General features: G+C 36.5%; 3 protein-coding genes across 5 annotated transcripts in view; 2 read left to right on the plus strand and 1 right to left on the minus strand.

The window, feature by feature from the left end:
• The first annotated feature begins 5033 nt into the window (after positions 1-5033).
• ncalda (neurocalcin delta a) lies at positions 5034-44483 on the plus strand. 3 transcript variants are annotated; one of them, XM_053494598.1, is made up of 5 exons: positions 5034-5171; positions 15756-15823; positions 37956-38353; positions 40073-40178; positions 41767-44483. In XM_053494598.1, exons 3-5 carry the CDS (start codon positions 37976-37978, stop codon positions 41862-41864), a joined length of 582 nt encoding a protein of 193 aa, XP_053350573.1. In that variant the 5' UTR covers positions 5034-5171; positions 15756-15823; positions 37956-37975; the 3' UTR covers positions 41865-44483. The 3 variants fall into 3 exon arrangements, with proteins under 3 accessions (XP_053350573.1, XP_053350575.1, XP_053350576.1); XM_053494600.1 differs by lacking the exons at positions 5034-5171; positions 15756-15823 and adding an exon at positions 23391-23547; XM_053494601.1 differs by lacking the exons at positions 5034-5171; positions 15756-15823 and adding an exon at positions 23391-23515.
• A 5520-nt stretch (positions 44484-50003) lies between these two features.
• Positions 50004-59017, plus strand: grhl2a (grainyhead-like transcription factor 2a). The gene is made up of 16 exons (XM_053493701.1): positions 50004-50096; positions 50710-50896; positions 51146-51201; positions 51349-51664; positions 51824-51882; positions 52010-52166; positions 52360-52471; positions 53045-53139; positions 54479-54637; positions 54793-54880; positions 55563-55705; positions 55818-55855; positions 56163-56251; positions 56965-57050; positions 57141-57205; positions 58384-59017. Exons 1-16 carry the CDS (start codon positions 50080-50082, stop codon positions 58496-58498), a joined length of 1782 nt encoding a protein of 593 aa, XP_053349676.1. The 5' UTR covers positions 50004-50079; the 3' UTR covers positions 58499-59017.
• Positions 59018-66423: 7406 nt separating this feature from the next.
• The window catches only part of tlcd4a (TLC domain containing 4a), a 16894-nt gene continuing 11228 nt past the window's right edge, over positions 66424-72089 (minus strand). Inside the window, exons 6-7 of the mRNA XM_053494522.1 lie at positions 68408-68481; positions 66424-68240 (exon numbers count right to left, since the gene is read on the minus strand). Coding sequence (XP_053350497.1) covers positions 67925-68240; positions 68408-68481 — 390 coding nt within the window. The 3' untranslated portion in view covers positions 66424-67924. The remainder of the gene's footprint in view (positions 68241-68407; positions 68482-72089) is intronic.

Below are 72089 nucleotides of genomic sequence, written 5' to 3' on the forward strand. Positions count from 1 at the left end.
TAAGTTTAAATATCAGATTTTACAACTGTAAATTGGTCTTTGAATAAAGAAAATTTTATTTAATTATTTAAAAAAAATTGTCACAGCATAAGCATTTTATTTATTTATGTATTTATTATTATTATTATTATTATTATTATTATTATTATTTTACTAAATATGACATACGAGAGTAAGGGCACCATCTGCTGGTCAGAAAATCCATCTGCATTGATAAAATTTGCTTAAAGTTTTTTTTTTTTTTTAAATAGATATAATCAAATAAATAAATCACACATGCCGATTTAAAACGAGTAATACAGAAAAGTAGGAATTTTCATTGCAATAAAAATTTTTTTTAATTAAAAACTATTTTCAAACATTGTATCAATTGATTTTTCACAGCCACTCGTGAGATAAATTAAACAGCAACATTACTTTAAATACCTTTTTAACATCTATTTCATCACATCATCTTTACAACATCTATTTTTTCTTTTTTGCCCAAGCCATCTGTTCATTTGCAATCTTCTATATTTCTTGTATTAGTTTTTTAAATAGGCTTGAAAGGTATTCCCATTTTGTTGTGCTTTTTTGGGGTATACAGTTAATTTCCATTAGCTTTTACTGTGTTAAAATATATGCAACATAATAATCTATGATGACAAAGCAAGACATGTTTTAGACCTTTTATTGAATTTATTAAAAACCAGGGGCTAAAATATCTCATTTTAAATAATTGGTTCAAACTTTGAATAGGGCATTTTTAATTTAGCTTAAAGGGAATCCTAAATTTAAATTCCATGAGTACCCATGCCTGATGATGGCAATTCACAACTGGTCTCCTTCAACTTGATTAAGATTTTGCTTTTTGGTATACATTGGTATAACTATATTACAATATCTATGCTATTTTTTTTTTGTTTGTGCTCCACACTGAAGCCATTTTGTTTTAAAGGTCCCAGGTCTCAGTCTGTTAAATTTCCAGCTGATTTACCTCTCAGATAATAAATCTTTCCACACTTCAGACTGGCTTGATTTCAATCTCTGAACACAGTTTCACTGTTCATGGGAATGAGTCATGGATGAGCCACACCCAGCAGAGATCAGCAGACCTTAAAAAGCTGAGTAACAAGCTGGGAGGTACGGGTATTTTCTTATATGAGGTCACATTAGGAGAAAAAAAATCGAACTGGCTTGTTTAAAGCTCACCAATTTGGCAACTTAAACAAGTTAATATACTGTAAGTCTTAGAGGTCTCAAATGTATATGTAACTTTTCAGTCTAAAATAAAGCTCCTGTCATGAATTCTGGCATGCTTAAGTTCTTTTGTTTACTCCTTTTTTTAAAAACATACAATTTCAGATCCATCCTAAAACTGACATTTCTTTTTTGAGCCAATCAGAACACAGAACCCAAAAATGGATTTAAAAAAATAACACCCTTAAAACATACTCATTTTGAGGATATTGCAAGGCATTTCCCACTTGTTTTGGGTGTTTTTTTCTGATTAAATTAGTTTTTAGTAGAAACCTATTTATAACAGTCTTTCAAGCCAAACAGCTACTTTTGCTTATGCAGATTAAGTTATGATAGTAGAAACTTATTTTATTTCTCTATATAATCCCCTGATAATGCACTTATCCCAGAGATTTACTAGTGCTTGTATACTATTAAGGTAGAACATTTTTTTTTTTGTATAACGTCACGTCTGAAATGCTGCCCTTCCAGGAACTCCTTTATTGTCCCAAACATGTGGAAATGGCTTGGAGCAAGGTCAGGACCTACAGGGATGTATTAATAACTCCAAGCCAAGTTTGTGTAAAGTGCAGTTGATGTTGCTGGATGATTGTGTGTATAGTTTCCACAAACAGATGTCTTTCCTACAAGTTATCTGTCGATTTTCAAGAATCAGGAGTTCCACTTGTTAAATGTTCACGTGAAAAACTGCAGTAAGATCTGAGCCATCTAAGCTAGGATCATCATAAGATAAGAGAAAAATAATAATAAAATAAGATATACCTTTATTCATCCCACAGTGGGGAAATTTCTTTGTTACAGCAGCAAAAGAAATGTGCAAATATAAAGAAGGCACAAAACTGTGTATAAACACAAAAGAAAAAGAAAAAGAAAAACAATGCAATAGGTACACTTTCAAACAATTTGCACCAGTTAATAATATCGCACAGTTTAAAATGGTATTATTGCACAGTTAATATTGCATATTTATTTCAACATTTATGCAATTCATTCAAAGTCATTCATTCTTTAAAACATTGCATCATTCAAATGTTTTATTGCGACTAAGATTCTCATCACTATACTTTGCTTTAAACCAGGAACATTAAAATCACTTATATTTTGGGTTCCCCTTGCACCACTGGGGCAGCCCTGGCCCTGTAAGGCGTGGCTCTGCAGAGCCTCTGGGCGCGTGCTGATTCATCTGGAGCCAGGACGTTGGCAGTAGATTATTTTGCTCATGGGGTTGTACGTCCGTGGATTGGACTTATTTGTCAAGGGCATGGGTGCTTGATCAGATTGGGACTTGGTGGTCTCTTGTGCTTTTTTATAAACCCCTACAGTAGCATTTTAAGGCAAGGCAAGTTTATTTGTACAGCAAATGTCATACACAATGGTTATTTAAAGTGCTTTACATAAAAGAAAAGAAAATAATCATAAAATGAAATAAAGGATAATAGCAATAAAACTTATTAATGAAAACCTTTAAACTTTTTTACACACACATGCACTGTTATATTGAGCTATCCTATCTGTATTACCTGAAATCTCTTGAGATCACATGTGCCATACTGAAGAATGAAACCAAAGACCTGTCTTTGTCCCTTTCGTGGCTCTACAACCCTGAGATTATAGGAATAAAACATCTGTGAAGGACGATTCCTGACTGCAACCCTGCAGTCGACACAAAGGCAACAGCAGAGGTGTGTCTGGCAGCAGTTTCTAGCAGATGAGCTAACTTGTTGAACTATTTATCGTCTACCCATCCATCATAATTAGACTGTACAGTATATCCCGTTTTCATTTCTGGTGATTATCACATGCATATATATAATCCACCAGTAGATGGCAGCAAGATCATTGGTTTATTTTAACATTGTGACATTTGATAACAGTAACGGCCTACCTGACCTGGTCAGGTTACTGAAGAATGAATGAATGAATGAATGAATGAATATAACACTACTGTATATAGGCTGATTGAATGTAGCAAAAAGATGAAAAGGAAATTCAGAACGCACACTGTGACCCTACACAAAATAAGCAACATTGGAAATGGTTGTATGGATTAGTATAAATGTTGTCTATTTCTCTAATGTAAAGCAATAAAAATAGACGATTGTTAGCTTAAAAACAAGAGAAAACTAAAATTTTATTATTTACACTATCCTTATCTACAGTTCATTAAAATACTGTGCATTTACATACAGGTGTCTTCACCTGAAATATACAATAAACTGCTGTTATGTTTTACAAACTCAATACATACCCTGACTTATAATCGTCCTATAATAGGATTATAATAATCCTGTCTTGTTTATGTAGTGATTGAAGTGTTTTGTTGTTGTTTGTGTATAATTTCAAAATAAATACAGTACTCCAGTTACTAACAAAATAAATTTTAGATATGATTCACTTGGATTTTTGTAGATGGAAAGACAATAAATAGGCATCAACTGTACAAGGTTATTGTAACTGAAAATAAAAAGTATTGTTTAACGTTGTAGCTCTCGCAACACCAATACAGACATTACTGTTTTCAGACATCTATGTAAGCTGGTTGTGTGAAGGATATAAAATTATAAACCTTTACTAGCTTTATTTCTAACGGAAATACAATTTAGAACACTGCCCTGGTGTAAACATTAGCTAAATCAGATCATTTTGAGTTACAATATGTGCAAAGTCACAGCCTTTTTCAATCACTTGGATAAGACACACATCTATCTTCCTCGTTGTATTTCTGTTGGACATATCCTGGTGCCCCGCTTCTCGTTGAAGATCTCTTTGCATGGAGGCCCATGTGGTCTTCTTGGGATGCATGTGGTGACTGGAGATGGTTCCACTTTGCTATTAAGATGGTCTTGGACTCAGCTAATACAGACAGATTTTCTTTGATGGCTTGTGACTGCAGTTGCTCATTAGCTAGGACTGAAATTACCACAAACAGTTTTGTACCTGTAATGAAAGTGGACTCCATACTAACTTAAACAACTCCTTTTATGCTAAACTTTTGGTTGTACTTATCTGACAACTTCTCTGCTATCCATTATCACTAAAATGAGAATGAGCCCTTTTTGAGTCTGGCTCTTTAAAACATTTCTTCCTATTTTCATCTCTGGGAGTTTTTCCCTTGGCACCGTTCCCCTTAGCTTGCTTATTAGGACCAATCTGTTTATTTTGATTTATACATATTATCTCACACATTTTATACTCATACTTATACTTGTCTATACAGCTTTATTCTGTATACAGGGTCGCGGTGGCTCTGGAGTCCAGAGGTGGCTCCCAGGAGACTTAGGGCAAGAGGCGGGTACACCACAGATGGGGTGGCAATCCATAACAGCGCACACACATACACACATTATGGGCAATTTGGGAATACCTGGAGAAAACCCACCAAGCACAGGGAGAACATGCACACAGACCTAAGGTGGGATCCGAGGTAGGAACATGCAAACTCCATACACACAGACTCGAGGCAAGAATCGAACGGACCCTGGAGGTGCACCATACCATCCACATTGCATATTCATTTGACAATGACAATGACCATTTGTTAAATAAACAATATAAATAAAACAGAATTTAATTTAATTGAATTGTAGAGAAACTTTGCTTTATCAGAAATTTTACATGTAGTTAAACATTTTCTTTTTGCATTATAAAGCACAACTCAAACAACTCATTCTTTCTGCATTCTAATGCACATATAAGGGCATTTAAAGGTGAGGAGAAAAACACCCCAGTCTGGCTGCAGGAGGCGTACATGGCGCGCGCGGTGACGTCACGAGCCTTTCCTAGCACCGTTCGGCAGCGCCGCGTACAGGAACTGCAGTTTTCCTGCTAATTTCGTCTTACTTTTTCTTTTTTTTCACACGTTGCTATTTTTCTCGGTTATAACACCTACAAGCGTACAGGGTGTCCTATCCATCTGAGAAGGTTTCTACCAGGTGAGTTCGCTTTCTCTGAGCTTCGTCACAAACGACACAAACTTTGTTGTTCCGCTGTTTGGCTAAGTTATGTGCTAACTGCAAACAGGAGATGTTTGGTGCAACATGTTGCTTGTGCACGGTGCGGTTAGCTCGCTGGCTATCAAAGTGTCCTGGGAGTCTGTTACAGAGAGACCGCTGTGGTTGGGTTTAACATTGTATTTTATGTTGGAGCAGTGTAGGCGTTTTTTAAGTATATTGATTATGTACATGTAGTAGTTAGTTAGCTTGCTGGCTAATCATTAATGGGAAGTTCAGTCGAGGTAACAAATTAGCGATAATTAACTCACACCGAGCTTTAGTGAGCAGTTTTGATTCAGACAGCTCGATGTGTTTATCACTCTCATCGAGTTCGTGTTGGTTTAAACCACAGACGGCAGCTAACGGTGTTTAACCGAAACCGCTTCACACTGAAGTTAGCTTTAAATAATTCATGAAGTGCCCAAGCTGTTTAACTTACTAACTCGGTCTTCTGCTCAGCATTTTAATAACGCAAGCACTTTCATAAGATGGTTGAAAGATCTGTGTTCATGTTGTGCATCAGTGATCTTGCATCTGATTCTTCTTCAGATCAGCTCAGGTGTTGTGCCTGTTTTTATAGCACCATGTAGAGCTGTGCTTTAACTTCATCTTGCTTTACCAGTCTCTTATTGATGCACTGCCTGGCCACACACACACACACACACACACACACACACACTATGATTTCACTTGGTAGCTTTGATTACAGCACACAGTGTGGTCGTCAGTTTATTCATGATAATGATTTCCTCATGCTTCCACTTTTTTTTAGTTTAAGTCCTGGAATATACTGTCTGGTGCCCTCAGAGAAGAAAACTCAATTGAAGTGATAACCTGGTCATTCACTACATTCAGGTCTTCAGCTGACTTCCTTTTATTGCCACATAAAATTCCTGATTTTAGATCTGACAAGCTGAAGCAACCCCACATCATAACACTGCCTCCAGAGGTGTGTACAGTGGGCACTATGCATGATGGGTGCATGATGGCTACTCTGGTGTAGATGGTCATCGCACCACATGACCTTACATGCCTCCGAATTCCAATCTTTATGCTCTCTAGCAATATCAGTCATTCAGATTAGTCTCACTAGCAAGTGATTTTTATTTATTTATTTATTTATTTATTTATTTATTTTACGATCACCACAGCTTTTAGTCCAAATCTTGTGTTCTTATCACCTTGTGTGGATGTGGAAATAATTTTACTTTCACAATTGAACATAGCTATGGTTTCAAGTTTTAAAAAAAGAAAAAAATATATTTTACCTCGCAACTTTACAGTGTTCTCCATTCACATTTTTTTTCTTCCTGATCACATTTTGTCCACAAAGTTGGCGGTTTTAATACAAAAGTAAAAATAAAACAAATTAACCTCGGCAGACAAAGCATACTGTATACGTACTACAGAACCCGTATTTCAAGATCTTGCTCGTTTATCGTGTTCATTTAAAAACTTTTTACAAATTTATTTAAAAATTTTGCTCGTCTTGCAGAACACTCGCAGACCAAGTTAGTCACAATCCAAGGCTTCACTTTATTGATAATGTGCTGAAGGATTATTAAACCTAGTACTAGTAATTAAAAGTCTAATTAATTGTTTTCTTTGCTTGATACAGCCCAGTAATTACAACCTTCTGAAATGGTCACCTTTTTTGGGCAGGCAGTGTATATAACCCTAGTAGTCACTTTGATCCTTTTTTAAAAAAAGATATTGTGTACATTTTATGCATTTGAAAGAAGTAGAATAGTACCAAAGTATCAAGTTCTTTGTGTTGTACAAAGTACCACATAGTATTAGAATAAAAGTAAAGATAAGTTTTTGATAAATGACTCAAGTAACTCATAAAGAAATGACTTTTAAAAGGACGTTTTATCATATCTACAGCTGTGTTATTGGACAATTCCATGCAAAGATCAACCTTAGAATGGAAAACGGAAGGAGGCATAATCCATAGTTTTCTTACAAAACCATTTTAACTACTGCTTTTGTTTACAAGAGACTAAATTTTAACTTTCAATTAAACAGAAAAGTTTGAGTGTCAAAAAACACAAAACAGCATGAAAATGAGGAAAACTACAAAGAAAAAAAGGACAAGGAAAAAATGGCGCCAATATTTACAAATTATTGTAGATTGCTAGAAGACTGATTTTATTGCTGATTGAGCATTATTTTAAATGTTTTGTGCTGGTTTACTGTTCAAGAGTATTCTTTAGATAGTTAGTAGATAATGCCAGTTTATCTGAAAACAGGAAAAAACTAATTGGCAAAATATAAAACTCTACACTTTAATTTGTTCACGTCTCTGTCGTGGTACAGTTGTATGTTTTTTTTTTTTGGGGGTTTTTTTTTTTTTTTTTTTTTTGCCTTATAGATGCGTAGTTTTTAGAAAACCTGTATTTTCTCATAAACCTTACATCCGTAACACTGATAAAAATGCTGCATCTTTTCAGGATGTAAATGGTTCTTTGAATCCGAGGATGTTTGTTTTTAGCTGACGAGGTTACATTCAGTGTTATGCAAATTAATCCACTGATCCAAAGCTTGTCTATGCTCTAAGGTTAAAAAATGAATCCAAATCACAGCCATAATGCTAGAATTTTTTTTAACCAACTAACCATTTAAATGAGGAACTGGATCTTCTTTTAACACAGTGTAATGGAAGTATACCAGGTAGAATAGAGGAAGAGGTAAATCTATAGGTCTACAGCTGATTGACTAATCTGCAGATGTTTAGCAATAGGCATTTGGTTAAAACAATTAATAAAATATTGTATAATATGGTGATCTTAAGCTGTGGTCCTGGCCTTTTTAGTAAATTAACAGTCAGCACTAGGGGTGCAGCAAATAATTGATGTAGTTAGCTAAAGGTGATGATCAAATTAGCAGTCAATTCATTTAATTGTTGATTAGTTGATGTGTTTACACACTAACTTGGAATGCTCTCACTTGAAATGAACTGAAGAATATCACAACAGCAACCTCCAGAAACCTCTGTACTTAACCAAAAACATTGTGAACTCCAAAAATTGCATGGCTGCCCTTCAGTGGCTTGGGAGCACATTAGTTATGCTGGAGCATCTGAATAGGAGGCATGCTGGCTCTCTGACTGATAGTCTTGTCTCAGGAAGTTAGTTAGGTGACTAGCACACACAGTGTGTGATTTTTGCCTACTTGCCCAAAGCAAGTAAACTTTTTCTTTGGAATGCCTCTTAAAGTTGACATTCAGGCAAGTGAAAAGTAAATGTGATGGTTTATCCCATTTTTCTGCTTAAATAAATAAATAAATAAATAAAATCCATGTATGAGTGCACTCTTTTGACCAGTCAAAAGCTGTGGCACTGACTGTGTCAGCATTGATTTTAAAGACTTTAAACTTTAAATAATTGTTATATTTTGCTACCACTTAGTTTATTCTTGGTTTTATTTATTTTTTATATTAGCAGGAAATGCATAACGTTAGCATATGCATACAACAGCTATAAGCTAAAATTAAGCACCAATATTTAAATAAGACTAAAAAAAAGTAATTTCATGATTATTTGTTTCAAATATTAACAATATCAAAATGGTCTTTAGTAGGAGCTATAGTTTGTTCCTAGCTTTAGCTTAGTCTGTGCTCCTTTGGGGGGGGTTTGTTCCATATTAGCAGGAAATTTCATAGCTTAGCTATATCATGCTGCAACTTGATTGTCAAGAGGGCCGTCCACACAGAAGAGGGTTTTGATTAAAAAAAAGTGGGAGTAAGTGAGAGAAAGAGATGTTGAGATTTTACTTTTATTTTTGTTTTTAACTGCAAATTTTTTGCACTACTCTTCATTCCAGTAGGTAATGGTGTTGACCATTTATAAACTTACAAGAGTTATGGAAATAGTTTGTGCTCTCTGTAAAAAGTGTGGTATACATTTAACACTTGAAAGTGGGAATTAATTCTGAATCGAAAACTATTTTATACACTATGGCGCTACACTATTTTATAGCTGCCTGTAACAGCAAACTATTGCCTGTTGGACAAAAGCTTGATTAGAATTTTTACCCCTATTTTTGCCCTGCTTCCAGCTGTATCAGTCTTTAAAGCTTTAATTACTCATGTGAGCTGGTCACCTAGGTGTATGTAAGTAGCTAGGTCATGCATTTAAAAGAATTCATCAATACAAGTTTTTTCAGACCAAGAACACCTACAAGACAAATCTATGCAGTTTTATACAATCGGGAGCCTCCCAGAACATTTTATTTCACTGTGTTTGTGTTGGCACGTGCTATGTGCTCCTAGCTAAGCTTTCCACATGCTTAAAATGTTAGTGTTTAGACAGTTCATTTAATACAGTGTGGACCTGAGCATACAGAGCTACATTGGCGAGGTTGAACTTAAGATTCTGTGAATTGCACCTTGACTCGCATGCAAAGTCCAGACATGGAAAGTGAGTGGAAAAAAAGTGCATCACCCTGAAATGCTGTCACACCTGACGCTCACTCATACTGCTTTGCATTCCCAGCCACTAACACTCTCTATAAAAGACAAGGTTTAAACAGTAAAACGATATTCTAGCAGGATGTAAAAGTTTTAGGAAGATGCTGTAGTACTTCCCCTGGTATTCTCACAGATCCGAGCTTACAGTTGACTGGATTTGATTGACGGGTATAATCATGAAAAAAAGATCACTCATGTTGATTTGTGCCATCTGTTGGTATAGGATGTCAGTATGCAAGTAAATTATCAATCATTCCTTGTAGTATAGCCACAGTAGTATTAAGTGCAGCCTGCTTTCATTACTGGTGTGTTTAAGCCATGCACAAGCTAGGCATCAGTGAGCATTATGCAAATGTTCTTGCAGACTTAAACATGTGAGAGAGAATTGGTTGAACCAAAAAAGCTTTTTTTGTGGTATATGTATTACATAGGAAAATGTGTGTGACATTTATATGTTGGAGATGTGACCATTTTAAAACCCACAGTAGAGTGCTATACTGATGATTTTCTTTGCAACTGAATTCCACCTCATTTAGATTAATATGAGAGTTTAAATTAAATATACTGTTTAAATCAGTCTGCAGCAAATATTATTTATCTGGTGGTTTGATTCAGCAATTATGGAGCTGTGTCAGGCGTAACATGCAGATATTAATTTGAGTATGGTGCACATTTAATGCCAAACAAGTCAAGCTAGCGTGTCTTCTTCACCCCTTTTCCACCAAATTGAACCAAGTGCTAGTTCATGTCTGGTTATGGTTCCAGTTTAATAGTAAACCTCCTAAGAACTGGCATTGTTTTTCCATGGACTAGAGAGTCATTGACTGCATATGTCTGTGTATGTCTGTCTCTACTTTCTATTTGTTGAACAAATTTAATGGTGGACTAAATACACAAATGAGATTTCCAGTTACAACAACTTTGTGCTGTTGATGTTACTCTGGCTAGTTTTCTAAATAAGATTAGAGATCATTCAATAACTCCTGATCCCGTCTTGGGCTCTTAACCTAATATATGACGATCAGTAATGGTAATAGAAAAGTAACTTTTGTTGACTTAAGTAATAACTTGATTAACTTTGCCAGAACAATGCACTTGTGTTCTAGCAAAATTTTGTAATTTAACAAGGATATTTTTGTGAATTTTCCTTTTTTTCTTTTTTTCTTTCTTTTTTTTGTCAAGACCACCCCCACAAATCACAAATTAATTAAGGAAATAAAGATCATACAGACATGATGCGACACATTCATGCATTTTGCTAATTTTCTCTCGTGTTTTTTTTTTTTTTTTTTTGTAGTGACTGTGTGAACACATCATCTGCAGTCAGGATTTTACTGAGATTACTGTTGGTTTTGTCACTTCCTCTCACTGTTGAACAAGCATCCACATAATGTGAGGGCCTATGTGCTAGTTCATGTCAACACACAAGTTGGAGATTTTATTTTTAGTAGACCAAAAAGTTTTGTTATTTTTGATTCTGTTTTCTGGCTCATAAAGTTTTTTTCAATGTCATTCACAAAGACTGATTCATATTTTTATGTAAGCATAGTTTGTTTACATGGATTGCTTAATTTTGTGTAGGTATGCAAAACTGTTGATTGTTTATTGAGATGAGAGCCAACATAGCACTGATATGATTTTCTGGCTCGCTGTTGTTTTGTGTAGGTGTTAATTTTCACTTTCCTTTGCTAAAGAGAATTGGAATTGGTTTCAAAAGTTAGGCATGGTTTCCTATTAATTCAGTGTACAAAATGCAACCATTAAGTAAATACAATAAAGAAAACGGCTGACGTTTTCTTATGTTTTTTTTTTTTGCTGAGTTGTCATAAAGTTGATGGGCTGATCAGATGACCACAAACTATTTTTTGTACAGCACACTTTTACACTATAGTTTGTGGTGTTTATTAGAGAATTGCATTAAAGCCCTTAGGTACCATTCATAATTTGGCAGTTTATTTTTTTTCTGTCATGCCGTCATATCACACTCTGACTTTTTCAATTAACTGAAAATCAATAAATTGTGGCCATCAACATTGATGAATTCTAGCTCTAAACTGTGACCTAATACCACTATGGACATTTGGTGTTCAAAAATAATAAAAATTTGGTTCTTAAGTGCGTATGCACAGCTGTCAGTTGTTTGGCAGACCTGGTCGTATGCACTCATTTTCTTAGGGGCATCCGCATCTTTCAGTTTTTGAGTGTTTCTCATGATGTGTAATTGATAAAACAGGCTTGGTTTCTTCTTGATCAATGTAAGCGCTAGTCTTAGATATGGTCTTTTTTTTAGTTTGATTGCACAGCCTTCTACAGCTGATCATTAATGTGCCTTTATTCGTTTCATTCTGCCTCTTATATACTGTGTGTATGTGTGTGTTTTGTGAGTGTAAGGATAGGCTATATATGTGATCCAATCTGTGAAAACCCAGCTTATTTTCTTGTGATTAAATTTTTTTACATAAAACCATTCCACATATGATTTTATGTAGAAAAAGTTAATCATTAAAAACAAAACAAAAAAAAACTGTAAGACGGTTTTCACAGACAGGGTCACACATTTATATAGACTGAAAATAACACCACTGGTTATGTTGGTGTGAGGTCTCTGTGTTTGTTGTTGGGAATGCTGCCGGAAATGGCATTGCAATTTTGTCATTTGTAAAACATGAACGCCTGTGATTCATCAGACCACACAGAGAATAAATGTCAGAAGCCTCTGCAGTTAGTGTGCTAGCATGTGAAATGTTAGCATTCTGCTTCATCCTTCAGGCATTTACACATATGATTTTCCTTTAATGCAGACCGCCTCAGGGGCAATGTAGGTCCCTCAAGTATAAATGGCTTGTTTTCTTGGTTTATTTCTTTAGCTTATCTTGCTTTTCCTTTTTTTTTTTTGCGAAAAGACCAAAGATTGTTACCATCACCCATTTAAATGAAGAATAAAACGATCAGGTTGTGAAGGATTTTTTTCTTTATTTTACTTAAGTATTTCCTAATAATCGAGCATCTAACCAATACTGATGGGAGTAAACCGCAGTGGAATTGAAATCTGGAGCTCAAGCACTCAAGATGGTGCAAACTAAATCAGAAGTTAACAAGTAGTATTTAATATGTCTCTCTGTATATTTGTCTGGAGTTGTAACAGATCACCCACTCAGATCTGTTGGCTGAACGTAACCACAAATTCGAGATGAGTCACTCGGCCATTCATTGTTTCAGAGGCATTCGCAGCTAGTCTTCATGGTAAGGTGTAAAATGTTGCACACGGTTTGCCTTCACAGAGGAACCTGCGCTGCTAGAGCAAACATGTTAAAGCCTCCATATGCAATGAGACGGGTTTTTTCTGTCTGAGTGGGCTGAGAATCGTGACTGCTGGCTCTTGTGAGGAAGAGAAGTGAAGCACAAGTAGGCGTTTTGTAGCTCTGTAGCTCCCCCATGCAAGTATACCCACTCCTGCTAGCATCTCCACTACTGCATGCTGTAGTCTGCTGTGCATTTAAGCAAAAACCCACATTAGCACAACAGGTTTCCAAGGCGACGGGTGCACTGCTGTTTATGCTTTACCTGTGAATGGTGCTGACTTTGACAATTCATTCCTGAATCTTGACTGATTTGTTTGATTTTAAAACAGAGATCACTGCAGAAATTCACATAATTCTCAGGTGTCACACATGCTTGTTTATAATGTTTTTTTTATTCCTAAGAGTAATGATTTGCTATCATTGGAACTAAGGTGCTCAGGCCAGATCCAGTTCCAGCATCCTCAATGACGTATCTTTCCATTTATCTTCCAGACTTTTTTAAGACTGGAGATGAACGTTGTGACCCAGGTATAAAACTCTTTTAGTTGCCTGTATACATGTCATCCAGTTATACATGTAGTTGATCAATCTTTTGTTTTTGTTTGGTTAATTCATTTAATTGAATCGGGTGGTTTACAATTCAGAATTGATTCACATTTAAAAAATTGAGAAATGGTAAACCGTCACCTGGTAAATGGCCTAAAATTGACACATTTCCTACTCCACAACTTTAGCAGAAAACAGAAACCTTGTCTTTTAAATACTAGTGTTTTTGGAGAGTTCCGCTGTTTCTTTTTTGAGAGAGCGGTGGGACCTTACTGCCACCTACTGGACTGGAGTGCGGATCAAAATCAGGAACAAAAGATTTTGTCGTCTGAGACATGACATTTACTCAAGCAGCAACATGGACTTTTTAATGTTTGTTAGATTTTTTTAATAGTTCTGATTACTTAAGAACATGTAGTAAATGTTGCTGCTTTAAATAAATCAGACCATAAACATTATTGCTATGTAATCAAATATCACTATGCTCAAAAATGAGATCAGAACAACCATCTAACTACGATTCATAGCTTTAATATGCAGCAACATAAATGACCGGTTAATAAAGCTATAAGAAGGGATCTGTTGCAGAGTTCAGCCCTTTGAAGCATTTGAAAAGTAATTCAGACAGTTCTTTCGTACATCCATGTTTGTCTTTGGTTGACATGGTGTTGTGCAACCAGCATAATTTAAAAGCACTTAAATAATTCTTGTAGACAATTTTCAGACAAGAAGGATTGGATTAGACTTTTATCAAGGTAATTTTACTAAGTCCATTATTTTATTTATTTATTTGTGATGCCATGTTAGATTTTAAATGGTAGCTTCACCATTATGCACACTTTAATACTGTTACAGGTAACATAACCCTTTTGTTCCTAATCAATATAATTTATAAATAAAAATTTTTTTCATGCAAACTTCATCTTATAATAATTATACAATCTATACTTTTTTTGTACATCAAAGTATAAGCAATTTGTGATCCCAAGATTTAGGTGGATTAGGTGGATTTATCAAAATTTGCTTTGTTTCTCACTATTCTTTGAATGTCGTCACACCTACCAAGATAAGAACTAATCGAAATGTTTCTTTACTATATCAGTATAATGGTAAAACTATTTTAAAAAATTACTTTTGAAAATTCAGAACACTTATATGGATTATATACTGTGCAGTCACCATGCACTTTGTTAGAAAAGACTTATACAGACTTATTCATGCAGACATCTGCTTAGCCAATCATCTAGCAGCAGTGCATAAAAGATATCTATGAGCAGCTTCTGGTTACGTTTACATCAATCATCAGAATGGGTGAAAAATATGTGATCTCCAAGGCTTTAACCATGGCCCGAATGTTGGTGCCATACAGACTGGTTTGAGTTTTTCTATAGCTGTTGATCTCTTGGGATTTTTTTTTTTTTTTTTAACATGCAAAAGTCTTTAGAGTTTATTTAGAATTGTGCAATAAAGCAAAACATCTAGTGAGCAGCAGTTATGTGGACGGAAATTCCTTTTTGATGGGAGAGGGAGAGCTCACTGGAGAATAGCCAGATTGGTCTAAACTGACAGAAAGGCAAAGGAACTCAGATAAGAACTCAGAAAAAAAAAAAATTGTTCAGAAAAAACATTTCAGAAGGCAGGTCAAACTTTAAGGCAGATGAGCTACAGCAGCAAAAGCATACATGATGTTCCACTTCTGTTACCCAAGAACTGAAAGCTGAGGCTGTGGTGGGTACAGATTCACTAAAACTGGACAAACTATGATCAATCTTCATTTCTACTGTGACATACTCATAGTAGGGACAGAATTTGATGCCAGGAGCATAATTCCACAAACCCAGCCTCATTGCGTTGACAGTTCGGCTGGTTTATTTGAGTATTATAGTTATTTACCACAATTCTCCTTTCTTATAATGGTTTCTTCCAGCATAACGCACCATGATGTAAAGCAAAACTTGTTCCAATCTAGTTTCATGAACATGACCATGAATTCTCTGTTCTTCAGTGGCCTTCAGTCATTGCATCTGAATGTAATAGAACACCTTGGCAGATATTCCTTTTGGCACTCTTGTGTAATAAGGTCTGTGTTGCGTTTTCCTGGCCTTTTGTGAACTCCATCCTGTAGGACTGCAGTAATGACAAGGACTTCAACACAAGAGTTATTTTAAGTCTAAGTCTAACAGGCTCATCTTTTTTCTTCTGCAGATTAGCTGGCTCTGGGCTTTTCTCTCACAACAGTGGGGAACTTCACAGACGTCCAGCCAACTCCTGATGTGAGTACTAAATGGGGTTTGTGTAAACTTTTGTGTATACGGTGTGCTTATTAAATCATAGATTTCTTTTAAATATGTTGCATAATAACACTACAGTGCCTTCTATTACATTAAATAAATGTTTCCCAACCTTTTACAGGGTTATACAGGTTGTAGCCACATATTATATGGAAAATAATATATGGCATGCTCCTTTTATTTTCCATTTTGTTGTGTTGTGTGACCTGACCCATGACTCGGGAGCACAGCTAACTGTAGTGTCTGCTCTTGTTCCCATGACTCACTGGCAAAGGGAGATCTCTGGCCAGAGATTCCCATGCTCTGACATACACTTCGACTCTGACCACTCACACACTTGTGTGTATGTGAGAGTGCTCTCATATAGATGCACTCATTGCGAATTGTAATATTTGCTTCCAGATAATAAAAATGTCAACAAATGTAAGTAATTTGATAAAGGTTTATGGACTGAACAGCATAACAGGAAAAGGATACAATGCGCTTATTACCACAGAAATCTCTGGTCGCAGTCTGTTCTCTTATTTACAAGAGGCGGTCATAAAATTGTCATTATTGCTAAAAAAAAAGAAATAATGTAATAACATTGGAGGTTGGTTATGAGCTTAGTCCTTCTCTACATATCCTTCACCTAAGGTGACGCACTAATCCAAATGATGGATGAGCCTCGTGGAGTCTTTAAAGAAGACTTATTTTTGTCTCTTGAGGGAAAAGTTCCACCTCTGTAATCACCTCTCCGTCTTTGAAACACCAGCCATGAAGTAATTTTTTCAAGTGATTTAAGAGATGTGAGGTCGGGGGAGTGGAGGGGATGAGGCAGAATTTCATACCGTTTCTTATTGTTTCGTGAGCTAAATAGTCTGGCGCGTTGTCATTATGAAGGCATGAAATTTTTCAGCAAGGTGCGCCATTTTTGTTTTGACCCTCTAGTACCATCGTGCGGAACTATAAACAAGAAGAAATGTTCATAAATATTTTCATTTCCGGAGACATTATTTAGGCAGATAATTTCAGCTTTTTTATACGATAATGCAAATTCGGTGACTGACATAGTACTTATTTATTCATAATACTAATTGAATACTGAATGGATGATGAGTAAATGATAATAGCATGATTAACCCTAGGCAGTGCTGCTATATTGGTTAATACACACACAAATGTTTGTTTTTTTTGTATATATATACACCTTCCCTAAAACCTGGCCTTTTTTTTCTTTATTTAAGGGGCAAACACTAATACTTCAGTGCTATTGCCTTCATTATGTCACACATTCACTGGACCATTTTTTTTTTTATGTTTAATTTATGTAATGTCACAATGTTTGTGTATTCAGAGTTGCATTAATTTCTCTCCAAGAGAGTCAGACTGCTGCGTTAAGTCTTTTCCATCACATCCCAAAGATAGGGTTAAAACCTTTAGGAGTCTCAGGTCTTTCTGAAGTGTACATATGTTTTTTTGGGTTGCTCCAATATAATTTTATTTACAAAAACACTTGCAAAGAGAAAAAAAAGTGATTGGCTTTGCCAATGATGACGTCAACCCTTAAGGGTTAAGGTCTGGACTCCATTGTGGCCAATCTATTTGTGAAAATGATGTCTTATGCTCCCTGAATCACTCTTACAATTTGAGCCCAGTGAATCCTGGCATCGTCATCTTAGAATATGCCTGTGCATATTCCTTATTCAGTATATTCAGGTAGTCAGCTAACCTCATTATTGGGCAAATAACATTGCTGAACCTATACCTGTCTAAACGTAGCAATCCCAGATGTTAAAACTGCCCCTAAAGGCTTGTCTGGTAGGCACCAGGCATTTTTGGTGCATCACTTTATCCGCCTTTTATCCGTTATCACAGAGTGATGGGCACATCGGGTAGAAGATGATGTAGTGGTAAATCTCGACTAATCGGACCACACGCCTTTTCCAATTGTCCACAGTCCATTCTTTATCCTCCCTAGCAAACTGAAGCCTTTTCCCATAGATTTGAATGTCAGACGAATGAATAAGTTTAATTCATCTGACTTGGTTGTTTAAGAAATGAAGTTATTCTCTGCATCTGTAATGGTTAAATAACTTGTTTCCTGCAGAAACATATTAATTAATGCAGTAGTTATCCAATGGAGGTCGCTTAACTGTTTATTTAGGTAAATCCAGGTGGGGACTTTTTTCGGTCAGATAGTCTACATTAATCTGCTGACTACCTGGGCCACCGGTAGCTAGGCAACAACAAAGCTTCATCTACACAGAGCTGCTGCTGTCACTTACACATAAATGTTATCTTCATAAAGTACAACTCTGACAAAACCAGTGCATTCATCTTGCAGCACATCCTATAGTGAGATGTTTTGTTCTATAATCAGTGTGACGTCAGTAGATCAAATTCCAAAACGGTCATTCGCCTTGTAAGCCCCATTTTCCTATTGCATCTTGAAAAGCAAGCAAAAGTAGTCAATAGATTTTAATGTTCAACAGACCTCGATCAAACTCTCCTGCTCTACACTGCTTGAAAAATTCCACAAGACCTCGACCATCCGTGATGTGATGATCTTGGTGTATTTTTTTTATGGGTGAATGCTGTGCTGCTTTAAACTCTAGGCTTCCTTTTAGGGAAGGAGAATTCACTGTGCACAAAACACATACACGTCTGGATTAGGATATCCCTAAATAATGATGTAACGGAAGGTCTGCGGTCTGGCCCTTATTCATTCTGATGATATCTTTAAGATTTTAGCAAGGGGTATAACCTCATTTAAATTCACTACAAAGAAAAACTGCAAGAATATTTTAGCTGCTTCTAAGCACAAGGAATGTATTGTCTTATTATACTTTTTTTTGTGTTCTTAAAAAAAAAAAAGTATATTCACTATTGCCACTGCTACTACATGGTGAAGGCATTACACTTTCTGCTTACAGTACAGCCGAGATTCTTGTTGGTACTATAATTCCAGTACGAGTTGTTGATTGTTTAGCAAGATTTAAAAGGAAAGATCATTGTAGCCAGCAGATGATCCTAATATATTTTGAGACTGACCCAAACAGGGTTAAGGTCACAGTGAGGTCACATGTTTGAAATAGTTTTCATAAAGCCTATTTCCTGTTTGAAATGTATTTCAAGGACATTTCTGGGATAAAATGAATTACCGAAAGGATTAGAATTGTTACTAAAGGCATTAACAAATAGAAGATTTGTTTGCATTATAAATTGCATTTTGGGTGAAAATAATTTATATTTACTGCTTTGTAATAATTTGTATATTGTACATATATTTTTTAGTATATACATACATATAGTCCTTTATTAGACTTGTAATTTAGGGTATGCTTTGCTTGTTCTTTTTAATCCCTATTATTTCAGCATGATTCGCATGAATGCATTATCTCAATTTTTTAATTTTACTCTTCATATAAAAATTTAATACTTTAAACTTGTGCAACTTGTACTTATTGTTACTTATACAAGCTCTTGCTTGTCCTGTATGTTTACATGCTCATTATTAAACAGTGTTCTCTCCAAATACTTTTAATTTGTGGATTGGGAATTAAGGCTTCCTCCATTCCAGTACCATGCCCTGTGGACCTCGTTTCCATGACCTTACCCTTCCTCCATAGACACTCTTCTTTTCTTTGAATTAAATGCCTTGACTCTTTTATTCAGCAGGCCCTCAGTAGGGAATTAGGTCTCTTGTATAGAACAAGGATTTCCATCCTCTGTGGACCAGTAGCAATCTCTGCCCTGAAGTAGTGACCCAAAGACAATGACATGTCTCCTTTCCATTGTGTTGGAATCCAAAGGCGCAGTGTGTTGCAGTCCTCTCGGGCAGAGCTTCTTTATGTCTGTGTTAAGACAGCAGAATTTATTCATTTAGTGAGCTATAAAGTGGTTATATAAGTTGTACTATAAATGAGACCATACTGTATGTGGAAAAGGTAGAATGAATTGAAACTTACTTTCTGGAACTGCAGAGATAGTGATGTGCTGCTCTGTCTGTTCTATTTTTTTTATTTTGATCGTAATTAAGCGATTAAATCTTTTTTTTATCGTAGTTTAACACCACAAAGAATGTCCACATCCACATATTATTGTGGCTAATCAATTAAGGAATTAATCAGTCAAAATCATTTACACAGACAGAAGTCACTGAACTCCCAAAACTTTGGTTAAATGAAACTAATGAATTAAAGTTTTTTTTTTTAATGTGTGTGTGTGTGTGTATATATATAGTACACCCCTCATATTTTTGTAAATATTTTATATCTTTTCAAGGGACAACGCTAAAGATATGAAACTCTGATAGAATGTAAAGTAATCAGTGTACAGCTTGTATAATGGTGAACAGTTGACTAATGTCTGAACTGCTGGCAACAAAAGTGAGTACACCCCTAAATGAAAACGTTCAAACTGTGCCCAGTGTCAATATTTTGTGTGGCCACCATTATTTTTCAGCACTGCCTTAACTCTCTTGGGCATAGAGTTCACTAGAGCTTCACAGGTTGCCACGGGAATCCTCTTCCACTCCTCCTTGATCACGTCACGAAGCTGGTGGATGTTAGACACCTTGCGCTTCTCCACTTTCCGTTTGAGGTTGCCCCACAGATGCTCAATAGGGTTTAGCTGTTGGGACATGCTTGGCCAGTCCAGCACCTTTCTCCTCAGTTTTTTCAGCAAGGCAGGGGTTGTCTTGGAAGTGTGTTTGGGGTCATTATCATGTTGGAATACTGCTCTACGGCCCAGGTTTCCGAAGGCAGGGGATCATACTCTTCTTCAGTATGGCACGGTACATGTTGGCATTCATGGTTCCCTCAATGAACTGTAGTTCCCCAGTGCCGGCAGCACTCATGCAGCCCAAACCATGACACACTCACCACCATGCTTGATTGTAGGACACATCTGTCTTTGTACTCCTTACCTGGTCAGACCACAGGATGTGGTTCCAGTATTCCATGTCCTTAGTCTGCTTGTCTTTAGCAAACTGTTTGCGGGCTTTCTTGTGCACCATCTTTAGAAAGGGCTTTTTTCTGGGACAACAGCCATGCAGACCAATTTGATGCAGTGTGCGGCATATGGTTTGAGGTACTGACAGGCTGGCTCCCAATCCCTTCAACCTCTGCAGCAATGCTGGCAGCACTCGCGCGTCTGTTTTCAAAAGTCAATCTCTGGACATGACGCTGAGCATGTGCACTCAACTTCTTTGGTCTACCATGGCGGGGCCTGTTCTGAGTGGAACCTGTCCTTTTAAACCGCTGTATGGTCTTAGCCACCGTGTTGCAGCTCAGTTTCAGGGTGTTAGCAATCTTCTTACAGCCTAGGCCATCTTTGTGTAGAGCAATAATTCTTTCTTTCAGATCCTCAGAGAATTCTTTGCCATGAGGTGCCATGTTAAACGTCCAGTGACTAGTGTGAGAGCGATAACACAAGATTTAACACACCTACTCCCCAAGGACACCTGAGACCTTGTAACACTAACGAGTGACATGACAACGGGAAGGGAAAAGGGCTTTAAAGTAAAGGATTACTTTACATTCTTTCAGAGTTTCATATCTTTAGCATTGTCCCTTGAAAAGATATAATAAAATATTTACAAAAATGTGAGGTGTGTACTCACTTTTGTGAGATACTGTGTGCATATATATATATATATATATAAACACCTATGGAATTAGGTAATTACCTAACAACAACAAAAACAACAGTTATTTTAAGAAACAGAGATCGGCCTTTCTGTAATAGTTCTTGCAAGAACAGTATTGTCAAGTGCATTTGTAAAATCCGTCAATCACCATAATGAAACTGGCTTTTATAAAGGCCATCTCAGGAGGGCGAGACCAAAACCTACCCCTGCCGCAGACGAGAAGTTCATTTAGAGTTATCAGCCTGCCTGAAAAATGACCAATTAACGGCACCTCAGATTAGAGGAGTTAGAGTATATAGAGCATAAAGTCTTTACAGAGCATAAGCAGCAGAAACATCTCACCATTAACTGTTCAAAGGAGATTAATGCGTGTCTATCTATCGATAGATATTTTTTAAAATCGCATATTGCACAGTAGTTATATTGCTTACAGATCTACCCCATTACTGTATGACTACACATGGATTTCTAATTAAACAAAAAAATACAACCTTTAAATCTAAGTAACTTCATACCGATGTGCTTTTTACAGTTCATACGGTTGTGTACTTCACATCTACCTTTGTTTTAAACAACATTATTGGTCTTCAATGTAGTCTTATTAGCTCACTCTAATTTTGCATCTTTGTCCATCTAGTCTCTCATTCCAGAATTAGGCTACATAAGATGCTTAAGTTGATTGCAGATGCAGTGTGGCAAGCTTCATGAGTCACTTCACAGGAAGAAAAAATGAATCCTATCCCTGAATTAAACTCTCAGTAAAATGTTTTGCCTTCTATGCTGTTAAATCTAATTGAAGCTCACAAAGCTTGTCTCCCAGATTTCCTGTCTAGCTGTTTTCCTGTGAATGGATTGGCATACATGATTCATTGCTTCTGTTCACTGCACTTCTAATTAGTTTTACCATCATTATAATTGGAATAAATAAGCCATTCTTTAAACCACAAAGTCAAGGTGTGAGGCTTAGCTTTATGGCTTGTTTTTCAGGCTATTTGTCCAATTACATGCTTCAAAATTAGTTTACATGGCGGTTAAGTTGTGATAGACACCTTGGTTTATCCTGCGATTGTTCATGGACTCTTTATTTTTAGATAATCTGAGGTTTCACTGGTAACTGTAGTACTCTGAGTTTTTTTTTTTTACAAAGGTAGCTTACTGAAAAATAACTTTAGCTGGGTTTTCACAGACATGGTTATGCATGCATATATGTGTGTTTGTTTCAGTTATGTGTTTCAATTACATTTGCAGGAAAAAAGCAGCTTTTTGCATTGGTGAGAGTTTCTTCTGCGTTGAGGAAGAGAGAGGAGGCCTAAAGATTTTTGCCAGTTTCACAGACGGTGTAAGTCTGCTCTGGTGAAATTTTATAATCAGTGCGAGAAGCAATTGAAATGGGGGAAGTAAAATTGTAACCCTGTTGGGTGGCCAGCATTTGTAGGAGCCTCCTCTGGGGCACTACTGGTTGCACTGAAATTTTCTAGTTTTTTGTCTTGAAAAGCTGTGAGTGACTTAAAGCTGGTTAATGAAGCAGAGCTTCACCAAAATCTACTAGACACTTGGTGCACGGGAATGGACGAGAATGACTGACTAATTTGTAAACATTTTTCTCATAACTGCAAAAGTATTGATTGTGCAGTGGTGCACAATCTATAGAAAGCTACCCAACCCCCTAACACCTCCCCACACCCCCTCTTTCTTTACGCACATGTTTTTTTTTTTTTTGGTGAATCTTTTCTCAGAGTCTCTGAAGGAGATTGACCTATTGAAATCACTGCACAGCCATGTCTCTGTTGCCAAGGCAACGAAGGCTCACTTCTTCTTTTGATGAGACCATGTGACTGAAGTTTACGTCACAAGGGGAGGAACTCAGTCCGAGTTTGCTTTTCCATTCGGCTACTTGCGGCTCCAAATACACTTTGAGTTGTTGAGTTTGACGAGGCTGATCTCCGAACTGCTTGCTGCCTGCTCAGTGTTGCTGGGTTTGCATAGCTGCCTGTTGCAGTGTGCCGTTTGTGACTCAGGGGAAACTACAAGGTTATGGACTTGTAAGGATTTTCTTTTTAATTAAAAAGAGGAGGTATGTCTTTTTTTGGTGCTAACAGCCAACTATTGGCAGAGAATCTTTTTTGCATGCCTTAGAAAGCTTAAAAGCTAACAAAATAGATTTCACTTTCTGTATTTGTTTTATTTTATTAATTTTTTTGTTAAAACCTTTTTTTTTTCCCCCTGCTCACATCTCCATTCACTCTGCATCTCTCTAATTCTGAATTTACCAAAGACACAATGCTCATTTTCCCATATTCTTTAAATTTTATTCTCCAGGCTTTGACGTACATAGCTGCCGGCATATTGTGCGCGCTCTTTTTCTTTCTTTCTCTCTCTCTCTCTATCTGTCTATCTTTGTCCGGATATGAGGTCAGTATATTCCCAATAGGTTTGAGCGGGTGTTTATATTGATGTTGAGATTTGGGGGATCATGAGGAGTGTGATAGAGAGAGAAGGAGTGGTATGAAAGAGATAGAAGGATGGGTTATGCTTATAAATGACATGGATTATGTGGTTGTTTTGGTAATTCTTTTGCTCATGTCATACTAAAGGGTCAAGAATCATTAGGCTAGCTTGATCCCTAAAGTCATACAGCTCCTTGTCTTTTCCCTTATCGCTTTCAGTTTCCTTAGTAATTCCCCTCCTACTTCTTCGCTGCTATATCAAGTCTCCCACTCCTCGTCTGCTTAAGTGGTGGTGTTATGCGTCGGTCCTCAGTGTGTAGCAGAACAGTTGCGTCTGTTGAGATTGACAGAACAGCTTTGCGTTTACCGTTTAGAAATAGCTGCAGTTTTTAAGCTATTTTTCTGTGTGCCTCTGTTTTACAGTCTACCATGAGAATATTTCTCAGTAAGTTGTGAAATCATACTGTAAAGTCATTATGCTGTGATCACGTGTCATCACAGCATAGTTGTATGGTGTGAATCGGAGGTGGAAATAAGGAAGTCTGTCTGCTATGGTAGTGGTGTCCATTTTCTCTCCCTCTCTCTTAAACACACACACACTTTCTCTCCTTCTTTTTCTGAAGGCCTGTTGACAGACGCACGCACACACACACACACACACGCGTTGGAAGCTTTTGGAAATGTGGATAAGATACAGTGCTGGCAGCTACATCAACACAACCCACACGTGTGGGAGGAGATTAGGCTCACAGCAGCCGCTGCTATTGTGTGTTATCAGCCTTGTCTGTTATTACAGACCCAGATTGCACGGTTGCGCATGTGTGCGCGCCTGTATGTGTGCTCACACTTGGACGTCAGCATTCAGATTTAGATTTATTTAAAATAAGGCTCGCCCCATATTTTGATCGATAATAAAAATAATTAAACGCCCACTCTAATGTGGTAGAGTGTGAATTCTGTTCAAAGATTTGCACATCCTACTTTGTACTTCTATGTCAATAGTAAAATGTCTTGCATGCTAATGTGTAGATTAAAAAAAAAAAAGTGTTAACAAATACTGAATCAACTTGTTTAAAGACCCAAATACACAGCTGATGTAATGCTGTGTAAAAATAGTTAAGGTTAGTTTTTAAAGAGGTGAGTAGGTTTCAGCCCAGTGTTCAACCTTTTGTGATCCCCTGATAAATTTGACACTTAGTTTCCATACTAACATTTATGACCTGGCTCACGAGTTAGCCGTAGGCAGCATCCATTCTCCAGAATAATATATTGCGAGTGAGAAATTGATGCTGTGTAGATTTGCACAGTTTTGTAGATAATCTGTTTTCTCTTTATCTTGGTGTAATTCGCTGGATAAAAACAGTCTTTTCTCACTAAGGAAACAACGTCGGTAAATGTCGCGCGTCACAATCCGTCTTATGGTTTAGAGAAGCAGCTTGTAAGTAAAGTAAATAAGTTGAGTTAATAGACGCCGTTTGCTATTTCTGTGCTGTAATTTATCGTGCGGTTATTACAGAGCTGTCTCACAAAGTAGAAACATGCTCTTAAAGTTTATAGTCTAAATGGGAAGGTAGAAGAATGTTGGGACATCAGATGTTCAGTCAGATAACTGTGAGGTGAGGCTTTGCATTATGGGAAAGTTCAGTGTACATGCACAAAGCTTGTTTTGCTGCTGTTTGTGGTGCCTTGCTTTTTAAGAAATCCGTTGCTAAATAATTATATATAAAAAAAAACATCTAAACACAAGTTAATACGCTTTTATAATTTGTCAAACATCCAAAGCATTTGCGTCAGACTTGTTGGTGGAGCTGTGAGACAGTGCTGAGCAGACACGGAGCTATCAGCTGTGTGGGCCTCCCCATTGTAGTGATCTCAATGGCCACTTGGAGAAGGTCAGAGGTCACTGAGGCTTGTCTCATTAGGGGTTCGGCTTTGAGGAAAAAGGGTCTAAAGATCCTGTGCAGTTTTCCAACAGTGTGAAACTGGAAAAAAAAGATATGTAAAATTTTTGTTTCATTAGTTCTGTTTCTAAGGTGTTAAAGAACCAATAGGATTTTATAATTTGCTTGTAGAGTATAATTGTGGATTAGTGAATGCAACCCCTTTGCCTAAAATAACTATGAATGCATTATAAATAGACAAACTCTGTGCCTTTGGGATTTTCAATGTCCAGTAGCATCTCCCCATCCTGTACTGAATTAAGGACTAGTATGTGAGAAGTCTTCCTAAGGCTATTTTTGTTCACTATGTCTGCTTAGCCAGGGGACTGTGTGTCAGGAAATCCATCATCGCACATCAAGTCAGACCCAGCTGCTCATCATTTGTAATTGTTTAGTGGTGCGTGTTCAAAAGGAAGGATGAAGAAAAGAAACCTATTACATGGATATTTAAGTTCACTGCACATGTACTGTTTCTTTTTTTTTTTTTTTATATATAATACTTTTATCAGCTGTTATTGCCCCTGCGTTTCCTTTTACTTATTTCTTTCCACACCCGCTGGTGTGCTGATTACTATCTATGATTTCATGAGTCCATTTATGGAATGTTTTATGTGCAGTTGAAATACTGAAGAGCTGCAGATTGGTTTGGATGATTCTGCGCAAACAGTTTTATTCACACATCTTTCAGTCTGACCTTTTATCTGCTGTCTCATCATGTTTAAATAAAAAAAAACAGTGATTACATTTTGCATATTTAGATCAAATAATTTTATTAAAATGTTTTTTTATTACATGCTGCTTATGTAATTGGGCATCATCAGCCATAAAGAATTCCATAGTCACAAGGATCAGCAGATACCTGGGCCTGTTATGGACAACTTTACTAGGAACAGGAGTATGACTTCCTTCACACTGTAATATATTAGACATGATGTTGGCTCATTATAATCTGTTTAGGTTCCTTTATTTATACCCATAGGTATACTGGTTTTGCAGCATAAAAGACACACTGTACATACTGTACATGCAACTAATCAATACAATTTAATAGAACAAGTGTTTTTGTCAAAATTGCCTTCAGCAGTGCAGAGTCGTTTTATTTATAAAATTGTTCCCTGCTCCTTTTTGTTCTGCCCATGGGAACAGAGAATATGACTATCTGACCAGGTGGGAGAAGCTAAAAAATGTCTATTTAAGAGATGTTAATTATCCTTTATAATACTCTTCCCTAGTCGATATAATTGTTTGGTGTACAATGACTCTGGGTTCAGCTGTGACTGTTAGAAGTACAGACTGGGTCAGAGAACACTCCATTAACCCTCACTGTGTTCTGTCAAACAGAAAGTTGAGATTCTTACTCATGTTAAAATGATCTAAAAGCACATTAGCTAAAATTTACAGCAAGATGGTGGTAAAGGCTGAAGTAAAAGCCTGGTATGAGATCAGTGTTCATCTAGATGTTTAAAAACTAAATTCAGTCAAGTGACAGCGACGTCCTCAACTCCCTTGTGTGGCCTCTATGCAAATTGAAGAGGGTCAAGCGCCTCTTCAATTGGTTTTTACATTTAAGTTCTTACTATTTTGTTAAAAGGCTTTATTACACTTGAGGTAAGAGTGACTAGTCTAAAAATCATTCAGTTTTTTTGGGGCTGCTCACTTTAGAGACCAGCTTTTTCCATACTTATGTTACCCTTTGTTAACTTGGAGAAATATTTAAAATGTAATGAAAGACTGGGCTGATCTCTTATGCGCATGTCTTTAACAGATGCCCACAAATTCTATAAGGGTCCATGCTTGAAGGCCAGCTTCTTTATGTCCAAAGCACATTTAACTGCTAGGTTACACACTAACCATTTCTCCTGGGATGATCATATCACTGCAGAATACTGCATATGAACAACATGCATCTGTTAGCTTATCAAGGCTACCACAGATATTTTTAAAAACGTCCCATTCTGTGTGCTTAAAGAATTCCTGGAGGTAGTGGACAAAGTCCTCAGTTCACACTTTCACCTACTTTGTCTCTTTGTTTAGATTGGGTTTTTTTTTTACACCCCACTCTCCTAGTCAAATTGAATAGGAGCACCAAAGCCGCAATAGCCAGTTCCTGGCCTTTGCCGAACCAAGTTTCTAAAATTATCAGGATGCAACAGTTTTTATTCTTTTGAGAGTCTCAGAGGAAAGTCAGGTATACAGTATTATACTGAACATCTGTATTACGTATTGGGCTAAAAATGCATATTTGGAGTACTTGGTATGGCTACCAAACTATGATTACCTAGCAGCAGATAAACCCAAACAGAGTCCCGAACACGACAAACTGAATTAAATCCACACTTGTCTTCCACCCCAAGAAACACTATTTACAATACGATGAAACCAATAAGATTAAAACCAGCACTTAAACGCCGACAGATAGCAACATTTATCGAAACTCATTCAAAACCTCACTTCTCCTCACTTGTCCTCCACTGCCGGTCGCAATGTACACATGCGCCCACTTCCTCATTTCCTTGTTTCCTGTTAGGTATTGATAATATTGCTAGCTAACTTTTTGTTTTGCAGATATGGCCACAATGATTAGTTATAAAAAGCATTAATCACTGTACCCGTATTTACAGAACAAAAAGGTAGCTAGCAATATTTTATCAATACCTGATATAATCATAAGCCACCATAATTTCTAAATTACAATATGAAGGAAATTGTACTATTTCATTGGAGTTTACTGCAGGAATTATTAGAGGTGACTGTGCACGTTTGCACATTGAAGTAGAGATCTAATTAGGGTTTCACTGGCCCTGTGACTTCTTGTCACACTACTCTCTTTCAAATCGACATCAAAACCATCATAATTGATGTCATAGCTCACGCGCTATGTTATTGTTTCACATCCAAATTTTACCTTTAGTAAAATTTAACCCTAACAGTGTTTTTTTTTTTTGTTTTTTGTTTTTTTCTCCCCAATTCTTAACAATTGTGGACACACTGTCAGTCTGTTTAAATCAATGTTGTGCATTTTTTTTATTATTTTTCTTTTTTTGTTGTTGTTGAAAGGACCATCTTCATAATAGAATAGCCCCGGACATGCTTGTTGAAACACGATCACTACGGTTCATCAATTTTCAGTAAGCGTTTGTTAGATTGAGACTCTTATGTGAAACAATGAATCCAACAGTTACACAGTATACAGCCTGTGAGTATTGTTGCGAAGCAACACCAGCACTGATGAGTAAAATGTTGCAGACTGGCTTAAAATCTGAAGATGGTTCTGTTCCAATCTGCACCAGGCTGATAATCATATCGAGCTGCCGCACTGCTTTCTCTCCTTTACATCTGATTAAACTTCTGATTAGTCTTATGACCTACAGATTGAGCTCAAACTGCATCATAGAATGTCATTTTCAGGCATCAATTAACCTTTTACATTGTATAACAAACACCATCTTATTCACATCCAGTTTAGTCTTGGTGGAAATGTTTGCCAGTCAAAGCAAAAGCCTATAGATCATGGTCATGTCATTGTTGGCTCTGAAAACTGAATGAAATTTTTGGGATTTTTTTGTTGGTCTGAGGTACTTCTCATGGACACTATATCAATACTTTAAAATAAGCAAGCAACCAGCTCAATATTCTTATAATCAAATTGTTATTTAAAAGATATTGCCAGGATTTAAGCATTTCACTGCATATCGTACTGTGTACTGTATGACTGTGTTTGTGACAAATAAAATTTTAATTTTTTTAGCAAACTGTTAACTAAATAGAGGCAGGTGATAGGGTGTACTATTGTAAACGAGAAGAGTTAACAGCCTTCCAGCATCACCTACCATCAGTTTGTTTAATTACAATTCTTTCAGAGACTGCTGTCTATTCTAAAGTGCAATTATGATTGTACCCTACTGTAGTTCCCTGAAGGCACCATCCTTCACAGTGAGACCTCTAAAGGACCTCTGTCTGTAAGAGCTGAGAGGGGGGGAAAGAGCATTTGGGATGCACTGTAAATCATATTATAAAGACAAAGACAGTATCTTTTGTCACAGCACTTGCAATATGCAAAAACGCAAGCAATTTAATAAAGATCAGCCTATATCATGGTGAAATAAGAAATCAGATTAAATTTAACCTTTTATTTACTTGACATTTACTTTATAAGTAAAATAAATTAATGATGAAATGTTAACCCTTAAATGCCTACTTTTCAGTTCAGCTCTGGGTAGCACATGAGTGTAAACCCCCCCCCCCCCCCCCCCAAAAAAAAAAAAAAAAAAAAGACAGCCTCAGTGTCAACACGAGAGCAGTGGTGTAAATTTACCAGCAGCTTTAGTCTGACAGAAAAATGGGAGGACAGCTGTAGCAGTGGTTGCACTCAGTTGCAGCAATGTGCTGAATCTGAAATAATAACAGTGAAAATATAATATGTAGATCCATTTTATTTATAGCATGTGTTTTCTTTGAACTTGGATGAGCACATTTTATTTTTTTATGTAGGAGCAACAGAATAAGTGATCTGAAAGGTTGGATAAATAATGCTGTCTAGGACAACTAGGTTGCAGTGTGTTTCCTTGGTCATTTCATCCTCAGAGCTTGAGGAAGCTGTAATATTGGAAAGAGAAAATATTAATCAGCTCCAGTGAAATGGAATGCGCCAGCTCAGGGCAGGATGTGCCCAGAAGAAACCAAGATTTTTTTTTTTTCCTTTATGTGCCAGTGAACATACATTTTATCTGTACCACTTGTTATGTAATGTTCCATCAAAACAAGGCAGCTGAAACTATAGTTGTATGAAACATGTCGGTTTGGATTGGATCGCAAACTGCAAACATTTATTAAAAATCAATCTAAAATATGTTACACCTCCTAAACCTGTAACATTTGTCAGGGTCTTAGACTAATCATCAGCAGTTGTGGTCAATTTAATGTTCTTAAAAATTACTTTGATATTTATTTATTGTTTTAATTTATACAAGGACAATGTTTTGTGATTAAATTTGCTTTTAGGTTACATAAAACTTTTAACATGCCTTCAGGAATAGTATGATCACATTTCTACAGAATTTAATCAAATGTCCATTGATGGTTGCCCTTAAAATGTATGCGCACTGGCATGTTTTACATAGTTATTCAGACATTTCCATACAAGCGCATATTTCAGGTATAGTTAACTTCATAGTTAAATTTAATTACCTGCCTTGACCCTATTCCAGACCAATATATAAAGAAGGGAAACACATGTACTGTACATATCACCAGGTTATCACTCAAATTGTAAAAAGTGTGATTCTGGGAATATGGACACTAATGGAATGCTGCTTGACCAGGAAATTTATGGACTGGAACTAACTGTTACATAAATGGTGGCAAGTATAAAATCTTTCCTGAATGTACTGTAACTTGGAGTTATGTGGAGAATGTGTCTGTCTAGTTTGCATTCTCTTTGGTGATTAGTGTACTGTATTATTACACATCAGTCTAATCAAAACCACAAAAATTGCACACTTATTTCACACCCGCAATGGTACTTGACTACAGGTCTGGCATGCTGAGGATAAGCTATTAAATTCATGCTTCTATCATAGTACCTGACATTAGCATACAGCCAAGTTTTTCATGAACATTTTTGGATTGGAGATGCATTTTTAGAACTCAGATTACTTGCTGAGGGTAAAGCGTTTAAGGAGCTAATATTCGTGTGAGCATTTTGTCATTCCTTTCAGCATTTGACCGTGATAATGAGGCTAATGGACCAATTTTGGCAGGTGGTGAAGCCTTTCATAAAGCAGAACCTTTGCGTGTTACACTCGCATCATTCTCACAATCTCCTTTTTCTGTTTGTGAGTCACACATTGAGGTGAATTCCACTTCATTCAGTCTCAATCATACTGTGAAATGTTCTGAACAGATTGCCATGGCAACTGCCTGATGAGTCTGACTGGTTTTATTACCTGTTCTCATGAAGACTCCTAGAGAAGGAGCAGGGCAGAGTTAGCTGTATTCCCGAAGCTTCCAGCCTACTGTGCTCATTCATTCTTTTGTGTTGAATTGTTGATCTGAATAATCTTTTACCATCACTATTGTTCTAAGACAAGTGGGTTGTAGGGGAGGGGGATGCAGAAAAAATCCACTTGAGTGGGAAAAGGGCCAGGTGTATTTAATATCCCATATCATTTATATTTGCATTAATTTAACAATATTAAACCCAAGTATGGTGTTTGGAGTGTAGCACTGGATCCCCTGGAGAGGTGTTTCTAATATTTTGTTGAGTTCATGTGGAGAAATCACATGCAGCTTATAATTTGCACATTCATTTATGAGCCGTTCTGTGATTTCTGATTATAGAAGCAATGCATTTGAATGGCTGCGCTTAGATTTTCTCCGGCACAGCATTGTGCACAGTAATTAGAGTTTAATGCTTTTTCTTTAGACATGGGCACCCATTTGCAGTGTGTGATTTATGTTTCTTCTGAGTAACATGTAGAGTAAAAAGTGTGGTGCAATTAGGGCTGTGCCTTATTATAGAGTTACCATGGTAACATGCACAGTGGCAAAGTTTTAATAGTTATTTTTTTTATATCGTTCATGCATCATGTGCATTAAATTAATAACAACGACTTGGATAACTGACGAGACTACCATATATTTAAGAGTAATAAGCTAATGTAAATGCGTTGGTTCTGCTGTACTTATGTTTTAAAGGCAAGAACATAGTACATTTTTACTGGTATGTATGGGCACAAAGTCAAAAACCTTCCCAGTGGAATGACAGAATTAGCCTGACACACAAATATAGTATGTTTTACTATTTAGATTTATGGACTACAGCAATAAATAATACTTCAGTCACTTTTAATCACTCTCTAAGTCACTCAAATGATTAAAGGAAAGGTTAATCCAAGAAGTAATATTCAGAGGGATTGAGTTTTATCAAAGCTGACAGACACAACGTATAGGTCTCACAATAGAACACAGTGAAAGAATCCTTTCGTTTGCAAGTCTTAAAGGGTTCTCATAGTTTTAAATGATTATTTAAGAAATAACACACAATGGATTTTATCAAAGGAAAACAATTCACTTGAAATGGATCAAAGTGTATTATTTTTGTATAACTGCAGTGTTACATAAACAAGACTTTATTAGATTACTGACTGTATGTTTTTTAAAAACATGTTTTCTTCTATTCAAAGTCATTTAAAACTGTGTCAGTGTAAAGTCAAACAAAGCGAGTTTACTTAATTATTATTATTTTTATTTTATTTTCTTATTTTTGGCATTTTGTGCAAGATCTAGTAAAGACATGGCACCATGGGTTCCAAGAATGTTGGCAAGAAGAATAAGGGGCCACTTTTGAGTGTCTTCAGATTCAAAAATATGGTTGAAGTGTTGAAAATCAGTAATATTTATAGGTGGCTGAAGCAGCTTATCTGCATTCACGTTATTTTCTGTGGGAAAATGAGTTTTACAATACATATTTTCGCCTTAATAACTCCGAGATACCACTGTACAGCTAAACAGCAGCAGTTTATCAAACGTCAGAGTGTCTTGGGTGTTGTGTGTCATAATTGTTGGTACTGGACGAGCTTGTTCAAGAACGTACTTCAGAAGCTGCTGAACTCCTGGGATTTTCACACTCAACAGTTTGTAGACTTTATATTTGTAGACTGATAAATTTTTAGTTTTAGGTTATATGGAAAAGAGCTTTTACTATGGAAACGGTAATGTATCAGAATAAGCACATTCATATATAATCCTTTCGTTTACCTGGCAGCTGAAACTACAGCTCGAGCCCAATTATGTAAAATTAAGCCACACATCCTTCACTAATCACAGCCAGGAATTCAAACCCAGTGTTGGTATAAAAACCAAAAATGTCATATGCTACTGTAAAATGGAACTGGATTAGTTTATTGGTATACTGATAATAAAGAAAGAGAATCTAAAGATGAAAAAATAGAATTTATATACAGAACCTTTATTATTGTAGTAGTAAGTATTTTGAATGACCATATTGTTCTCATTGTAAATCTCCAACCCCCCGCGCCCAAACAGCTATGCAGAAGTAATTTATAATGCCAGTAGTGTATATAATATCTCACACAGAGTTTATGTGTTAGTGTTAGTAAGACTTCACATCACTAACTGTGTGAACAGTAGTTTGTGTAATATTTTCTATTATAAAGCATAACTGTAGCTGTTATCCAGGAAAATGTGTGCTTTCTGTTTTGTTTTTTCAAGTTGTTAAATTTGCTCACAGATATGGTTTGAGATAATTTACATCATTAAAGGTAGATGCTCTTTTAGCGAGCCAGGAGAGAATCTTGAAAAGCAGATTTTATTTTATTTATTTTAAATAAAAGACGTGCAGTAGTTAGGTAAAGTCTATAGCTGGTTATTAGGGTTATCATTCTGAAAAGTACACAGTACATACAAAAATATGTATTGTGAAACATATGTATGGAAAAAAGTGTTGATTTTAAGTTTGTAAGATTTTCCCAATTTTTGGCATTTGTACTTTCTTTTTTCTTTTTAATAAAACATGGATTTGTTTATGTAGTCTTTGGAATGTTATCATTTGGTACTTGTTTAAAGAAGCTGATTATATACTAATCTGATATTTTCAATATTTTTCAGCTCTATAAAATTAAGGCATTTAATTTTATTATTCTTAAATTGTTATGCTTTGTGAATCTGGCCATAATTCAGTAAAATGTATGAGTTTGCTTGCTTGGAACAAGTGCAGTCCAAACCAAAAGACTTTTGAGTGTTTTTGATAAGGTTTGTCAGAGGGGTGGGTGATTATCTGAACATTGACTGAACACAATAACTCTGTATTTTTAGGCAGTATAAAATAAAACTAAAACTGTAGTTTTAAATTAAAACAGTAGCAAAATACTTTTCAGGCTGTGAAGGCTTTGTGGCACCAAGTACTGCATAGAACACACTTTGTACTGCAGTTTGCAGTGCTGCTATTGCACTGCTGTAGAATCTTTTGCACATAACATTTTTACTTAAATGTAATGCTGTCTGTTAGCACTTGATGCATTTGGGCAGTGCTGGCTCAGTGTGTTAAGGCTCTAAGTTACTGATCTGAAGGTTGCGGTCCAAGCCCCAGCTCTGCCAGGTCGCCACTGTTGGGCCCTTGAGCAAGGCCCTTAACCCTGTCTGCTTGAGGGGCAACGTACAGTATGATGATTGAACCTGCGCTCTGTCTGGTTTATTTGAAAAGCTGGAATATGCAAAGAAAAAAAAATTCACTGTGCAGTAATGTATATGTGACAAATAACTAGCAGAACTTAAATTTGCATGCTAGCATATTTCAACAAGTCTAGGACGATGTGGCCTTACGCATGATTTGTTTGTATGATTTAAAAGAAAAAATCCTGATCTTGACTTATATAATTTCTAAATGACAGCGGTTAAGTTTCCTTCTTTTATATCATGGTGCATTTATGTGTATGTTATGTATGTGTATGTGTGTATGTATGTGTGTATATATATATGTATATATACATAAGCCAAAAGTTTGGACACACCTCATTAAATGTGTTTTTGTTTTTTTCCCTGACTATTTACATTGGTAGATTTTTACTGAAGGCATCAAAACTATGAGTGAACACATGTGGAGTTATGTACTTAACAAAAAAAGGTGAAATAACTGAAAACATGTTTTATATTCTAGTTTCTTCAAAATAGCCACCCTTTGCTCTGATTACTGCTTTGCACACTCTTGGCATTCTCTTGATGAGCTTCAAGAGGTAGTCACCTGAAATGGTTTTCCAACAATCTTGAAGGAGTTCCTGGAGGTGTGCTTGGGGTCATTGTCCTGTTGAAAAATAAATGATCGTCCAACTAAACGCAAACTGGTTGGAATGGCATGTCGCTGCAGGATGCTGTGGTAGCCATGCTGGTTCCGTGTGCCAATTTTGAATAAATAGCCAAAAGTGTCACCAGCAAAACACCCCCACACCATCACACCTCCTCCTCCATGCTTTACAGTGGGAACCAGGCATGTGGAATCCATCCGTTCACCTTTTCTGCGTCTCACAAAGACACGGCGGTTGGAACCAAAGATCTCAAATTTGGACTCATCAGACCAAAGCACAGATTTCCACAGGTCTAATGTCCATTTCTCGTGTTTCTAGGCCCAAACAAATCTCTTCTGCTTGTTGCCCTTAGCAGTGGTTTCCTGGCAGCTATTTGACCATGAAGGCCTAATTCGCGCAGTCTCTTCTTAACAGTTGTTCTAGAGATGCGTCTGCTGCTAAAACTCTGTGTGGCATTTATCTGGTCTCTGATCTGAGCTGCTGATAACTTGCGATTTCTGAGGCTGGTGACTCGGATGAACTTGTCTTCAGAAGCAGAGGTTACTCTTGGTGTTCCTATCCTGGGTCGGTCAACATGTGTGACAGTTTCGTTGTAGCGCTTGATGGTTTTTGCAACTCCACTTGGAGACTCAATTAAAGTTTTTGCAATTTTTTGGACTGACTGACCTTCATTTCTTAAAGTAATGATGGCCACCTGTTTTTCTTTAGTTAGCTGATTGGTTATTGCCATAATATGAATTTTAACAGGTGTCCATTAGCTGTCGGCTGTGTAGTAACCTGACTTCTGCACAACACAACTGATGGTCCCAACCCCATTAATAAAGCAAGAAATTCCACTAATTAACCCTGATAAGGCACACCTGTGAAGTGAAAACCATTTCAGGTGACTACCTCTTGAATCTTATTGAGAGAATGCAAAGCAGTAATCAGAGCAAAGGGTGGCTATTTTGAAGAAACTAGAATACAAAACATGTTTTCAGTTATTTCACCTTTTTTTTGTTAAGTACATAACTCAACATGTGTTCATTCATAGTTTTGATGCCTTCGGTAAGAATCTACCAATGTACAGTAAATGGTCATGAAAATAAAGAAAATATATACATAAACACAGTGTGTATATGTTTACACTACAATAAATAAGTAAAATAAATGCTTTTGGATGAAAAAAAAGGTGTGAAGAATGTGAGAATCATGAGCTCCATTTGCATGGAAAAAAATTATGATTTATATATTGGCATCAAACTATACTATATGGATATAAAGAGTATTGTCTCGTTTTTTTTTCCTATTTCAAAATATATTTTCAAGCTCGAAATACTGAACTACCCAGCCCTAGTTTGACTTTCAAAGTAGTTTTATCATCCTTTTTTTTTTTTTTTAAGAGCCTAAAGCCACAGCTTGGCAATAATTTAGTATCTTGCCAGAAGGAGAAAATCCGAGCACACAGGCAGAATATTTAGAGCTTCTCTAATATATAAGGGTAATGATCTGGGTAAAAAAGTGTAGGGCATTTTCTGATCAAAGATGTTTTTCACAGAACTGAACTAGTATAATATTATATCATTAAATCTTATCGGCTTTATCGAACACATGCAACCAAGTTTTTTACCTCGGCCATGTTTGTTAGTTGGATCTTCATCGCTGGATTTCATCCAAAAACAACAAGTTTTAGTCGCTGCCCCTCAAAGTGTTGCCTGAAATTACACGAGAAATACTGTTTGTAGGCATGCCTTAGATTTTTTTTATGGAGGAGTAATGCCTTCTTAAGCCATCTTTAGTCTGCAGTGTGTGCTCCAAGCCATACCAAAGTTTCATTACAGTAGGTGTGTTTGGTCGTGATGTAAAGGTTGTAGTTGAGAACATATCAATACACAGATATGCATATATTTTTTTATTATTCTTGAGCAACAGTAGTAACAATGTACCCTTTTAAATTATAATTAAATAATTTATTCATTATGTATGAGACATTGATATAATGACATGGGAAGGCATTTAGATGATGTCTAAAATAACTGATCTCCTTTTCTGGGAAGGGTTACGGTCACGTTAGTAAAATTTCATGTTTATTCAGTTCTTCCTGTGGTCTAAAATATTTCTGTGACATTCAAGATTTCCATGAAATATTTTTGGTCTAAATAGTCACGTGGTATGAAATGGGATGCAAGATTGGTAAATTCCCCAGTAAAAGCGAAGTGAAAAGAATATAATAAAATATGCATTTTTCCAAATTGCATGTGTTTTATTGTTTCATTCTCTTTGCCTTTCTTATAGCTTTAACGTGAAACTCAAGCATGGGGAAGCAGAACAGCAAGCTGCGACCAGAGGTGATGCAAGACCTGCTGGAGAGCACAGATTTCACTGAGCACGAGATCCAGGAGTGGTACAAGGGCTTCTTGCGGGACTGCCCAAGTGGCCACCTATCTATGGAAGAGTTTAAGAAAATTTATGGGAACTTCTTTCCCTATGGAGACGCCTCTAAATTTGCTGAGCATGTGTTTCGCACCTTTGACACCAATGGCGACGGCACTATAGACTTTCGGGAGTTTATCATTGCTCTCAGCGTCACGTCACGAGGAAAGCTGGAGCAGAAGCTGAAATGGGCTTTCAGCATGTATGACCTGGACGGGAATGGATACATCAGTAAGGCGGAAATGCTGGAAATTGTGCAGGTATGTGCTCTATAATTATTATTATTATTTTTTTGTATAAATAACCAAGATTAGTACATTCTTAAGCACAATGTGATGTGATTTCATTGGTGTTAGAATTACTGGGGGTGGAGAGGAAGGTGATAAATCCTCACCACCAGTTTGTTAGGATATTTCATAATTAAAAAGGAGGTCAGTCTTTTTTTCTTTTTCTTTTTTTTTCCCCTTCAAACTAAAAGGCTTGCCTTAAGATCTTTTTTGACCAGGCTATTTCTGTCAGTTTTTGGAATTAAGCCTAACTATAATTCTTCTGATTCTTTAAAAGTAATTTAGCAGCAAGCGGCTTCTCAGTCGGTGAGACTCTGCCCAAATGGGGCCTGTGTGGGGATTTGCACACTCTGACACTTGAGAATGTTGAACAGAGAATTGAATGAGGCCTTGTTTGTCTTTTTTATAGTAATGTATCACTATAGATCGCTAAATGAGTGAGCATGCTAAATGAGAATGACTAATCAGTTTATACACTAAATGATTTTGAATGAATTGTGTTGTGAACAGCGGTTATGTTTGCGAGGATTGCATTTGATGCTAGTTAGTGCAATTCCATTAATCATTCTAAATATTTCCCAGCGTGACCTAGACACTGAAACGTGAATCAAAACTTTTGTCTGCTTGGTAAAAGAACCCTATTAGTTATACCTAATGACATACTATTGACCATTTTAGGGATATGTATTAGTAATACAGTGTGACAGTTGATGTGGTGGCAATTATTTTAGGAAAATGTACAGGGTTTTTTTTTTTTTTTTTAAGGTAACCATCTCAGAAACATGTTTAAATCCTTTTCTGTACAGCAGATCTTAATGTATCTATATTTCCATGGATATGGTGTAGTGGTTGTACTGAGATCCACACCAGAAGTTTGAAACAGTTTAATAAGAGATTGTTCTTTTTTGTGTGAGGAAATGAGAGATGTGCCTTAAAAAGCAGAATGGATGCTATTAAAATAAAGGAGAGCCATAGTCACTGCTTCTCTGAAATTTTGTAATGTACAGTATCTCTCTTTATTTATAGGAGTATTGTTTCTCTTGGCACCCATGATGTCTATCTACTTGAAAGTACAAGAGAGTCTGTGTTCATTCTTATCTTATAGTTGTGCTTTTTGTAACTGTGTTCTCTGTCTTCTTCCCAGCCATGTTGCAGCCAATATAGTCACATATGGTTACTTCCAGTGGTTACTTGCCATGTTCTCATATTCACTATTATTTTACCTTCATTTTTATTATATAATTTAAAACTACAAGCATGTTAGACACTTGTGGCTTTCTAGATGAAGGTCAGCTTAGTAGATCATGTTATCACTCAGATAGTAGATCATCCAATAAATGTGATGTCATATAGTTTTTGCTTTTCTTGCATGCGCACAAGCAATGTACTTACTGTCCCAATATCATGACAGAAGACCCTATCTTTTTTTCAATAAAAAAAATATAAGGATGTCTGAGAATTAGGTATATTTTCAACCCCATTTTATATCTGTTAGATTTTGTGTAGTATTCAGTGTTATTATAGATACTCTCTATACACAGCTTTACATGCAATCATCTGTCTGACGTCAGGATTTATAGCTATGAAATTACTATATATTTAAAAATCATGTGTGTTCAGTTTGTTGTTTTGTATGTTTTTGATTCATATTTTGACAAATCGACATCCTTATACGCCTTTGGTCACTTCCAGGCTATTTATAAAATGGTTTCGTCAGTAATGAAGATGCCAGAAGATGAGTCTACACCAGAGAAAAGAACAGAAAAGATCTTCAGACAGATGGACACCAATCGGGATGGTAAGAGATACATTTTTTTGCCTCAGAATACTGTCCAGTGTCTAGTATCGTGTTTTAACACGATTTGACTTAATGCTTTATTTATTTATTTTTTAACAATCAGTGCTGTACTGCTGAGGTTATGTGTGTATATGTAGTGTGTTCTTTAAATTCTTGCATCTCATGCCTGTAACGTGCATAGTTTTGATGACTGCAGTACAAATGAGAAAGTGAAACAGATGATTAGTGTGTAGTACCATATAACATGAATTAAAATTGAAAAAGGCAGTGCGTTATACTGTATACTGAAACAACAGGCCTGCTAAAAATCCTAGGGGAAGAAGTAGTGAATGAATCCATGGTCAATGAACTGATGCCTTTTTTTCTTCACACATTATTTAAGCTCTAGGCCAGAAAGGGTCTCTATCAAGGCCACATTGTGCGGGTCAATGATTGAGCAACTGCAAGTTATTTATATTCCGATCAGCTTTTTCCTGTCCACACTGTACCCTTATTTAGCAGAAACGTCTAAATTCACTGAGCACTTTACTTAAAATGTACCAACACTGGTAAGGGCCAGTTTACCCTCAAAACAGTCAGTTTGGTTAATTGTAGTCATAAAGGGATGCACATGGTCATCAACAATACTCAAATATGCTGTGGCAACATTTGTTTGGTATTATCAAGACAAGTGCCAAGGAAGCATTGCCCACACTGTTACACGTCCACAAGACTATTCCTTTAACACAAGAGAGGTTGGATCTATGACACCCAATTCAGACCCAAACATTTGTTCCCCAGAAGCACCTTGAGATGGATCAGGCTGTTTCTCAGTCTTTGACTGTCTAGTTATGGCGAGTCTCTGCTCCCAACAGCCTCAGCTTTCTGTTGTTGGTTGGCAGAAATGGAACCCAAAATTTGCCTTCTGCTAGACACTCTCTAGCTCATCTGCCTCATGTCTGACCTGTTTTTTATTCTAAGATGAAGATACAGAGTGGTCCTTTCTGTAACATTTCTGTCAGCTTGAACCAGTCCGGCCAATCTCTCTTCACCTCTTTCATCAACAAACTGTTTGTCTGTTGCGTGTGTGTGCGTGTGTGTGCGCGTGTGCGTGTGTGCGTGTGCGCGCGTGCGCGCGTGCGCGTGTGCGTGTGTGCGTGCGCGTGCGCGTGTGTGCGCGTGCGCGTGCGCGTGTGCGTGTGCGCGTGCGTGTGTGTGTGTGTGTGTGAGAGATTCCCCAGAGTTCAGCAGTTATAGAAATGCACAAACCAGCCTGTCTGGCACCAGTAACTATGCCATCACTAGGATCGCTTCCCCCCCTTCTGATGGTTGATGTAAACGTTACATTACACTGCTGTCATACAGTTGGCTAATTAGATAATTGCGAAAATGCTTAGGTTTACAGGCATTCCAAATAAAGTAAGCCAATGGTGGTCAATAAGACCTGCTGGATAAAGAAAATGTTACCTGCTGCCCTCTACTGGCTGTTCCAGCATACTGCAGAATGCAATAGTTTAAAAAGAATAATTTTTATTTTTTTTGTTTTCTTTCCACATCTATAAAAAAGTAAACTAGCCTAGAATGTATGACACTTTGTGCTCTTGTTTAGGTAAGCTGTCTCTGGAGGAGTTCATTAAAGGAGCGAAGAGCGACCCGTCCATTGTGCGTCTGTTGCAGTGTGACCCCAGCAGTGCGGGGCAGTTCTAAAAGCAGCATCCACCACTTTCTCCTCCTCCATTTTATTTATTTATGGTTTTTATTTTTAGTTTTTGATACCATAATACAGGGATATGACAGGGCCTATTTATACGGGTCTGTATCCCTTCAAACTGAGCTTCACCAGATATAGGCACCGAACGCACCCACAAACACACAGGCAACCTTTTATCTCTATCTCTCTCTTTTTCTTTTTCAGTCTCTCTTAATCTTTCTATTGCTCTCTCTTGTGCTTACAATTTGTCACAATCAACACACACACTCTTGTCTTATTTTCTCATTTTAATAGACTGTCTTGACCACGTTGTCAAGTGTCCAACAGTATTGCTTCTTAGTTTTTTGACCTGCAGTGATTAACACCACATCCTCACCAGATGCCTTTTTACATGATTCAGTACTAGCACCAAACAGACCGATGCAGTTACTGTAAGTAGATTGGTAGTGTAGTTGTTTTTTTGTTTTTTTCAGTCAAGTTATAATTGTGAAGTCATGCAGTCCCACACTGGTTTTACAATTTTGACCTACACCATGGTTTTGGAGCAGAGTTTGTGTTTTTGTCCCTGATTTAGTATTGGCTTGCCTAAAATGTTCTGGATCACCAATCTGGATATGCACATATTGGCAGAGCCTTAACATTTAGTTTAGTTTTTTAGTATTTTAGAGAATGTTAATTCCCAGTAATGACTATTTCAGTATCTATCTCTTATTATTGGTGTATCAGTGTTATTAATCATGACAACCAATATGTCAGCAAAATTGTGCAGTATGTACACTACTACACTTTCCATAAATCCCAATAATCATAACAGTTAGAAGCACTCATTTCCCTCCCTTGTGCTGTATTGCCCGAAGGAAACCAAATGAAGAATTGTGGGACTTTTCTCTACATCAATAGTTCTGTATAGTCTAGTCTATGTATTTTACCCCCCAATAATGAAACAACAGGCATGCATGCAAAATTGTCAAATGACTAATTTAAGATGCAACATCTAATAGTTTTTAGTGTTTTTAGTGGAGCATGTTAAATACATTTTAACTGTATATGAAAGAGAATCTTTTTTGTTGTATGTATGCATGCATGCTGGTTTGTGTGTGTATGTGTGTGGCTATAGTGTGTCCTGGTACTGTTTGCTCACACTGTTCTCTGTGGTCTGTTAATTTGTACCAGAGAACCTGTGATCAGCCAAAACTCTAATATTCACATTAGAAGACCTGAGATTTATGGATGTAAAAGTTAGTATTATGTATATTGTAAATCTAGTAATAACTCTCGGTTGTAGATATGAAGTCATTGTCAGGTTACTGACCTGCCGCACACATACATATGCAAATAGTTATGTATATCTATGAATAACTGCTTTATCGTTGCCATGTTGTTGTTGTTTTTTTTTTTTTTTTTTTTTACTAATGTAAATGCCTATATTGCTGAAACCTAACATAGAATTAGCCTCCTGCTACTGAAAGAGTATAGAACAAATGACCAGGGTCCAATTTCCTAACAGCGTTATAGTGTCCAAAATAATCCATTAATCATGAAGATGTTTCTTATTGGATGTTTCTTATTGGACTTGGTGTTTTTACCTAAAAATATTGGACTTGGTGCATATACCTAAAAATGGTATATTAAGATTAATGTATGATGTATTAAACAATACTTTAGCAGCTGGTCTGGAAATTTAGTGGCAAAATCAGCCTGGATCTGATACCGTCTTTAAGGTTCAGTGATGTGGGATCTGAGCTCAGTGTCTACATTTCTTTACCATTGAACAAATGAATTGTTCTCATATATATATATATATATATATATATAAAATATATATTAAAGAAATTGTCTTAAAGTCAGATACAGTTTTCAGATTAGTTTTTCCTAATTGTGCTGTTCCTGTCCTGCTTTCAGTGTGCATGATAAACACATTGGAGCTGCAGATGCATTCTGTCACTGCTGCTGTTTATTGTAAGTTTTAAATGTTATCAGATGCTACTGCAAATTGTTAAATGCCTTACTGCAGTAATTCTCAGTTCCAGTTGTGGGAACCCCATGCGGTTCACAGAGGGTTTTCCTGCTCTAACACACCTGAAAAAAAGGACTTTGATTTGGTTCAAGTGTATTAGAGCTTGTGCTTCAAAACTATGTACAGACAATGTGGTTCCCCAGACCTGCAGCTGAGATCCGCTGCCTTGACTAGTAGAGTACAGCACTGCTATATTTTTTTTTCATTTGAAAATTTAGCATTGTTTTTTCCTTTCTAAAACTGCTGTTTTGTAAAGTTGAAAAATGTTCGAACATAACTACTGCATCAGTTTACTCCAGTGTGTATGCATATGATCTGTATTTCTTCTTTTTAAGAATCACACATTTCTATATCAATTTATATCATGTGGTTAGGTGCCAATATACAGAACCAGTATTGTATAAATTTATACTGTACAATTGTCAAAACCAACATTTGTAATTGCTGCAGTTTTTGTTTGTTTTTTGTTTGTTTATTTTTGTTCTTTTTTTGGTAGATTTTGTATGATAACCTGTATTTTGTGGCAATGTCAATTTAAGATATGGAAATCTGTTAGCTATACGATAAAGCAAAAAATAAATTTAGGAAATGAATGTTTTCTCTGTCTGATAAATTACTACACATTGTCAAAATACACACAGAAACAGTAATGCATTTTAAAATGTTGCAGAGAAATGTAAAAAAAATTACAAATCACCAGATCAGAATAAAACAACAGGTAAATTAATCAAAATAGTTTTTTGTTCAGTATTTATCATGTTTGTATGCAACTAATTCTTAAACTGTTACAGTAACAGTTATTGGTTAAAGTTTTTAATCTGTAAACACACTGAATAGTAGTCACTGAGCAACATGCTGGTGAGAGGTAGCTGAACTCAATTAGATTGTGTTAATGAATACATTCTCCATAGAGCCTACAAACACTTGCGTCTTAAGTTCATTATAGAATACCTGATCCAGTTTCTCTGTTTGCTTCCTAATGAAATGTGTGTGCTTTAAATGTCATTGTATATCATAATTTTAATTAATATTTACATACTTTCTCCATATGTTACAGTTGTCCATGCTTTCTTTTGCTTTCAAACTGATAAAATCTTTTATATTCTAAATGTAGAGTTATCAAGAAAAAGGAACACCAGATGACCATTATTGCATATGTATTTGAGCTTTTTCAAATTTTGAGGCCTTATATAACTTCACTGGTAGCATAAATAGCTTAATAAGCTATACACATTATAATTAAAGATTTATTACAATTTGAGTCATGAATTTACGCTATATGCAAATCTGCATTATTAGGTTTATTTCTCAAGTTTGTAAAATTGGAAAAGAAAAAAAAGCGTAGCAGATGAGGTAGTTACACCCCCTTTCCACTTCCACGGTTTGAAGTTTAAGTTAGAGTCTGTTTGATTTCTAAGAATGTGTGCCTGTGTGTGTTTGTCAGGGTTCTTTAGTTCCCTTTCCCACTTCCCAATGACATGCTAATGGGTGGATGGGGAAAGTGGGCTAGGTTGCCTCTAGAGTGTGTGCATGTCTTGTACCTTTTCATTTATTGGCATCCCATGCAGGGTATATTCCTGCCTCACATTCGATGTTCCTGTGAGAGCCTCTGAACCCACTTGTACGTTATTTTGAACCTGCTGTTTTCTGTCAGATGCTTGATTTAGATTTCTTTAATATCAGATAGTCCTATATGGGATAAATGGTATAAATGATGAATAGATTGGTAAATACAGCAGGGATACTCTTTAATGTTAATTTTGCCACTGGAGTTATACATATTAAAAACCTTTACCTTTAGCTAAATATGGCAAGATCATTGAAATGTAGTAAATTTTATTAATCAGTTAATCGTTATGTAAAATTCTTAAAATATGAAGCCACACATGAGTCTTGTACTAAGTTCTAAGCTGCTTATTAAAGTGGGGTCTTGCGTAGATGACAAAGAAAAAACAATACTATGACACTATCCTCCCACAGTTGAGCAATTGTGCTATATGTGCCAATATGTTTGTTTTCAGAGTGAATCACATGAGCTTAAGGCCTGAATGTCTATGGGAAAAACACATCTATGCTAACATCAAACAAGAATACAAGCATTTTTCATTTTATAGATGTTTTAATATAAAAGTCATGTATAACCAATGATTTGGGATTATGGGTCGTATGGTATTTATTGTTAATAGTTAAGTGTTCTTAAGCATATGGCACACACTGAAATTGCGTTCCAATCAGGAGATGGGAAGATCAATAAAAAATAGGTTATCTTTATATTACTAGTGTTTTTAATAATTAAATTTTTGTATAATTATTTTCTTTGTTAATATGATAAAACACAGCAGTAAACTATATAAATGTGAGTGAATTTCACTACATGCTATAATTCCATGCTCAATTTGTCACAACACTATTTTAATTACTCCTAAATTGCCAGCACATAATCATCCAAGGAACAAAGTATGAAGCTTTTTCGCAGGATCAAAGATGACAGACAAGCTGGACTAAACTGACAAGCTAGACTGTTAGCTGAGGAGTAAACATGACATCATGCCATTTCTCATACCTCTGTGGGATTAGTCTATAATGACTGTGTTTTTGTCCCCATCAACATAACCATTAATGCATTTAAACCATGGCTTTTACAGACTAACAAGCAGTCCAGAGATCTGCAAGATGTTTTATTAAAATTGTAACCCTGAGGTAGTGTGTGTAAGGCCAAGAGGTGCCATTACAATGTCACTTATTTTAACACTTGCTGCAAGTTTAAGCCCAGATGAAATTTTTGTTAGGAGTGGCTGTATAACTTGTGTGTGAACATGTGCGCGCACACACTTACATGCGCAGAAATACACAAACACACATACCTCTCTCATGCCCGCCCTACACTGCAGCCGTTACCTGTCAAACTGGTAGAAGCAGAAGCAAGTTTTTTCTTTCCAGACTCTGAAGTGCCACACCTCTTTTTAACTGTCCCATGAAGAATAATAAAGATTCAGGAAAGATCTGACATCACACTTGGCTGGTGCAGAGTTTTGACCTCGAATCACCGAATCAATACACTATACACTCAGTTTTAGGCGTCTTAACATGTTTGACATTTAAATGTCAACCTTGTTTGTGGCAAACTAAGAAAGAAAGTAACTTGTATTTAAAACATAATATTCCTTCTCCAAAATATTCTCTAGTTTCAGTTTGTAACAAAGGGTTTCTAAATAAGTAAAAACGGCCTTCAGTTGAACAAAAGATGTATGACCTTGCACCTCCAGGGTTGGGGGGTTTAAATCTCGCCTTTGGTCTGTCTCCTTAACACCTAGAGTCATAGGTCATTGCAGCCACCAGCCATCGTTTATGAATGATGTGTATGTGTATGGGCAGTTTAATTTCCAAACATCATAACTCAGTTCTTTGTGATTGTAAAAAAAAAAAAAAAAAAAAAAATTACAAGCTGTTAGAAAATATTTTGTCCATTCTTGATTGATTTTTATTTTATTTTTTTGTGGAACAAGTGTGTTAAAAAGCAGAAATGCCACAATTATATTTAATTTTTATAAATCAGTTAGATTTTTTAGATGATTTGGCAAAACTCTATAATTCCACCAGCCAGTTTTGTCCCAGTAGAGAAGGTTTGACTGCGGATTAACTGCATATATGTTTGTGGTCCCATAAGTTTATAATAGATTTCGAAGTCCTGATGGGAGAATGAGGAAAAGTGGACATGACCAGGGGGACCAAACAAAACAGCTTTCTGTGGACAATGTGTGCAACTCGTGTCTTGTGCACAAAGTGATCATTCATCTCTTGAGTGTTGTAGTATACCTTCCTTTTGTAAATATTACTTTTGTAAATATTGAAGTGCAACATGCCTGCCAAATGCAGCAAGACCGGTGCTGGTAATAGTTCAAAGCTTCTAACAGAAAAATATATAACAACAAAACATATTTTTCAGTCTTAAACACACACAAAGTAGTCCATACTTACGTATCTCTTTAATTTTAGGAATTTATTAATGGCAACCAAGAACGATTATTGAATATTCGCAAAATTGCAGTTATATTTTTATTAAAATGAAATCCGGTTAAAGTTAGTTGACATTTGCTAGTTTATTCTAGTAAACACATGAGGAGGCGTAATGAAATATGATAGGTATTTATTTTTCTTTCCTCGTGAATTAGGTATGTTAAAACACAGCCAGTGTGAACTACTTAAATGTCTGAGGCTAAAGATATTAATTTATCTTCTACAAATATTTAAATAATATCAGTCTCTATAGTCATTAGCACTATCGCCTTGTAACTTGTTTACAAATTTGCTCATAGTCCATGTGTACTATGCAAAATGTGCCCTGCAAAGGATCGGTACCCTGTCCATTGTGTTCCCCACCTCTGCCCTGGAGTAAGCTTCAGGCCTCACATGACCTTGTAGAGGATAATCATTATGGAGAATGAGTGAAATAGTGATATTGCATCTTATATTAAAGTCAAGGTCTACATTTTTAAAAGTACTTTTAACACAACACAGTTGACCAAAGTGCTGTACAATCCTTAAATAGTCTGTGAAGATTCTTAACCGTCCAGGGGTGATTATCTGGAAGTTAAGTCATGTCAACTGGATTTCTTTCTTGTTAGGTAGAAATGTTTCACCACTCATTCAAGTAGCCTCTTTAGTCTAACTACTTGGACGAGTAATAAAGAAGTGTTTCTACCTAACAAGAATGAAGTCGGGTTTACATGACTCAACTTCCAGGTAATCCTAAAATAGTTGCAGACATAGAAACAGACTATAAAAACAAACAATAATAAGAATGTAAAATGAAATCTATATAAAACAAGAAACAACAATAATAAGCCGACCATCATTATATAAAATGAGCACATGAACCAATATAACTAATAATAATAATAATATAAATAAAAAACATGGAAAAGAGTATGTCCTTACACTGTATTAAATGCCAAAGAATATAAAAGATCTTGAGTTGAGCTTTAACAATAGGAAGAGTAGGTGCCTGCCTGATGTACAGGGGTAGCTCATTCCAGAGTTTAGAAGCTGCTGCTGAAAACAAACAGTTGCCAAGATTCTTTTAACCTAGATTTGTGAACTGTAAGTAAAAGCTGATCATTTACTATTACTGTGCGGCTTCAAAAGGGTCAGCAATATATGGTGGTGCTAGATTATTTGGGGCTGCATTGGCTATTAACAAAACCTTGAACTTGACCCTGAACTGCATAGGGATCTCAGAACAAGAGTTATGTGTTAAGGGTTACGTGTACCCATTACAAAACATGTGCAGCAGTGCTTTGCACCAACTGCAACCATGCAAGAGAGGCCTGACAAACACCAATATAAAGCCAATCTATACCACGTTATCCAGTGTACTGGGTCGCATGAGACATCTTAGCGCATGAGACAGAGAACACCCTGGACAGGGTGCTAATCCATCATTGGGCACACACAAACACACTTATTCACATACTACAGCCAATTAGTCTAATATACATGTCTGTGGGAGGATACACACCAAGCATAGAGAGAACATGCAAATTCCTTGCACACAAGCCGGAGGCGGGAATCAAACCAGGAACCTGGAGGTACAATGCAATAGTGCTAATCACAAAGCCACCGACTTTCCAAGATATTAAAACATTTAGATTTTTTTTTTTTTAAGGCTTGACCTTGACCTACAACCTAAGCTGGGAAAATGGTCACATATGCAATACACAATGCACTGCTTAGGGTGGTGTTGTACCTCAGCCCCTCTGTAGTACATTTTGTACACAGTGCATAGAGAGTATGTTGGTCTTGTCCCTATGACCAGGCCGCGTGCAGTGTGAGCGCGCGCAGGAATCGACTCTGATCCAAAGCGCCAGTAGTGACTCAGCGCCAGTAGTGACTGTGAGTGAACTCTCGCCCCGCCCACTAATTGAGTAATTCATGCCCACCTGCGTTACAGTCACCTGCTGGCGTCTCTCAGAACGCTGAATCTTTGGAAAGTCTTCTCCCGCCCACATACAGTCATTTTTCTTTGTTTATATAGGTGGAACGGGGTTAATGCTAATGTCAGACGGATGTTAGGAGTCAGGTAACGTTTACCGTTTGCTCTGTTGTTCTTCTAAAGGCATTTATACTGACTGAAAGGTTATACCGCTTCCTGCACAGGATTCCCAGCAGAAACGGTGGATTAAGCCTTTATAAGCATGGCTCAGGAGGAAAGGTAAGTCCACCTGTTCGGGTAAAAATTCATTTCTTTGCAGCAAACTGTCATAAAAGCCCTCGCTGGTTTAGTGTAACCTTTATTAATATGGGGGGAAAAACTGTAAGCCGACTTAATTTAGTCTACGATAATATCTTAAGTTTATTTTTCTAGTGTGCTGACAGAAATCAAATGGCTCCAAGTCAGATGTTTATTGTCCCAGGTCACAATAGTATTGACCACTCATGTAAACATTTAACCTAGATTTCCTGATCTGCTTTTGTGCACTTCCACTGGGCAGTATCCATATCCACTGGGATAGTGTATTGTGTGTGGGAATGTAAAGGGAGAGCTCTGGGAATAGTAGGATTTTGGTGAAGCTCTTTGTTGACTCCAGAAACACCTCAGGCAAGAAGAGGTGTTGGTTTTTTATTTAGCATAGGAGTCTGCTTCGGAGAAAAGATGATGAAAGAAAACATCTCTTTTTTTTATTTATTTTTTGTCTCTTTTATTATGTGTGATCAAAACTTGAAGCTGCACTGTTGATACTGAATTGTCTTAAGGTTCCACTGTGACAATGATATACTCCAAATCATCAGCTTTTTCTTAAAATGTATGTTTCTTTGCGGCACAGTAAGCGGCTTGTAGTAGTGGTTCCCAACGAGACATCCTTCCTTTCCCGACGTGTGTTTACAAGTGAAGATGAAGCCTGGAGAGCCTACTTGGAGAACCCTCTCACAGCAGCCACCAAGGCCATGATGAGCATCAATGGAGACGAGGACAGCGTAGCAGCTCTTGGACTCCTGTATGAATACTACAAGGTAAGAAGACGTTTAATGATGAAAAGTCATCCAAGTGTACCTAAATCAGCCTTCCTGTCTTTTTTTCTTTTAATGTTGAAATTTATATTGAATTACCCAGAAGAGGTATTTTCTGTGCTTACGTTTGTCCACAAGAAAAACGAGGTGTTACAAGAGAACTTTCTTACAAGATAGACTTGTATTTGGAAGTGGTTTTGAGCTCTTTATTTAGCATGCTATCCTGTAACCATTCTCTCATGTGCCTCTCAGGTTCCAAAAGAGAAAAGGCTCCTGTCTGTAGCTAAATTTCCAGAGGAAGAAAAAAGGTTAGTTGTGCATTTATTTGCTCCCAGCTAGACATATGCATATGAAATGTGATAATGATAGGATTTGATGAAATTCACAATGTACAAAGAAATGTATTTATTTATTTGTTTATTTACTAATTTTAATTATTTGTTCATTTTTCATAGATTATGCCATGGGAGTGTGGAATCCATAAATGAGCGCATTCAGGGCACCAGGTCTCCCCCAGTCAACCTCTCAGTCAACACAGACTCTCGCAGTACAGAAGTGAAGCGAGACTCCTATAGCACAGTACCAGCAGAGGTGGGAGTCGTGGCCACCATAAAGTCAGAGGTGTATTCTAACCAACAGCAAGAAAGGCAGTCATACCATCACATGTCTTACCACCCATCGACTCAGGAGGCACATAGCAGTTATGGCAAGGATGAGCAAAGGAGCATGCCTGATAGCACCTTTGAAGACTCTTACTCTGGTGAAAATGTGGTAAGAGATTTTGCTTGTGACCCTATAGTACTCTCGATTAGGTTGTCTGCTAAATGCTGTGCATCTACAGATATATGAATCTGGGATATGCTGTAAGGAAATGAGCCAGTTTTTATCAATATCAGTATGCTAATGTGTAAAATTTTGCACGTTTTGCAGAAGTTTAGAGTGCCCACCACTTTAGAGACACAAGACACTCACTTTGAGCATCCTGGAATGTAAGTTTTATCCTCTAGTAATAATGTCTTGAGATGCCTTTTAAGCTGACACAGCCTAGGAAATGAATTTTTATATCTTACCTGTCAAGGGGTTTTTTAGTAACACTATTTACCTCCTGTGATGTAGGAACACACTCCAATACAGTATAGAAGCCAGTCGCTCAGTTCGGCAGAAGCCTGGTGAGGGTCCAATGATCTATCTAAACAGAGGTCAGTTCTATGGCATCACGCTGTCTGAGGCGGGGATCAGTAAAAGCTTGCCTCATCCTATCAGCAAAGTGAGGGTGAGTCATTGTCCATTTACATACTAAGCTTCACCAGTCTGTTTTGTTGGCAGTGAAGCAAAACTGGTGTTCTGGTTTGATGTAGCCATAATTGTAAATTCTGAGTGATAATCTAGACTGTATTTTAGATACATGGGTTTGTTTTTGTGTTTTCTGTGCTTTATGAAGCCGTCGCCTTGCCTTTGTGTGACAGAGTGTGGTGATGGTGGTGTTTGGAGAAGACAAATGTCGTGATGAGCAGCTAAAGCACTGGAACTACTGGCACAACCGTCAGCACACTGCCAAACAGAGGGTCTTGGACATTGGTAGGAAATTTGTGCGCCCTCTTTTTCTTACCACTTTACTAAGACTTTACCTCAACCAACAGCTGTGTGTCTGTGTGTGTTACGTTGCCCTAACCTCCTCATTCATAGTCTTTTGCTTCCTTCATATTGTATCCTGGTAAATGCAACATAAGTAAAAGGCTTAGGGCAATGTAATCCATCACCTTTAGTCGCAGAGTGAAAATGGATAGACAATAGATGCATGGTCAGGTCAGAGACAGGGGCGTGGGGGGTTCCTCTTAAAGACCAGTTCGATGGTCTAATGAACAGGATGTGGACGAAGTCATGTATTGGAAAGCTTGGAACCTGATATGCCATAATGCATGGTTTGAATAACAGTAGCTCAGGATTCCCCTTGGCAGGTTCTCCTTATGTGCCGTAAATATGCTTAATCTATGTAAATAGAAAATCTTTTAAAATGTGTTTACTTTTGGAGGTGTATTCTCTTTGTACTAAAACCGTAATATTATCTCAAAGCTCAAAGAGAATTAATCTATTGCAAAGGGTTTTTTAAATTTATTTACTATTTTCTCTAATCTGCTTATCTCTATAAAGCTGATTACAAAGAGAGCTTCAACACTATTGGGAACCTTGAGGAAATCGCCTACAATGCTATCTCTTTCACCTGGGACATTAATGAGGAGGCTAAGGTGAGCATGCAGATGGAAGATATTGAGATTAGTGAAAACCTCTTTGCCCAATAGTGTTAGCGACCTTCTGGAATGGTTTGGATTAACTGATGAAGTTGTGAATTGAGTATATCAAATGATTACTAGGACTAGTATGAATACTAGGTCCATAAATTCAGCATGAATTAAGAAAAAGGACCATTGATTTATGCTTTATAGGTCAAGTATGGATTGATCATATCACAACAATTACAACATAAAGTGGTATGGTCTATTTAATTTCAGGCTAGCAGTATTTCCTGGCTTGGAGCCTGACTATTCAGGCTTCAATCTATCAGTATTTCCTGCTTGTACTCTAATAAACTTGAAAAAAAAAAAATACCGTTACCTGTTGTGCATGAGCATGTTTCTAGTTTATTAACTGATGTCTGTTGAAAGGAATCACATGACCATGGGAAAAGACGTGGTTCTCACAACATTACACTTCTTATTAAACAAAAGTTACAGGTACAGACATGAAGGCAAACTAGTCCATCAGTGGGAAAGTATTTTCGCTCCAGGCAAAAGCATTTCCCACATTTCATCTTTTAAAAAGTAGTTTTTCCAGTGGATCTTGAAATATTGGCACATGTTGTTTTTGCAGTTGAGCATATCAAGCAAACGTCTTTCAGGTTATTTGAATAAACTAACTGCTACGGCAGAAGTGAACCTAATCCAAAATGAGGCACTGATCTCTTAATTTAACATTTTTTCTTATGATTTAGTTTGTTTTTTATTCAAAACTGCTTTGAAATTAAAGCTGGTATTTTTAATATTTGTTTATTTATTAGATAGCGTTTGTGTTTAGCTTATAGGCTAACTTGGTCTGGCAGATAGTTGTTCTTTATTAGGTCATGTGATCATAACTGTTAAGGATAGAGAAATTTTATGCAATCATTTGAGAATGAATCCCTTGTAATGATGTGGTCATTAATTGCCAGTGACTTCCTGGGTATTAAAAAAACATTCACACCATAAATTAACAAAAACATAATGGTAACAAAAATACTCCAGTTTGACCAGTTTGTTTATGTAACACCGGGAATTTGTCATACTTAAGTCCATTGGACCTTTAACATAAGTATCATACGGAATCTAATAAAGCAACACTGGTTTGTTTGAGCCACAAAAAACTGGAAAGGAAATCCCTGTGTAGGTCATTATTATAACAAATATCAATACTAAACATTCATCCTAGCTTAATATTACAGTACAGTACAAAGAAATTTTCAGGGCATCCTTTTTCCCCCTAATGCATATTGTTTGAAATTTTCCTAAAGTAGGTTGTAAATTTACATCATCATGTTTTCATCCTTTGTAGGTGTTTATCACGGTGAATTGTTTGAGCACAGATTTCTCCTCTCAGAAAGGAGTAAAAGGGCTTCCACTTATGATTCAGATTGACACATACAGCTATAACAACAGGAGCAACAAACCAATTCACAGAGCTTACTGCCAAATCAAGGTCTTCTGTGACAAGGTAACTAGTACTTTAACAAATAATTTTTAATCTATTGGCAAGTTTGACCATTGTCTTGTGTTAGGTGTCAAACTAAATGCTGTAACACCTGCATTAAACATTATGTGGATTATCACCTACACATCTGTGCTTGTGCTTATCCCTTTTCTCCATAGGGAGCTGAGAGGAAAATTCGCGATGAGGAGAAAAAGCAGATACGGAAAAAGTCAAAGGGTCATGTGGCTGGAGGACAAGGTCACAATGGTGAGTTAAAGCAGACACATGAATAATATTACATTTTAAAAAGAAAAAATGACTCTTGTAAAATTTTGAATAATTAACATGGTGTACTTTTATCTGTATAAATTTAAACAAACATCGCTGCAGTGTGAGGTTTAATATTATAAACAAAATGTATTACAGGTTCACTATACTGTATCTTCAAACATTAAAAACATGGATTCATTCTTAAAAGATAATAGTAAATGCACAAAGTCTCTTAGATGGAGAAAATGCTCAACTTAAACATAAGCCCTATAGTAGCATCTGAAATCAGGGGGAGGTGGGGGTTAGGTGTTGTTATAATGCTGCTGATTAATTCAAATAACTGTTATAACATGGTCATGTGACTATGGTCATGGTCATGGTCATACTGTAACCTATAATGCGATATCAACCAGGGTGCACTCTATATCGTCTGGGTGTGCAGATTTGGTCCACGATTTAAATCACACTTTCCAACAATGCTCATTGTCAGAATCTGATCACAACAAGGCCTTTTTCGAAGTTCCCTATTAAAGGTGCACAAAAACTATTACTATCACTCGTGATAGTTATATGTGTGTACTTGACTGCACTGAAGAAATTTTTGTTTAAAAACAAGTGAAATGTGAAAAGTTTTGGATCTTGTCCATAGCTTGGTATATTTTTTGGCTGTTTGTTTTAGATCTGGCAGGTAAAAGAGGTCTTGGAGTGTTAATGCAGAAGAGATCAGACATCACGTTCTTCAAATCCATAACAGACCTGGATTCTCAGCCGGTGCTGTTCATCCCTGATGTTCATTTCAGTAACATGCAGAGAGCTGCACAGGTGAGGTAGTTTGTACTCATTATCCTATTTTATGTGATGAAGGATCAGAGTGAAATGCAAAACTAAAAATGAGAACCGTTTGACCGTAACTCTTCGCCCTGGCTGTTAACAGATGTTTGGGTACAGTACTGAAGAAATGGAGAGTGATTGGTAAGTGCAGTACAGTTACACCCTGTTCAGTAATTTACATGTTCTATGCACTCAGAGTCATACATTACTATTAAACAATTAAGCTGAGGATTTTGTTTCTAAATCCATATTCTGGTTTATAGTGCTTCTTGATATTTTTAGTAGTGTACATGATGATTGAAGGTATTCAGATTTTGACTCGTATGGGCAGTTTTTTATTGTAAAAATAAGTGATTGAGTAAACAAATTAAATTCTTTAAAATGGTTTTAATGATCTTTTATTTTTAACAACTGAAGAGGTAACTAACTTTGGTTATTTTCGCCACAGCGTGATGATGAAAAGGGTTTTCAGACAGCCAGAAGATGATCCGTGTCTTCCACCAGCCAAACAGAGCAAAAGTGATGTACCAAGGAGAGGTACATGTGCATAGGAGAGAAAGAGTTAAACAAAGAGAGGACTAGATCTACACTGCCTGGCCAAAAAAGTTGCACACTCTAAGATTTATCCAAACACCTTTAGTGTTGACTAGTTAATCTGTAAAAATGATTCCTTATGCTCCCAAAACCATTCTTTTACAATTTGCGTCCTGGAATATGCATGTGCCATCAGGGAAGAAAAACTCCATCGATATGATAACATGGGCACTTAGTAGATCGCTTCATGCGCTTCCCTTCTTACCCTGATGCACCCATCGTTCTGGAATACGATTATTCTGGACTCATCAGACCACATGACCTTTGTTTAGTCTATGCTCCATAGTAAATTTAAGCTTTTTTTTATTATTCTCAATAACACATGGTTTTTTGAGTTTTCATCACATTGTGTGTGTAAGAAAATGCTCTTACCTTCATTATTAAATATAGCTGTTGTTGAAATGAAAGAGTATTTAAGCCATTTCCATTTAAAATCTCCTTAGTTGTTTTCTTTGCTTGATGGAACCCAAAAATTTTACCCATCTAAAATGGCGACTATCTTTTTTGGCCAGGCAGCGAATCTTCTGTTTAAGTTCTAACTTAATAACGATTTAGCAAGTGTGCCTTAGAGTGTAACTGATCTTTTGCTATACAGTAATTGCAGTAACTTCTCTGAAAAGGTTCATGACTTGTAACCAGTGACTCTTTCTTAACAGTTCTGCTATATGTAAGGAAAGAGTCTGATGAGGTTTTTGATGCATTAATGCTTAAGTCTCCAACAGTGAAAAGTTTAATTGAAGCTGTAAGTATTCTATTTATAGCTTACTCACATTCCAATTTACAGTAAAATGAAATGTACAAAATTACAGGTTCATTCTTTTTTTTTTTTCAGATATCACACAAGTACTCCATTCCTTTTGAGAAGATGAGTAAAATCTACAAGAAGAATAAAAAAGGGTGAGTTGGAGCTGAACAATATCAATGTGGAGTGCTTATTTACTGTTCTGATTATTATTATTCTGTGTGTGGGTGTGTGACTGTATACATGTATGTATGTGTGTATATACATATTCATTATGTATAAAGCTGGATAGATACATAGACAGTTCAAGCTACACTGAAAGGGGAGACTAGGATTACAACATAGTAAGACATACAGTAGGTAAGAGAAACTAGACTTAGACTCAGATGGAACAACAGCACAAGTTGTAACAGTAATCAGAGGGTGTGGTCAAAATAGGGCTAAAGTGCAAGAAACATGACAAAACTATGAGTGTGTGACAGCTGATTAGATCTAATGGTCACATAGCATGTACACATGTATATAAATATTATATTAAGGTTTTTTTTTTTTAGAAAAGAAAGCAAACATTCTTTTTTATTATTTCATGATCTAATCTAGGAATGTCTAGGAAATACAGGCCGAGCAGTGTGCCATATTATTGTTGGGTCAAATGCATGATCAGTGCATGTGGACTAGATCTTTTATTGGTAGGACTGTATTGCTTTGCATTATGAAGTTCATAATGTTTAACCCTCATCTTCACACACAGTGGCCCTTAAAGATAGGAATAATTGTTAACTGAGCATCTACTAGCAGTTTCTTTATTCATCAGTTTAGTCTTGGGTACATCTACAGTATATGATATATTGTATGCCTGCTCAGACTGTGTACTGTATATGTCTAGGTTTAATGATTTAACAACCTTTCAAATGCTTGGTTTAAAATAGGTTTAGTGCCAGCATGAAATGTGTACATGTAAATCAAAAGCACAGATGCACCCCATGGCACTTTTATATCTGAAACAGACCTTATCTCATGTATGTAATCAGTTCCTGTTTTACTGGAAAAAAGGAGTATTATACCCTGAAAATATCTTCATAAAATCTCATGTTTCTCATGTAATGCAGGCCATAATCCCATATTCCCATGATGTAGAAATTACAGCAAAGCTGTGCATACATGCAATACACACAGTAAAGCTCATTCATTTCTACCAAGAATTGTGCACAGTGTATCAGGCAACTCCTTGATCAGACAACTCTGTGTTTTAGAGATATTTGTTTCTGTTGTTGTATTAAATATAGATAATTAAATTATGATTTTTATGCTTTGTGTTTTGTGTGATTCTCAGGATTCTAGTAAACATGGATGACAATATCATCGAGCACTACTCCAATGAGGATGCATTTGTACTAAACATTGAGTCTCAGGCAGAATGCTTTCAGGTTACGCTCACAGAAATCTAACAGCTGCATTATTAAGACATGTAATTGGACTTACAAAAGCTTTTTATCAACCAGTTAGAAAACAACAACAAAGATGGATAAAGCAGAGTACTTAAGCAGATAATAATGTAGAGTCTTTATAAATGTGTGGCAGACTGTGACAAAATCCCTGTGTATGTTCTTCTATTTTTTTCCCTGTGTTTAAGTTCACACGAAAGCATATAATTCTCCTTGCAATTTATATGTAGAATAACAGGTTCTTCAAGTAGCTTTTAATATTCTGCTTTTTAATCCACTCTTATAAAATGACCCAAATGGGAAAAACAAGCCACAGTTGGTTTGGATAGGGACTTGGATGTTATACCTGTTAACTACTGTGTCCTGTTGTCTCTTCTTTGCTATACAGTATGTTAAGATACCCTGTATGTTTGATTAATGCCTGTGCAACATGTAAATATTAATGTTTTCAGTATGTGTGATTTTTTTTATGTGTTTGTATTACTTTAATTTTAATTCACATAATAAACTGTATATTTTTTCTGCCTTGTTTAGGTAGATAATTTAATGAATTGATTAAAAAATTAAAACCTCTGTATCCTCTGAAGTAAAAGAGGTCACCAGAGGTAAGAGGAGCATACAAGTTATAGGTGGTTTGGACACAGAAAAGATTTTAAAATGAAGCAAGCATAAAATGAGAGAGCATGTTGTATTGCAGCCATAATATATTTTAAAATGGGCATGAACATTTGGTTACTAACAGTTAGTTATTAATCTCTTCTTACTCAGTACATACATTGGCATTACTTTACATAATAATCATATTGAAAGCCAGAGTTGTCCAAGTAATTTAGAGAACATGGATTCAGTTTTTTTTATATTTAATGTAAAACACCATCCTAACCATGTACTGTATAATTCTAACATTTCAAAGGATGTTACCTTTTTGTTGATCTTGTTTATGTTCTTGATTTTAGCTTAAAAAAACAAATGGTATGATATTTAACATAGCATACATGATACATGATTTGTTTTTAAATGTATCCAGTACCAGTCAAAAGGACACACCAAAGAGATTTATTTTCTACCTTCTAGAACAATACTGCATATTTCAAAAGTATTAAATAACACATATGGCATTATGTAATTAAGTAACAAGAACAGTTAGTTGCTATTTAAAACAGCTGTTAGCTGTCCTGGAATCGTTCTTGCAAGAACAGTATTGTTATGTGCGTATATATACACAATGTCACCTGTGGTGTTCCTCAGGGCTCTGTGCTCGGTCCTATTTTGTTTATATTGTATATGCTTCCCCTGGGCTGTATCATCAGCCAGCATGGTATTTTATTTCATTGCTATGCTGATGATACTCAGCTCTACCTTAGAATAAATTCAACCTCCTCGTCTACTCTGCCATCATCCACTTTAACCATCTGTTTGGAAGAGATAAAGTCATGGATGAAGCAAAATTTCCTGCAGCTGAACAGCTCTAAGACCGAAGCTATTTTAGTAGGCACCCCACACCAGGTTAGGACATCTAACATCACCAGTATTACCTTTTCTGGTCAGGATATCCCATTGTCAACATCCGTTATAAACCTTGGGGTTAAAATGGACTCTCATTTGACGTATGAGGCTCATGTCAAACATTTGTGTAAAACATCTAATTTCTAGCTTAGGAATATTGCAAAACTGCGTCCAGCACGCACTTTTGCTGATGCAGAAAAGTTAGTCCATGCATTTGTCTCCTCCAGTCTGTACTTCTGCAATGCACTTCTCATAGGGACTACTGGAATAACCCATCAAAAGCTGCAGTATATTCAGAACGGTGCTGCTAGGATCCTGATGAGAGGGTGTAAATATGATCATATTAGGCCCATTCTTAAATCTCTTCACTGGCTCCCTGTTAGAATTGATAACAAGGTTGCCCTTCTTACCCACCAGTGTATTTATGGGGATGCCCCTCCCTACCTCAAAGAACTTATTACCTCACATACGTCCACACACAACCTCCGCTCTGCATCAGTACATCTTTTGAAACCTCCTAAGACTAAACTTCATACTATGGGAGATAGGGCCTTTTGCTCAGCTGCACCTAGACTGTGGAATGCTCTCCCTAAGCATCTGAGGACACCACAGACTGTTGACGCTTTTAAATCTGGTCTTAAAACTTATCTTTTTATTAGAGCTTTCTGGTCGAATTAATTTGTAGCACTTTAAGATTTGCTTCAAATATAAAGTGAATTATAAATAAAATGTGTTATTATTATTATTATTGTTAAGGAACTGTTTCTCATGAAGACCACCCTGGATAGGAAGACCAAAACTTACCTCTGCTGCAGAGAAGTTCATTTATTTATATTTAGAGTCACCAATTAACAGCATTAAGTAGTAGACACATCTCAATATCAACTGTTCAAATCAGATCATTGCATATTTTGGATGCCTTTAGCATTATTTTACAATATAAAAATCAGGAAGGGTTTAACAAAAGTGTGGCTTTAACCATTCAGAAATTACAGCCATTTTCACAAACACATTTTATGGACACACAAATAATAGAACCAGCAAACATAATTACAAGCATAAGGATTGCCTTAAAGTAAAGTACTTGGATAAAAATCCCTTTCACGCAATGACTGGCTGATGTCTGGAACTTATGGGCATGACCAAATGCTGAGTTTCCCCGCATGAGATGCTTTGCCCGGCCTTTATGGCAGCTGCCTTCAGCGGCTGGATGTTTGTAGGTTTTTCTGCCTTCAGGCATGTTTTCAGTAAGTAAAAGGCACTCTCTATTGGGTTGAAACAAGGTAACAGGTTTGGCCAGTGAAGAATAATCCTTTTTTTTTCGTGTTGATAAACTCTTGGGTAGCTTTCACTGTATGTTTTGGGTCATGTTCCAACCGCAATATGAATATCAGTTTTGCAGCATTACCTGAATCTGAGCAGAGAGTATAGCTCTAGACATTTTAAAATTTATCCTGGTTCTTTTATCAGCATTTAGAAATCATCAATATAAACCAGTGACCCAGCTTTATTGGTACCTATACATGCTTGTGCCATAACACTGCCTTCACCATGATTGAGAGACGACGTTTTAAGCTTTGCATCCTGAGCTGTTTCTTTTTCTCCATACTTTTCTCTTACCATCATTGTTACAAGTTATTATTTGTCTCATGGCAAAGTCTGATCTGGCATTTCTTTACTTGATCATTACCATGGTTGGCATCTTGTTGTGAAGCGTCTGTATTTACTTTATAAAACTGACTCTTGACTGTAGAATTTGACAACAACACACCTACCTGTTGTCATCCACTTTAGTTGTATTCAATGGCCTTTTACTGTTGCTGAGCTTGCCATTTAATTTCTTATTTTTTAAAATGCTGCATTGGTCACTCCCAATGTTGTTGCTACTGTATCTCTCTGATGGGTTTATTTAGGTTTCCCAGCATGGTGACGGCCACCTTTACTTGCATAGACACCTTTTTGGACTCAAAAGGTGAGAATGCATGTGAACTGTGTGTGTGTGTGGGTGTGTGTGTGTGTGTGTGTGAACATATTTAGTATGCATTGCTGTCTTGCACAATGCTCCAAAATCTTGAGTTGACAAACATAAATGATAATAAATTTGTACACATTAAACCATTCCTTGAGCCCTCGTTCACTGCAGCAGGGGAAACGCTTCTACACAGAATAAAGCTGATCAGTAGGAATAACAGTGTATTTTTTAGTATTTTTCTATAAGAGATTGAGCAGACACAAACCAAAAGATCAGAATACGTCTACAACACAACAGAGCCACAATATTTCCTTTAACTTTCACTCATCTAAACTATGCGGCTGCTCCTGTTAATGTCACACAGCGGAATTGTGTGATCCAAATGGGGAATAAACACTCAGTATGTCTGAAATCTGCCCACTTTGTAAGTTAGGGTGTTTTTGAGGGTGTATTTTTGTTTTTAACATTTGGTGATACATTTAGCTCTGTTTATGATTCCTTCAATTCTTTCAAGGCATGCAAGGATAAGCAAAGCAGCCCCATGACATTATTAAAACTTCTGAGGATCAGTTGTGCTTTTTATGTTTGTCTTTCAACGGCAGGGTCCCCCTGGTATTTGTTCTCAGTTTATTGTGCAGCAGTGGTTGAAACAATCACACCAGATTTTTCCATTTCAGCTTTTGACCTGGATATTTGACATGAACTTTTTTTTTTCCTTTATTTTTTATTTTTTTAGGTTTGTTCCAGCTTCTGGTAATTAGAGACTAGGTGCTTAGTGGTTGCAAATAATAATATAATAAACTGATGGTAATTTTCTACTTTTTTCTTTTATATAGTATTTTTTTGTTTGTTAAATCATGTTCTGTTTATCATCAAACAAATGTAGACCTAAGCAGCTTCAATGCGTACTTAAAAATATATAGTGCATTGTGTAGAAGCTTGTGTGGCAAGAATGCTGTTAGTTGGCAGCTTCACATTAAAGAGCACTATTTTAAGGGAAACTCTACTAAAAAAACCATAGTGAGTGACATTACATGTCTGCTACTCCTTTTGGAAAGTGAAGCTTGTGGAAACTGAATGAATCATTGAATATAAAACTAAAGAAAAATAAAAAAATTTAGTGAAGATTCAGTTAATGGAGTGGGTTAGCAACAAGTGGTTGGGTCATGGTCCACTAACTTCTACCTGGAGATGCCTATTAATGGAACCCACTGACTTTAGAAGAAATTCACATGAGTGTGACTAGTCGGTGGATATCATAATACTGCTCAGTCAATGGTGGGCATCATAAGAAAAGATGCATATGGATGCAAATCTTTCTCCTGCTATAGAGTAAAAATGTAGCTCTGCCTATTGTCACAGGTTTTCATGTAGAGAGCTTCAAATTATTCAAAATACATAAACCTGGCAGAAATGATAAAACAATCATGTAACTTAAGGACTTCAGGATACAAGAAATTAATGTTGACCAGCCAGCAATTCAACGTCTATCTTGTAGAAGCTAATAAAAGGTGGAAAAGTTCACATGGCGTTGAGGTGTATTTTACACTTATTATGTGTAAAAAAGAAGGTTTTAACCTCCCCAGCTGCCTTTGCTTCTTCTCTCAGTTCCTCCTGCATTTCTCAGTGACTTCCCCATCCTATTTAACCTCCTCCACCACATGTCCCTCACCACTAACACCTGCTTCTCATCTTCCAGTTCCAAAAATGGGACGTGACCAGCAACAATTGTGTACTACCGTAGAAGCACAAACGGTTACGGTTCTTAGATTTTTTTTTAAACAGCTCACCTGCGCCATCTAGTGGCCTGGAAAAGTACAAACTAGTGCTTTCACACTTCAATTGTGGTTTAATTAGGGTTCAAATGGTAAGATCCCATATACTAAGACATGACTTTCACCAAATGTCCAAAATAATGTTTCTCAACATATTTTTTTCAAGGAACAGTAATCAGAATATACGGTAACCTGAAACCATCTGTGGAAACGATGCAAAACTTCACAATCAGATCTTGCACCATGTCTTAATACAATTAACTATAGTAATATTGCGATCAAGCCTTATTATTATTCCCTATCTGCTACTGCTTCTAAAAAAAATCACTGACCTTGCTGTTCTTATTGCCGTTCCAACTGTATATAACCTGGAGAACTTTATTAGGAACACCTGTACACCTATTCTTACCTATTTTTAATTAGCCAATTATGTGGCAGGATTGCAGTGCATACACTCACACAGATAGAGAACAGCAGTTTTAGGTCATTTGTTTTCTACAACTGCTGATCTGGAAGAATTCTCTAAAGTTGCGATGGTACAATAAAGACAAAAATATCCATTGAGTAGCAGATCTGCAGATGCCTCACTTTGTTAATGAATAGCCAGGCTGGTTAAGCCAACAGCAAGGCTATAGCGACTCAGATAACCGATTTTGTAGAATTGTGGTAAGCAGAAATGCATTTCAGTATGCACTGAGAATTAAAAAAAAACGTAGACAGATAAGCTACAACAGCAGACGATCACCTGAAGTTCCACTTCTCTCAGATAAGAACAAACCCACTATGTACAATTATGTAAAAAAAAAAGAAAATAAACAGACAAAAAAAAAATAGCTTGCTTTGAAGAATTGTGATTTCTGCTGAAGTACACAGATGGTGGGTCAGAATTTGTTGTCAACAGCATGAATCCAACCTGCCTTTTGTTAACAGTCCAGGATGGTGGAGGTTGTATAAGGGTGTGTGGAATACTTTTTTTTTTTTTGCTGACCATATGCTATACCTTCATCAGCACAATTTTCGCTTCTTCTAATAAGTATTTCCAGCATGCACCGTCTCTAACTGGCTAATGGTCTTTACCATAAGCAGATCTAAATTCAGTAAAACACCTTTGGCATGGGGGAGAACAGGAGATTCATGCCATGGACGTGCACCTGACAAACCTGCAGGAATTGTGTAATGCAATCATGTCAACATAACCCAGAATCTCAAAGGAGTATTTTCAACAGTTGTTGAAAATCCATTTCATGAAAGCTTGAGGCTGTCTTAAAAGTAAAGCGAGGACATACACTATACAGTGTTCTGTGAGAGCACATACAAATTGCAATATCGTTCCTGTTCTGCAGGCTTTGACAAAATTGGTAATGTTTTCTATATAAATGCAGAATCTGCTTTATTTCATTTTTACCCTCATTTAGGTAAATGACTTTATTATATGTTCTCTCAATCTAAACCATAAGTGAGACAGTGTCTTGCAAAGATTTCTTTATGTTAAACTGCTTCTACAAGGATCCAGACACTAACCCAACAAGCACTCTCTCACTCACACCTCATGCATACACTATGTGCCAGGGCATGAACTGAGCACACTGCAACAAATAAATATATATTTACCAGGAATATTAAATATACTTTTTGTTGTTGCTTTAATGGAACTAAACTATTTGATATAAAATACAATAAGTGAAGGTGCTGCTGACACTGAGCATCATGATAGGTTAGATTACACTAAATCCAAATGATCATATTGCTTTATTGAGCAAATTGGGTTATTGGGTCAAAGAAAAAAAAATAGATGACAAGGTTTAAAAATCAATGAGATGTAAGCAACATTCTGGGCCCTGCTTCATACAAATCACATCTGAACACAGTGAGGCTGCTGGACGCAAAGCAATGAAAAGAAAAAACTGATTTATGACCATTCTTCAATATAAATAATCATGTTACATTAAAACTTAAAATTTATGCACCAAGGTATATCCTTACTAATTAAAGTCAAGTTAACATTCCCAGAATGGAGACAATTTACATCAGCTATTCACTGAGTTTACAGCCATCACCGTGATTTTTAGTTCTCACACTAAAGGTTTACACAAATGTATTTATGCATTACATTAATCTAAAACAGAAATGGATTTATATCTGCTATGAAAACATTTCACATTCTTTTTTCAACACAAAAAAAAAATATTAAAGGAATCTAAAACATGATTATAGGGCAAAAGTTTTAAAACCATATTAAGACATATTTTATGCTGGTGTACCTGAATCCACACTAAAGAGCATAAATAAAACGTAACAACAAACTTTTGTTTCATCATTCATCCATTAGACAAAAGGCAAAAATATGACCAAAAAAAAGAGAACCAAAGACCTGCAAACTCAATCCAATTAAAACACATAATGGCATCAGACTGTATAGAAAATTGCCAAGTAATATTTATTAAAAAATAAAAAGGCATCTAAAACAAGCAAATGCAGACTGTTATGACCGGCCTCCTCTTGTAAGTACAGAAACTGCCCTGAATCTGCACTGACTATTGTGCTCCACAAGGTAGAGCAAGAATTCAAGTAATTTATTCAATAAAAAATAAGATTTCTCTCAATTTTAAAGATCAAATAAATCCTCTACATCATATGTCATCTTACACACATACACACACCGTGTATATATATATATATATATATATATATATATATATATATATATATATATATATAGTATATACTTTTCAATTTTATAATAGAAAATAATACATGGTATCCAGTAATATTATCATTGTAGGTGATTTTTCAATCAGCTTCAAGACTGTGTATGAATATTCTACACTAAAATTTCATACAAAGTGACATGACGCACCTCAAGCTGATTTCAATAAGTCCATGTTACCGTTGTTATTCTGTAAAGATCTAATTTAGATATATCACAAACACCTTTTCTCCATACATAATACAATTCATTTAAAATAATAAATATACATGTACATGCTGATTCAGTTCTGATTTAAAATAAATAAGGCATGATGTAGAAAATATTTGCTGAATGTCCAGTTACCTTTGCTTTACTCAGAGCATGTAAGGAACATCAGTCGTAGGGTAATGCCCATGCCCAAAGCCTTTGACAATATATTAAACTGTTTATATTTTAATGTCACTGTACATAAAATCTAAAATGAGTAACTGTGCATGTCCATTAATATTTCTATCAATGATGCAAAACATTCGGAGAACGACACTGCAGCATGCGCTTAACCCCTGTACAAACAACGCTGTGTTGTGGAGAATTTCAAGTGTATGTGTGTGTGTGTGTGTGTGTGTGTGTGTGTGTGTGTGTGTGTGTGTGTGTGTAAACCATTTCAAAATCACAGTTTATTAATCAAACCTGTCTCGCAGTAAAGGAAAAGCTCAGCAAGAAACTGTCCAGCTATATTCATCATCCTCAAACAGAATCTAGGAGTTGTCCATTCCAGCATGGTTTCCAAAAAGCAAAGACAGAAATGTGTCTCCTATTACATAAACAAAGTGCACTTCTCTTTTGATCGCAACAATATCGGTATAAAATATTTATGTAAATTTATAAAGTTTGTGCACATTCACAGTTAAACCTTCCCAGCATCCTTGGCATTAAGGGGTCGTCCTGTTCAGACGTCGTCTGTGATGGAGTCGTTGATGAAATACAGTGAAGGTAAGCACATGAGCACGTCCTTTACAGTTAGTGGATGAAGTGTAACTTCAAAGTAAACATGTTGGCCATTCGTGTTTACAGGTGGCAGTGACTTTCACGAATAAATTAGAAAGACGGGGCACATTTTGACCTATTACGGTGTTTTTCAGGTTAAACTTGAAAATATGTTCAGCCAATAACAACATAAACAGCTCAAACATACTGAAAATAAAAAAATGTGGTGCGTAAACTGCTGTTTAAGCCATTTCAGTACGTAGAATAAGGGAAAATCATCAGCCGTCTTAATCTGACATGACTTGTCTGCTTGCAGTAAAAAGCATCAACAAACTGTTGATGTTCTGTATTGCTCTGGGGTGAATTCTCCTATTACCATCTTCAAAAGTAGGTGAATTAGTCTAGCTATGTGGCTGCTGTTAGCTGACTCACAATCCGTCACTTGAAAAACAATTAAGTGCGGGTCTTCCTCGATACAGAGACTGAACTTTCTTCCATGCTTAGTCCATTTTTCCATTTTCTTGAGTCTGGAATTTTATATGCTGACTGGAGCGCAGAACCTTATAGCAGCCGCGTACAATCTTATGCATCCACATGAGGTTCATGATATCCAAACAGATGCTGGAAAAGATCCAGGCACCACGGCCACCAAACGATACCCGATAGAAGGCCTCCGTGCCGTATACAAAGTACATACGGCTGTAGTAAACAGGCATGACTGCGACGCGGACCATGAAAAACACAGCCGCCATGAGCACACCATTGGCAATGTTGAGTCTGGAGGATTTAGGGTAACCTAACACTTCAAAGAACCAGCTGCAAAACACGGGTACATCCATATGAAAAGAACTTATAATTGACTGTATTTTTACTAATTGTACAATTCATGTGTTTTACATGTAGCTGGTTTACTGTATTTAATAAAGAGGTTGTGGCTCACAAGATCCTCACAGAGACTGAACAAAAAGCATTGAAGCACCTACCGCTGGTTCACACATGGGGTAGAAAACTCCGCAAGCAGACGGAAGTTAGCAAAATAAGGCAACATTCCTTGGCCCTGGAACAACACAGTGAAGAAGAAACACACAATGATAGACAAAAGAATATAATAACCAGGCAACCGCATTGGCTTGATAACACCAAAATGTTTAAAAATCTTTCTAGTTTTGTGGAAAACAAAGCAAAACCTTAGTTTTACTTGATATCATATAGCTAGAATGAATGAATGAATGAATGAATGAATGAATAAATAAATAAATAAATAAATAAACACCCTTCCTGCAGAGGGGCAGAACCATGACCAAACTCCTATAGCACTAAAACTCAAAAAAAAAAAAAAAAAGAGAGAGATATAATGGCAATCCTTGTCACAATTAAGTTTATACAGTATGTTTTAAAAAAATTTAACTGCAGTGAGCTTTTATGACGTTTCTGTAAACAACCTGTACTAATACTTTATGCAGACCATTATGCATTAATCATTATGTAGACTGCTATAAATCACTGTTTTATGCCCTTCTTAAGCATCAGGATCAATGTCATCTTTCAGCTTAAGACTAAAGCTCTCACATAGCTTTATGCATGTTCACCCTTTTATTGCTAGGCCAGTATAGGCAAACATGAGTAGCACACTTACCTTAGGGGTGTAAATAAATTTCAGTGTTAGAATACTTACTCAACTGTGGACAAAGACCACAAAAAAAGAGGAAAACACCAGCATTTGCATGCTAGTACTCCTAGGTACTGGTAAGTCCATACTGTAACTGGGCTTCATAGCTGTGCAGTGTTCTGCAACAGCACAACAGCAGACAAGACAGAAAGGAGTCTAGATCTAGATCAGCCAAGTCCTGTCCATTTGATTAAAAAAGCACTAACTTTGCTCTGGTATTTTTTGCATGTTTGGTAGTCACTTAAAGTGGGACTGCCTTATTCAAGACGTCATGTTAGATGAAGACAGAGACAGACAGGACAAATTCTTTGGAAAATAAAAGGTGCAAACTCAAAGCAAACACAAAAGATAAGCTGCAACACCAACAACAAAGTTTTCTTCAACATGCACTATAAATAAATAAAAAACACATATGCTAAGATATATTCCATAGACCATATGCATAGGTCCTTCAGTTTAATCTGGTCTATATTGAAAAAGCAACAAGAACTAATCAATATTGCTCAAAAATTGTACGTAAATTGTAAGTGTACACTACAACCTCACAGAATAAACTGACTATTAAAATCTGACATCAATGATATTCAGCAAATGATTTATGAGAACTGGCATCAATGTCAAAGACACTGTATATTGTTATTTTTAAGTGCATGTGTAAAACTAACAAACCATCAAATAACACAGGAAAAAGCAACGAAATAATGCTCGTGACTTTTTAAACAACAACAAACAGGAATAGAACAATGCTGCGAGACTGCAAGCTTCATAGTGAATCTATGCTAATTTTATATCCATGAATATTGTTTATAATATTTCTGTTAGCTCTTTTCGTTTTTAATTTAGCAGTTATGAAAGTGTCCAGTAACAGTATGGCCCTACGACAACATTCAATTAATGTTTCTGAAGGAGATTTAGATTTCCTTTGGAGGTTGGTATTGGTCACAACCTGTTTTACCTAATAAATATACATTGTGCTCTTTACAGAAATCAGCCAAAGAAACAAAGTAATAAAAAGCGAAACCATTGCACCACAGAGCTGAGCACTCTCACATCCTAATAACAAGATGAATGTTTTTGCTAAACAAATTACTTCCTGCAATGCACTGAATCGTGGGTCAGAACAGATTTCAACATTAACTTGATACTGTATGGGAGGATGGCCTGACAATTCTGTAATGTCAAGACAGCACTCAGCCACAGTCATATGGTTATCTTTTAGAAGTGAATTATGTGGCAAAAATGCAAAGAAAAATTTCAATTCATCATCAGTGATTGTATTGTTTAACCATCCTTACTCTCCAAAGCAGCACTAGAAAGAACAAACAGATTTCTCTTTAAATCACATCTCATATGCACTATATTGCCAAAAGTATTTGCTCGCCTGCATTCTCTTGCATATGAACTTGAGTAACATCCAAATTTTATGTTTAATAGAGTTTAATATATGTTGGCCCACCCTTTGCAGCTATAACAGCTTGAAATCTTCTGGGAAGGCTTTTGGTGAGTGTTTATGGGAATTTTGGATCATTTTTCCAGAAGTGCATTTGTGAGGTCAGACACTGATGCTGGACAAGAAGGCCTGGCTCGTAGTTTCCGTTCTAATTCATCCCACTGGTGTTCTATCAGGTTGAGGTTCAGGACCAGTAAAGTTCCCCCAAAACAAACTCGCTTATCAATGTCCTTATGCACCTTGCTATGTGCACTGGTGTGCGGGCATGTTGGTACAGGAAAGGGCCATCCCCAAACTGATCCCATAAAGTTAGCAACATGAAATTGTCCAAATGCCCTTCTGGAACAATGGTCCAGAATTCCCATAAACACACTCCTAACCCTTGTGGAAAACCTTCTCAGAAGTGAAAGCTGTTACAGCTGCAATAGGTGGGCCAACATTATATTAAAATATATGGATTAAGAATTGTATGTTACTCAAGTTCATTAAGACAGGCGAGCGAATACTTTTGGCAATATAGTGTATATTTAAGGAAATTTAAGGAGAAATTTTATTTGGTCTTTATACACATACACACAATGTCAGCTCCTGTTAATTCTTGCACCATCATCTTCCCAGAGCAATTTATGTTATTCATAGGCAGAACAGTTTAAAAGATGGCTAGAGAAATACAGAATAGGGAGAAAGTTCTCTCGTATGAAAAAAAAGATAAGCATGCATTCAGCAGACCCTCCTCCAGAGGCAGCAGGGGTGTGTGTCAGATATGAGCTGGTTCCTACATGCACCCAGCCAATGCAAGTGAAAAGCATGGTGGAGGAAGGGCAAGAATATGCGAGACGGCTTTCGCCATTGACGTCAATAAGCATTCCATGCAAAAAGTACCATCATCATCAAAGCCATAGTCAACAGAACCTGGCAACCTAGAGTAACTTACTAACAGAGCCAAAGGTGAACAGCAGTAGCTGCCATTTTTGTGTGGTTAATTAATTAACTAAACTGGTTAACTAATTAAAATTTTAGATTTGTGCTCACATTAACAGTCAGCAGGTCTCTCAGAATTACACTGTTAAAGCGATTTCAACAGTAAGCACAGTTTTGGTGCTTACTACAAATAACTTGTGAATACAAGAGACTAACATTTCAAAAATCCAGTCAATTGTTAAGATTAGGAGGTCATTATAGTTTCTTTTTTTCACTAAAATAAACTAAACAGACTAAACTATAACATGCATTTACAAAGCAAAAGTGACAGTTTCTGGAAAGTTCTGGCTGTGGTGTCTTCTCCTCACTATAACAACAACTTAAGCAATTTACATATCAAACTACGGCATCACTGCCAGGGAAACACATTTATTTAAATTTCATTTGACCATTTATATACTCAGAATGAATAAAAAAAATAACATTCACCTCTCATCTTGTGCATAATTACCAACTACACCATTATCTTTGTGCTGTGAATAATGCTAGTATTACACACTGCATCTGATCTAGCCTGGATGTGTTAGGAAGGAACAGTGAGGTTTTAGCAGCCACTTCACACCCA

This window comes from Clarias gariepinus, chromosome 4, assembly GCF_024256425.1.
Source record: "Clarias gariepinus isolate MV-2021 ecotype Netherlands chromosome 4, CGAR_prim_01v2, whole genome shotgun sequence".
NCBI lineage: Eukaryota > Metazoa > Chordata > Actinopteri > Siluriformes > Clariidae > Clarias > Clarias gariepinus.

What these genes read in the sequence shown, in the direction of transcription:
- ncalda (XM_053494598.1), top strand. Translation starts at nt 37,976, where the DNA reads ATGGGGAAGCAGAACAGCAAGCTGCGACCAGAGGTGATGCAAGACCTG. An exon ending in AAATGCTGGAAATTGTGCAG is followed by an intron (nt 38,354 to 40,072) that starts GTATGTGCTCTA and finishes GGTCACTTCCAG; the next exon opens with GCTATTTATAAAATGGTTTC. An exon ending in GATGGACACCAATCGGGATG is followed by an intron (nt 40,179 to 41,766) that starts GTAAGAGATACA and finishes GCTCTTGTTTAG; the next exon opens with GTAAGCTGTCTCTGGAGGAG.
- grhl2a (XM_053493701.1), top strand. An exon ending in CTTACTCTGGTGAAAATGTG is followed by an intron (nt 51,665 to 51,823) that starts GTAAGAGATTTT and finishes CACGTTTTGCAG; the next exon opens with AAGTTTAGAGTGCCCACCAC. An exon ending in TACAAGAAGAATAAAAAAGG is followed by an intron (nt 57,206 to 58,383) that starts GTGAGTTGGAGC and finishes TGTGATTCTCAG; the next exon opens with GATTCTAGTAAACATGGATG.